Source organism: Vigna radiata, unplaced genomic scaffold (genome assembly GCF_000741045.1).
Source record: "Vigna radiata var. radiata cultivar VC1973A unplaced genomic scaffold, Vradiata_ver6 scaffold_452, whole genome shotgun sequence".
NCBI classification, from domain to species: Eukaryota; Viridiplantae; Streptophyta; class Magnoliopsida; order Fabales; family Fabaceae; genus Vigna; species Vigna radiata.
In genome coordinates, this window is record NW_014543425.1 from 29,805 (window position 1) to 94,703 (window position 64,899).

The window sequence follows — 64,899 nt, forward strand, 5'->3', positions numbered from 1 at the left end:
AAATGCTACAATGAAACGTGCTTGAAACAAAAAATAAAGTTAAAAAAATTTGGTAAAAAGGACTAAAACTAGAGTTTTCTAAAGTTGAAGGACGAAATTGTACCATAGTTTGAAAGAGGGACTAAAATCAAAATCGCTCCAAAGTATAGGGACTAAAAACATATTTACCCCATTTTAAAAAGTACCAACATTCTCTTCTAACATATGCAGATTTCTAATAATTCTAAAGTAAACACAATGCTATCATAGATCAATTCAATCATACATTCAGATTTGAATATAAGGATCAATCAGTATTAACCACAACAATTTTCAAACATTTAAAGTGCCANTCACTAGATATATAATCAACCAACATCATACTCAAAATACCAACTATAAAGTATTGTTTAGAATAAGGTATTGTTAATGGAAGCACGATCCTAATTAACTAGAGCACATATATTAGCCTTATGGCTTGAATATTAAAGATTTCCAAAATAAAAGCAAATGTACACATTGAAAGTCTATTCTAATCTGAAACGTTTATACATCCTTCTTCTTCCATATCCTCTTCACTTTCACTTCCAAAGATTTCTTCGTCATAAAATTCATTATCCAAGTTTTGATTATCTAATTTTTGTTGAATTTCCGCAATGGATTTTTCAATTTTATCAAACCTAGCAGTGTGAAGGTTCATTTGATTAACCATGTATCTTTCAAAATCAGTTTTGGGTTTGAAAGCTTTTGAAGCAGGTTCAACATTTGAAACTCATAACCAGAACACTCATCTCCGTCAACATCCCATCCCCTCCCCTCCCTCAACACCCATTTTCAATAACAATCAAGGTTTAAGACAAACCCTAATCTAAGCAATTGAAACTTACCAGATGTAGAAGACAATGGCAGCTTCAGCTTATATCTTCCAATTCGGAGAAACAAACCTAGGGTTGCCTATATCTTCCAATTCGAAGAAACAAACCGAGGGTTTCCTAAATCGCGATTTCAAACCTGCAAACAACAACAACCAAAAATAAGTCAATGTAATACACAACCAGAGCAAAACAAAAAAAAAAACCTCAAAGCTTCGACTAATGACCGTCGATCCTTCAATGCTACACTACGGTTCCAGTGACAGAGGATGGTTGCTCGAAACTAGGAAAAAAAGGGTTCCCGTGAAGGAGAACGAGTGTGAGATCACACACTGGACAGTGTGACGGAAGAAGAGACTGCGAAAATAGCGAGAATGTGTGCGACAACAGGGTTTCAGGGTTTCAGAGAGGGAAAATCATGGTTGTAGTGAGGGAGGGAGAATCATAGTTGCAATGAGTGAGGGAGAATCATGAAATGATGTGAGAAGGGGGACAAGCTAGGTTCGAGAAGGGGACAAACTTGGCTCGAAAGCGGGAGGGAGAAAAGCGAGAAGAGTTTAATCAGATTCTATTATTTAATTCTATTTTTTAATTATTATCTATTTCCATATCCGTATTAAACATCAGTGGCTAAATATTCTTTCCATTTAGATACGGTTTTACATACCGATTTATCCCTGGCAAAGTCCCCGCCAATATTACCCACCGATATTATATACGGATAATCCGTATGTAATATTTTTCTCCTTTATATACGGATAATCCGTATGAGTTCCGTATAAAACTCATCCGTATATAACTTCCGTATTTAACATCCATATTATATACGGATAAAAATCCGTATATAAAAATCCATATATAATTACCATTTTTCTTGTAGTGTTTAAGAGTAGTATAAAATATGTATCTTAATTCTCTACCACTCTTTTGCTAGGAAAGAAAGTTAAGAAATAGTATAATAGTGGTTGGATATCCAAATCTAAAGCTCAAGTATTACCTTCACTTAAGTTTTAAGTTTATGTAAATATTAAAATTAGATATAAAAAAAATTTAAATTAATTATCTTACAATTTTGAATTGAATAATGATGTCAATTGTTTATAGTTATAAACTCATGACTCATTATTATTATTTCTTTTTGGTGAACTTCATAGAAAGATATTTAAAATTTTTATTTTGGGTACAATGTAAAAATATATAATGGAGTTCTTGGGATACTTTAACTTTTATATACACATACAAAATTTCCTAAAGACAATAATATGCATATAATTGACCTTAAATTTGTACTTTAAGCAAAAAAAAACTACGAAGATTCTATTCCTAGATAACAAAACTACCACAGACAATGGTATATAAGCAAACAAATTACCAAGAGAATATACAACACATGATTTGTTAAGATGCTAAAACATAACACTAATCCTCCACTTATAGGCTCACGTCACGAAATCTGCCTCCGTATATAAGTCTATAGAGCTCTTCATCTTATTTACACTAGTGCAAAAACGTTATTTAACATCACCCCTTAAACGTCGGTTAAGGGTAAGCACGACGTATATTGATAACCAGTGGCATTTTCGTAAATAAGTTGGCCATATAGACGTCAATTAGAAGGTGCCTCAATGTTTATAATATTTTACACGTCGGGGCCCCTCCTAACTGACGTCTATATGTCTGACAAGTGGGTGAAAAGTCATTTATTTCAGTCATATAGACGTCGGTTAGGAGGGGTCCCAACGTCTATATGGCGGAAATTAATGGCTATTCACCTACATGTCAGACATATAGACGTCAGTTGGGAGAGCCCCGACGTCTAAAATATTATAGATGTCTGTTATTGGGAGAACCGACGTCTAAACCCTAAATCCAGAAATTTAAAAAGTCACTTTTTGACTCCATTTAGACGTTTGATCCCGCCACTTCGACTTCTAAAGCACTTTAGACGTCTGTTATTCTGGGAACCGACGTCTAAACCCTAAATCCAGAAATTTAAAAAGTCACTTTTTGACTCCATNACTTTAGACGTCTGTTATTCTGGGAACCGACGTCTAAACCCTAAATCCAGAAATTTAAAAAGTCACTTTTTGACTCCATTTAGACGTCTGATCCCACCACTCCGACTTCTAAAGCACTTTAGACGTCTGTTGTAAGGGGAACTGACGTCTAAACCCTAAATCCAGAAATTTAAAAAGTCACTTTTTGACTCCATTTAGACGTCTAATCCTGCCACTCCGACTTCTAAATCACTTTAGACGTCTGTTGTAAGGGGAACCGACGTCTAAATGTCTGCATTAAAACACTGCGAACGCGAGGCAGTAGTTACGCACACTCATTGTTCATCATCTTCCTCGCGTTTTCTCTGCACAGGCTACATTTTTCAGGTTCGTTTCTCACTTTTGCACAGTTTAAAACTAATTTTACTCCGATTACATTACTCTTTGATGAATTTTTTTTTCATTTGAACCGATTAAATTGCGTTTTCATTGAGTTTTTGTGCAATTTTGCTCATGTCCTTAGGTAGCGTTCTTGGACAGCGATTTCTTACGTTTTGCACTCCTCCAATTCCCTCCACTACATTATCAAAATCATCCAATACAAAATAAGAACATACAATCCATTCTCTTCAACTAAAATATAAAGTTGTAAACTCGAATCACCATGACTCAGGAGCAACTCGAGAGGCCTCAAGCGGAGAAAGATCCTACCAAATACAACGACATTTTAGACGTTTGATTTATAGAGTTCGACATCTATATAGACGTCTGACCTATATAGTCCGACGCCTATATAGACGTCTGACCTATAGGGTCCGACGTCTCATTTAGCGTCACTCGAATAGACGTCGGTTCGGAATCTGACGTTAAAATCCCAAAATAACCGACATTAAACAGCGTTTTTTCACTAGTGTTAAACACCTTCAACAATTTTTTCAAAGACTCTAACATGAATGATGTTGCCTCTATGAGAGGTTTCCACAAGTGTGAGTCTTTGGTAGAAGTTGAAAACTACATCGGCAACAAAAACAAAGCACTCTAGACTACAAAGTCTCGGTGACATATATAGATCTCCTTACAAATACCAAGTTATTCTTCCTAACTCACAAATGTCATATTAATCTTCGATCTTGCTACACCTTCTAATCTAAAACCTCTCTATAATAGAGTTGATGTAAATGGACTTATATTTAATGAAAAGATTGTTATGATATGTGTGAGAACTTATTTGAGATATTGTCTGTTTTGACAATTGAATCCTTATTACCACTTTATTCTTAAAAGACATTTTAAAGGAATTGAAGATAAAAAATGTATTTAAATTATCATTAGTCTTGATTCTTAAACTATTAATATTATTGAATATATTAAAACTTTGAGATGATTTTTATTTAAAAGTAGTATTCTCTGAATCTATCCACAGTTTTGAATCTACAATTTACATTTTTTTTAAAGTCACAACGAACATAATGGTAAGAGTTTTAGAAATTTAAAATAATAAGGTTTTGACATGAGGTATGAATATACCAACAATGAATAATGTGAATATAAAATTTGAGTTTGAATAAAATAAAAATGTCAAAGTAGGAGGTACTAAAAGTTTAAAATTCATTAATACAAAATAAATAGAGAAGGAAGTTACAAAGAAAGTCATCATTCCCCTAAAAAAGAAGAAACCACACTCATGTCTACGTTGCACCCCTATGAAGGATCATGTACAAAAACAGTTATATGTTGCAATTCTACAAAGACATTGAAACCGAGCAACCATCGAAAAGATATATAAAGTAGGAAGGCTCGTCTAAAAATGGCCGATGCATTGGTGTTAACCTTGAGCTTCTTCTTTGATTTTTTGAGATATTGACATTAAATATTTTAAATTTGTTTCGCAAATCCAATATTTGAGATATTGACATTTCATATAAGAATCATATATATTTTTCTGAGTCTTTCTTTGTTACCGTTCAGAGTTTTAAGCGTTGAATTTTGGGAAGTTTCTTTTTCCGTTTTTTCCTTTCGATGGTAGACTTTAGTTGCCTTAAAGACTTGGGATGATTTGGACACAAATTGTCAACTTCTTGATCGAACACAAAAAGGGAATAACTTAGAAGGAACTGAAGACTTTTGTTCCAACAATAAGTTCAAGGTGAAAAGAACATGGGAGCTCCAGAAATGGGACGAATTGAATAAAACTTTGAAATGCTCTCAAAAATAAATTCTTAAAATGTTTGTTAGTAAATGATCTAGAGATCATTTACTAGTTTAGAAAATAGTTTTCGAAATATTTTTTCGAAATTCTTGAATAGATTATGGGTTTTCAAATACATGTATTAATAAAAGCATTTGATTTTTATTTTAATTCACCTTAATTTAGTTATGTCCAATTTTGTTTAAAGAAACTATTGAATGGTTTCATTACAATAATATAAGTATGCAAAGTTGTTACCGACTATCCCTTTATCTCTCATAAGACAAAGAAACAAATATTTACTAGTATTTTTGGTAGAAATGTCACGTTAACTAGATATGACACACACACATGTATACACTCACTACCTAACCTTAGTGATGTTGAGTAAGTATGAGATAGTTTCAAGTTTCACCTATGAATATCCTAGTCCAATACACAATTTTGAACAATCTATATATTCACATGATAAATACTCTCTTAGATCCGACCAAGTATGTGTCTTTCATCCTATAGTGTATCAAACTTTGATTTGCAAAAACTCTTATTATTGTTTAATCTCTACTCATTTGAAAGTAAACTTAAGACTCTTTCTTGATTGACATACTATTAGACATTTTAAATAATCATAAAATGTGATGACAATATGCCATTTTTCGTTGACTAATAATCTACATATACAAACAGTATAAAAATAATGATAAAGAATATTGGAAATTTTATTTTATTGAAGTTCATTGAATAAAAAAAATCTACTTTTGCTTATATATATATATATATATATATATATATATATATATATATATATATATATATATATATATATATTCAAATCCTAAAAGAATGATGTTTAAAATAACAATAAAATAAAATAAGAATCAAAATAAAAATTTAAATAAATAATTATGTAAAATCCTAGAAAATAGAGTATTAGAGTAGATAGGTGTATTAAAATAATCTTATAATCTAAATATAATTTTTTAAACCTCGGTTCATTATCTAAATCATCTTTATCTCTCTAAAACTCTATTCTTCTTGAGATCTCTAACTTTTCTCTACTCTTTCTCACTCTCTGGTCCACTTTTTGACGATCAGGAAGTGCCTAGGTGATCCCTGAGTAGAAGGCTACTTATTTGTCCGATCAGATTTTCCATTAGAGCAAGTAAGTTTCATGCTCTTTTTCTTAGTTTTTCCCAAATATGTAATCATGTCAAGAATCTTTTCTTGCATGTATGAATCATTGGTATTCTTTAACTCTTAGCTTAATTTAGGTTCTAAGGTTGGTTTTCTATCGCCAGTTGGTGAGTTGTAGGTTTTTGTAGAGTTGTCTTGCAGTGCAAGCATCTGTCGGGGTTTCGTTGAGTTGTACTGTTGATCAGAGGTAAGGGAAGCTGGATTTTCTCTCTAATTATTGAATGATTTTTGGCATGTGTGAAGAGTATGTTAGTATTAGAAGTATTAGGTTGAAACTTAAATTGTTATGTTAGAATTAATGTGTGCAATGTGGCTGTTTTGAGTGTGCATGTATGAATTGTGAAAATGTACTAAATTGGATGATATTTGGACTGTTTTAGATGCATGGGAAGTGTTAAACCGGTGTTAGTAATGGATGGTTATGAAATAACACAAGTGGTCTTAGTTTAAAGCTAATTTAGAGCAGTGGGATAGTGAAAATTTGATTTAGAAGTTAGAAACTATTTTGGTCAGTGGGGATAAGCTAAAAAGGGTATTTGAGACTTGTTACAGTCATTAAGTTTCTTAAAAATGTGTCAAAAGTGGTAGATTGGATTTTGGGTCTATAAGTTGTGATTTTAGAGGTTTTAAATTAGGAATTGGTCCATAAACACTTGAGAATGATGGTAGGAAGGTTTAGAAATGTTTAGTAAAGTTTAATTAGGTATATAACACAAATTAGGATGGTTAGAAGTTGGAAAAAATAGTTAGAATTGGTAAACTTGGGTTGAGTTGCATAACTCTTTAGAAATCCTGCTGTAGAGTTATGTAGACTCGTTGAGCAAATAGATTCGCACAGCGAGTATTCATGATGAGATGCTCTCTGCCTAAGCATTCGCACAACAAGAGGGCGCGTTGTGCGAATGGTTTGAGAGGTTTTCTCTCTGCCTAGTGATTCGCATAGCAAATTTGGGCGTTGAGCGCCTGGTGGTGGTCTGGGATCACTGCCAGTTTTATTCGAATAACGAGGGGGTGCGCTCTACAAGTTCTTGGGGAAGCTGGGTCACCGTCTAGACTTTCGCATAGCGAATTGGGGCGCTATGCGAGGGGTTGAGGTCTATGAGAGTGTGCTGAGTGAATGGTCCTGGTTTAATACTCTATTTGCTTCTTTGCCTTGGTTTAGTTTAAAGGAAGTGTTGAATGTCTGGTGAAGTGTGGTTGAGTGTGTATTATGGTATATAACTGAGTAATTTTTATGAGTTATGTTTCCAAGTATAAGTATGTGGTTTCATAGTGGTGAATGTAAGTTCTAATGTAGAATCTCTTAGTGAGATTCAAGTTTGTTTAGAATAAATGCAGGAGCTCAGTCTTGGAGGTTATCCTGAAACTCCAATGGTCTTTCATTCTCATATAGAGAAGATTGATCCATGTCGTGAGGAGTAGCAGGAGGTCTTAGTCTTGGAGGCTTCCAGTATACTCCAAGGCGTGGTATAGACTAACCTTGTGAGTGTGGCAGGGTAAAACTGTTGGCAATGACTTTGCAAAAGTAGAGGCCACCATAAGTGCACAACCCACCATAATGGCTTTGAAGCCTTGTGTTATGGCTTTGAGAACTTGACGTGTTGTCAAAGAGTGAGAACTTTCACTAGGAGTGTGGTTGAGTGTTGTTGTTGTTGTTGAGTTGAAAGTATGTCATCCTTTGTGAAGATTCAAAGGAGGTGTTCATCCTTTGTGAAGATTCAAAGGAGGTGGTCATCCTTTGTGAAGCATTCGGAGGAGATGTTCCTCCCTTGTGGGTTACAGGGGAAGTGAGTTTCATCTCTTAGGGGTAACAAGAGAGGTATTCTAACCTTAAACTGGTTTATTTTCTTTGTGATTGTAACAGTTTGTTGGTTTGTGCTAGTGAAGCTTTAATTCTCAGTTGAGATTAACAATTGGACGTAGCATCTCTATGATCCAAACCAGTATAAAAATTACCTATTCAATTTTCTCTCTTTCTTACTCTTTAAAATTCTTATTAAATTCAACAAACTATTTTTCTAACATTTTTTCTCTTAAACTAACATATATACTTAAATTCAAATTGTAGTATGTTGGTTTGACTCATGTATCATTGTTATTGAATTTTTTCAATAAATCCCCCTTTCGAAAGTACCAAAAATGGTATTATAGTATAGTTTGTCTAATGATCGACCTAAATGGAAACAAGTATGTCTTATTATGATATAAGCCTAACAGGAGAGATTGTTAAAAAATACAAATATAAAAAATCAGTTTTTATTTTTTATTTTTTTATATATCATTTTACTTTCTCATTATTGCGAGACTTTCAACTTCTATTTGTATTATCAACCATTAGAAATCTAATATCAACTTAATAAGACCAAGCTAAATAATTTTAAAGATAAACTAAAAGAGAAAAATCAAGAAATAAGTTAAAATTAAATAGAGTAAAATATGAAAAAAAAAAACTAAAAATGAGAAGAAAGAGAATGAATTTAAAATTACAGCTAGAAAATTGTAAAACAAGATAAGCTCAAGAATTTTAATAAATTACACGGTAAGAAATGAATAAAAACTACTCAAAAGAGTAAAAATATTTTGATCAAATAGAGAACATAATTAAAAATAAATCTGATTTTGAAAATAATATATCAGTCACAATATATATCTTTTTATTTGTTTAATTTATGCTTTTTAATTTCACAAGACTTGAACTCATATTTTGAAAAACATTCTCGAAATATAGATGCTAACGCTTCATTTCTAATTTTATAGTCTGAAAACTCAATTCAAACCAATAGTATCCTTTAATGAGTTATCTCATAATACCGTCTAAGAATTAGGAATTAAGAACTCCAATATAAATTGTTGAAATCAAAGTTAGAATACCAAAAAAATATCCAAATTCAACAAAAAAAAAAATTAATCACAAGATGCTAATTGAAGAACAAATTTGCAAGCCAACTGCCCCTAATTAAACGTAATGTGCCACAAAAATTTCAATTGAACCAAAAGAATTTAATTTCTTCATATTCACATAATTGTTTGTTCGATTGAATCTAATTGAAAGATGCAACTTTGCATTGAATGACCAATCTGTAAGTTGAAATTTATCCAAGATCAAGTACACGCAGAACTGAATGATCAATTTGTAAATGAAAATTTATGCAAGATGAAGCAGACGCAGCGTGAGGAAAGTGTTGTAGTTGTGCTACTAAATTAAACCCGTCTGAAGAAGAATACCATGTTTCAGAAATTGTATGCCACAACTTCCTTAATGAGATTGCTTGATTAATTGTTCTCTTGCTACACCAATTCAAATCAGTTCAAGCAAGATTGTCAAATTCAAGAATTTACGTAAATTTGTAAGAGTTGAGTAAACTCGACTTGTAAACTCGACTCATAAACTTGATGATAACAAAGGTCATCGCTCGGTCTCATTATTTTGACCCGTTCGGTTTTGTTACTTTTATGCATTGATCATTGCTCGGTTCCACTTATCATGGACTGCTAGACTTATTGCTTGTTGTGTATTTCGTGTATTGTCTCTTCCTATATATATCTTCCCTCGCTTGTATCTTTTCCGTAACCAATCAATGAAAAGTTTTTCTCCTTCCTTTTAGCTTTCCTTCTCTTGTTGTGTTGTAATCCTATGATGGTATCGGAAGAAATTTATGCTGCTCTCTGATTTCTACATTGTTGTTCTAGTTTCTTGTTCTTGTTTTTCTTCCTTCTTCTTCCTTCATGGCTATAACTAATACACCTTTGTATCTTTGCCTTCAACCCAATGAGAATCCTGCCATATCCTTTGTCTCACCTGTTCTAAATACCACAAATTATCATTCATGGAGTAGATCCTTCATCACGACTCTTTCTGCAAAAAACAAGGTAGAGTTCGTTCTTGGATCAGCTATTCAACCCTCCAAGACTGATGCTTCCTTTCCTGCTTGGTTTCGTTGCAATAGTATGGTTGTTTCATGGCTTCTACATTATGTCTCTCCTTCAATTCGCGAAAGTATTATATGGATGGATCATGCTATCGACATTTGGACTGATCTGAAAAACCGCTTTGCCCAAGGCAATCTTGCAAGAATTTCCACACTACAAATGGAAGCCACCACTCTATCCCAAGGGGAGCTCTCGGTCACTGAATTTTTTCAAAGCTCCGGTTTATTTGGGATGAGCTCGACTGCTTCCGCCTAGACCCCATTTCTACCTGCAAGCCAAAATGCTCTTGTACCGTCTCTACTATTCTTTCTCAACATAAACATGAAGATCGTGCCATGCAACTTCTACGAGGTTTGAATGATCACTATACCAATATACAATCTCATATTCTTCTTCTTGATCATATTCCTCCCATTTCCAAAATTTGTTCTCTTGTTATTCAACAAGAACGTCAATTAATGACTGACCATATCACTGCTTTTGTCAAAACTACCTCTTTTTCTAATACCTTTACAACAACTGCTCCCACCTCTGTTACTTTCACTTATTGCAATAGAGTTGGCCACCAAGAAAATACATGTTTCAAAAAACATGGTTTCCCCAACCCAGAACACCGGAATGTCAAAACCACTAATAACAATTCTTGCAAGATTTGCACTTATTGCCACAAAACAGCCATACCATAGATGTTTGTTTCAAGAAACACGGTTACCCACCAGGCCACAAGTTTTCCAACAAACCCGGTCAAATTCACAATGCCATTTCGTCAACTGATACTGATAGTAAATTGAAAAGCTTGGATCAAGAACGCTCTTCTCTTGAAACCATTCAACTTACTCCTCAACAATATCAAGTTCTTGTTGTGCTGTTTAAACAACATACGTCCAATACTTCCAATGTGCACATCAACCAAGTTGGAACATTTTCTACCAACACTTCTCCAAGTAATATTGTTTCAATCTGGCTTCTTGACTCCGGTGCCACTGATCACATTTGTATCTCTTTAAAATAATTTACTTTTTATCAAAAGATTAACCTCATTCCTATAACTTTACCAAATGGTAAAATCATAGATGCTCATTACAAGGGTACAGTTCGATTCAATACTAAACTCTATCTTTCTAATGTGCTATATGTCCCTGATTTTTCATTCAACCTTATCTCTGTTTCTCAACTTATAGCTAAACACAACTGTCAATTAATTTTTTCTCCTTCTGGCTGCATTGTTCAGGACATACACTGTCAAGCGAAGATTGGTTTGATTAGACACTACAATGGCTTATATCTCTTTGACCCCTCTACTTGTAAAATTGACACTAATTGTACTCTTGTAATTTGTTCTGTTCAGCATCCAAATTTATGGCATGCTCGTCTTGGACATCTTTTACATGCTAGGTTACAGCTTTTGCAAAACAAACATGTTTACATAAAAACTGATGACACTCATAGTTCTTGTGATGCGTGCCATCGAGCCAAACAAAAGAAACTCCCTTACACTGCTTGCACTTCTACTTCACTATCTTCTTTTGAATTATTGCATATTGATATATGGGGTCCCAGTACTGCTTCCATGAATGGTTTTAAATACTTGCTAACCATCGTTGATGATTACTCTCGTTATACTTGGATTATACCTATGCTAGATAAATCTTCTGTCAAAAATCACATACTCAACTTCCTCTTCTATATAGAAAATCAATTCAATAAAAAAGTTAAAACTATACGCACTGACAATGGTGTTGAATTCATTATGCATGACATCTTTTCAAGTAAAGGCATTATTCATCAAACTACTTATGTGGAAACCCCTGAACAGAATGGAGTGGCTGAACGTAAACATCAACACATCTTAAATACCACTCGTGCTTTGCTTTTCCACTCACATCTGCCACTTGCTTTCTGGTGTTATGCAACTCAACATGTTGTTTTTTTGATAAATCAAATGCCTACACCTATCCAACAGAATGACACACCTCACGAACGACTACATGGATCTCCTTGTGATCTCTCGATGTTACGCATCTTTGGCTGTCTTTGCTATGCCAACACCATTATTGCTCACAGTAAGAAGTTTGATGACCGTGCTATTCCTGGTATTTTCTTAGGCTTTAAAAAGCACACAAAAGGTTACCTCTTCCTAAACCTCAAAAATCACAAGGTTGACATATCTCGCAATGTTGTTTTTTTATGAAAATGTTTTTCCATATCATAATACTCCTAAAACCGACACCTTTTTATCTTTACCCCTGCCAAATCACTACACAAATAATTATGATGATCTATTACTGTTCGACTTTCCACATACTCACATTTTACCACTTGGTGCTTGCACTAGTGACACTTTTTACAGCACATCCACAGATATAACTCAAATAAATGACACAGGTAGTGACACTTCCGGTAGCATAAGACGATCTTCTAGAACACGTAAGATTCCTGCTTATTTAAAAGATTTTCAGACCAACAGTGTTGTTCGATATCTTATTAGGAATTACTTTAACTACGATCGACTTTCTCCCCCTTTCAAGCATACAATTTTATCTATTTCATCTAATGTTGAACCAACCTGTTACTCTGCTGCTTCAAAACAACCTCAATGGGTCACTACCATGCATGCCGAGCTTGATGCACTGCAGGCTAACAACACTTGGGAACTTACCACTTTACCTCCAAACAAAACTACCATTGGTTGTTGTTGGGTTTACAAAATCAAATATAATTTTGATGGATCTATCGAAGATACAAAGCGCGACTAGTTGCCAAAGGATATAACCAGATTGAAGGAGTGGATTATTTAGATACCTTCGCACCTGTCGCCAAACTCACTACTGTTCGGCTTCTTCTTGCCATAGCTGCTTCTCAGTTTTGGTCACTCAAACAATTGGATGTTAATAATGCTTTCTTACATGGTGATCTTCATGAAGATGTTTATATGAAAATTCCTCCTGGCCTTACCACCGCCAACAAAAATCAGGTTTGTAAACTCCAACGCACTCTATATGGTCTTAAACAGGCTAGCCGACAATGGTATGCTAAATTACATCAATTCTTACTCTCAGATAATTATAAGTGTTCAATCTCTAACAACTCTCCTTTTTTGAAACATGATGACAATCACACTACGACGTTACTCATCTATGTTGATGATATCCTCATAACTGGTAACGATAATGGAGAAATTCAACACATCACTGACCTTCTTCACTCTACTTTTTGCATAAAGAACCTTGGTGATCTGACTTACTTCCTTGGTCTGGAGGTCGCACACAACTCTAAAGGAATACATCTTAGCCAACGTAAGTATATGTTGGATCTCCTTGCTGAAACCGGCCTGCTCGATAGCTCACCTGTTCCTACTCCCATGGTTCCAAAACAATCTTCTACCAATACCGCTCGGTCCCTAGATGATGATGTCGCTGCCTCCTATCGTCGTCTCATTGGAAAACTTATTTATCTAACCATAACTCGTCCAGACATTACATTTGTCGTCAACCACCTCAGTCAGTTCATGTCTGCACCTACGACTGCCCATCAACAAGCTACTAATCGTATCCTACGATACCTCAAAGGTACTCCTGGTGCTGGTATTCATCTTCCAAGCAACTCTACTATTTAACTAAAAACTTTTTGTGACTCCAATTGGGCCACCTGCCCTGATACTTGCCATTTGGTCATTGGGTTCACTGTCTACCTCGACAACTCTCTCATTTCATGGCGCTAAAAGAAACAACCGATTGTCTCCCGTAGTTCTTCTGAGGCTGAATATCGTTCGCTAGCCAGCACAGTGTGTGAACTACAATGGCTCATATATCTGCTTCATGATCTCCACGTTGCTTACATGTCTCCTGCCCTTATCTACTGTGACAACCAATCTACCATACAAATTGCCTCTATTCAAGTTTTCCATGAACGTACAAAGCACATTGACATTGACTGCCACATTGTTCGTCAAAAGGTTGCAGCTAGTCTGATCAAGCTTCTTCCCATCTCCACAACAATGCAAATAACTGACATATTAGCAAAATTGTTACCTCCTCCTACCTTTCAACTTCTTCGTTCCAAGCTGGGTCTCCAAAATATTTACGCCTAGCTTGAGGGGGCTGATAACAGATATACGGTCACCGCTCGGTCTCATTATTTTGACCCGTTTGGTTGTGTTACTTTCATGCACTAATCATTGCTTGGTTCGACTTATCATGGACCGCTAAGCTTATTATTTGCTGTGTATTTCGTGTACTGTCTCTTCCTATATATATCTTCCCTCGCCTGTATCTTTTCAGTAATCAATCAATGAAAAGTTTTTCTCCTTTCTTTTAGCTTTCCTTCTCTTGTTGTGTTGTAATCCTATGACTTGACTCGCAAACTCAACTCACAAACTCGTGAGAGTTTACTTCAGATAAACAAGATATATAAATAATATCCTAATTCAAATAAGCCTACAAAATTATATAATTTGAAATAAAAAATTATAGATATATTTTTATAGAAATATTGTAAAACATAAATACTTGGATTAGTATAATTAATTTTGAGGCATTTCGAGACATAATGCTATAAGTTTTTTGGCTTGCAAAATCGATCGAAACTCATAATTCTACACGATCTTATTGATTTCACAGACGATTCCACCAAATTTACTTAGAAAACGAATTTATTTCCGAGTTAACTCGAAAGGTAGGTCTGAGAATATAAACTTGTCCGAATTAACAAATTAACTTGAGAGTTTGATAAGCATAAGTTCAAGACAAAACAAGAAACTAAAATGCACCGCTTACAATGAAGAGTTGATTCTCCAGTTCAAGCTACTTGCATTCAATGAGATGTTTAATTCAAGTGACAAAATTATCATCACTTGGATATTACAATGCACAAAAAATGTTTGATCAAATGATTATATAGATGAACCTAACAAACTAAGACTTCACGAATTTCTAATTGTACACAATAGGGTTTAGTGAATTTCACGGCCAAATACAAATTGAAATCACTAAATGCCAATAGCTTGTGTTTGAAGTAATGTGTCAGTACTGAATGCCAATAGCTTGGACCAATATGTAACTTGCTTGTAATAAATTCAAAACAAATTAATCTAAAATACAAATCAGTATATTTTAAAAACTCAATAAAAAGAGAACATAAGTGTGCTTGAAGTAATTAGAAAGAATTAAACATGAAAAGGTGGTGGTTATGGGAAGCACGTGGATGCATGAGGAGGAGTTGATAAAAAAATGAATTAATTGGGATAGGAAGAGAATGGCCTTTTATGTTATAGGTTGAAAATTAACAGTTTTTACAATACGCATGCACATTCGTTAATGATAAAGATTACACGCAATTGATGTATTCTACTGGAGGCACTCTCGTAACTATCTATCCCAATTTCACTCCAATAACTATCGTTTTGTCATTTTTCTCCTCTTTTATCTTTATCTTTAGTATATCATCAAATATTTTTACATTTATTTAACACAAAATATAAAATAAAATAATTATAAAAATATAAATTTTTATATTTTTTGAAAAATAAATAAATAAAGATAATATTACATGAATGTAAAATATTTAGTGTATCAAAATATATTTTTGATTAGCATTTCACACTGAAATAATGCATCCATGTCAAACATGCATATGCACAACACGAATCTAGAAGATAAAAGAAAATTTAAATTAAAATTAATTTTGTGAGAACTTTCTCGTTCTTTTAATTGTTTCATAGAATAAGCCAATATTTTTCCAACAAGACCTCATGTAAGAGAAATTAACATGCAGATGGGTTAGCCCCACATTTCGATCCCTAGGCTATGCCACATGGAGTACTTGCATTCTCTTTACAAATTATCGTCTTAAAAATAAAGAATATTTATATTTGTAATTTGTTATTTATAAACACTTAATCAGAATCATCAAGAGTCCCTCGGGCTTTATCTTTACACTCGTCTAGATCTTTCATAGCCTAATTTTAAATTTTAGACTCGTATTAATTTTAAATTGACTTTAATTTATAAAAATAATTTTGTCATGAAGAAATTTATATAATTCTTTTTTCCTTTCAAGAAATCAGCTTTAAGAATTTTTTTTTCAAACATACTTTAAAAGCCTTAAATTATGAATAAAACTTATTATCTGTCAAAGCAAAACCCTATTAGATTAAGTAAATAAATAATATATTTTGTGTTTATTCAAAAGCACTTATGTTTGTCAAAATCTAATGTTTATAAAATCATGCTTTATAGTTTGTTGTTATATGATAAGTGTCTAATTTACCTAATTTAATATATGATTTTGACAACAAAAATTAAATGAATTTGATCCGTTTGTTTAGTTAATCGATCCCTTTTAGTTTAGAATGTAATGGAAAATTGATTTAGTTTTAAATTTATGTGTGTTTTATTGAATTACAACACTTTTTACAAGAATACAAGAGTTGGTAGCTGAGCTCCAAGTTTAGGACTAAAATGTGGAATGGTGGTTAAAGTAACATTTAAATATGGTTTACACAACTGAAGAATCAAAGCATGGTGTTAAGCCAAGAGGAAACCCTTTGGTGAAGGAAACATCAAAGATTGAATATGAAGAGTTTAAGCTTCATTAGGAAGAGTTTAAGAAGGAAACCTCAAGGTTGGATCACTAAAGCAGAAGTCGAAGCCACAAGAAAATCCTCTAAGGCAGAAAACCTCAAAATTAAGCACTAAGGATGGAGATGAGTGTCAATTCATTATTCTATAAATAGAAAGTTCATGTTTAGGTTTAGGAAATAAACGGAGGAGAAATTTGAAATCATAGGAAAACATTAGAAGGGATGAATAATGTTTTAAAAATCTTTTACAAAACAACGTCTAATGGATTGTAAGAGATATATAATTTAAATAAGATGTTTAAACATTGGTTTTTATGATGTGCATGTACGGAAAACGTTTCAAAGAGCAAAGTAATAAAGCACAAACTTTATACTAGTCCACTTAACCTGAGCTACATCTAGTTTCCCTTAAAAGCTCTTTGGGTTCCACTAATATTCAAGAAGATTACACAAGTTTTACCTCTCTAGGCTTACAACGAGTATTCTTACCACTCTTGGTACACTTATTGATGGTGGACCATCTAAGCTTCACATAGGTCCTCTTACAAGAGTCATGTTAAGGAGGATTCAAGAAGAAAGGATCACTCAACACTTTACTCCTATGGAGAATCACTTACTAAATCCTTTTTCTCTTTGATAAATACATTTGTACTATTTTGTAGGACCTAAATAAAGGTTGGAGACCATGCATAATCAACCTAGGAGGCGTGGCAAGCTAAAGGAAGCAAAGGAATCAAAAGTAGGAGGAAAATGAGTTCTTTCCGGAATTAGCAGCATAGCTTTCAGATTGAGTTTTCAAAGACAACTAGCTTCCAAATCAATTGTCGCGCCCAATCGAAACCTCTAGACACCCAGCCATTGTCAGAATTTTTAATGTGTGCTTGGGTGAAACGTGCGCTCCAAGCTCCTTAGCTTCTCTAGAACACTTCCTTTTCGATTTGTAGACAAAAAGCAACTCAGAAATAAAGGTCTCTCTTCACCTATAAAAGAAAGGACCTCTCATTTGTAAAAACCATCTTTAAAGTATAAATTAAATGTTGTTGAGTTTACTTTAGACCTTTATACTCTTGGATGACAATTCATCACACTATCCTCTAGCTTCCTTCCCTATTGGAAGACCTTCTAAGCTTAGATACCTCAAACACTCACCTCACACTCATTAAACCATCCATCAAACACTTGTTGTGCACCATCATTCTATTCCGCTGCCTTCCTCTGTGACATGGAGCTGTTCTAGCATGGAGTTGGGGCTTGATTCCATCATTTGGTAGTTAGAGCCAACACTTCCACACGTGTCTACAAGAGCTAAGCCACTCTTCCATTTAGTTTTTTAATTCTGCATTGTGTTGTCCATCCTGTCACTTGTTTGAATTTTTTTTCCATCTTTGTTTGGCTTAATTTCGTGTTTTCCTGTGTTGTGCTTGTGTTTCCAATATTCATACATGTTTGTTACTCATTTTAATTGGTGAATATCTTTGGTTTATGCTTATTTCAACTTTAAATCTTAAAAATCCAGTTTGTCCATTTATGTGCATCCTGATGCAGTGTTGCTTTAGTTGTCATTTGGTTTGATCTATTCTAGCTTTAATTTTTCGTTTTAAAGTGGGTTTAGATGCATGTGTAGCCATATATCAACCATATGAGGCAATGAGAGAACGAGACAATGTTTTAGCCTTGGTGATACGAGCTCAAGTGTTTGAACTTGATTCTGGTTTCAAAAATCTCAACAAAGTTTCATTTCTGGTGCCAATTTAGTTCAATCTGTTTTAGTTGATTTTTCTGTTTTTGAAGCATGGTACAAATTTGTTTAGTGTTGTAGAAGGTTGCTTAAGGTGTAGCAAACCATAACAAGCAAAGAAATTCAAAATGCATAGCTTAATTGCTCAAAAATCCTTAACACTCACTATTTCAGATTTATGTCAAGCTTGCATCGTGCTTGCTGTCTTTGAAAGTGTATTTTGTGTTTGACATCTTCTAGCTGCTAATCTTCAACTAGATCTAATGTGTTAGGACTTCTTAGAATCATTGCTACTGTTGTCCAGTTTTAATTCAGTGAATTTTGATTTAGTGGTGGTAATTTGGTGCATTTTTGCTGCATAATAGGCTATAGCAAGAGTGATTTGTTGAATTTTGTTGTTTTTGTGCATTTGCAACGTTTGATCAAGTTTAAATTGCCATTTCAAAGTTGCTTGCACTGTTCATTTGGTCATTTTCCAGCCTATATGCAGATTTGCCTTTTAAACCATAAAAACTGTGCTTTGAAATGGAGGTGAACCAGTGATTTGGTGGTGCAATGTATTTTTAAGTTGTTTCAATGTTTGAACATATTTAAAATGATGATACAAAATTTTTTGATACATCACTTTAGTTGTTGAATCACTTTCAAGGAATTTTATAGTGGTAAATGAATATGATTTTGGTTTATGATGCTTTAGAAATTCATTTGATAGTGTAAGTTGAAGTTTAGTTTGAGTTTTGATGTCTACTCTTTAGATTTCATGCTTTACTTTTGTAGTTTTCATGATAATTATGTTAGTGTTAGAGCTTATGATATGTAGGTTCATTAGAGTTTCTAAACTGCAATTATTTTAGGTAGAATTAGGTAGAAGAATGTCTCTTTTAATTCTTGTGTGATGCATTTAGTTTTCTTAAACTTCAATAGGCATATCTAGTAATTGCTATTAGGTTCTGTTCCTGTTTTTATTAGTTTGAATTCTGTAGTTCATTTTAGATTCTGCTTGTGCACATATTTTTTTTTTTAATTTCTTTATTTTCATTTTATGTCCCCACCTAGTTTAGTAGTAAATAATTAGTAAATAATAAGACTTTAACTCTACATTTTGAAACTTGATTTTTGTCGAGTCTACGGATTGATATCTTGGTTAGCCTTGTATTACATTAGTGGGGACCAATTTTGTTCTGCTTTAGGCGACTAAAAAGCATTTTAACACTGCTACTATTTGACTTAACTTTTATAACTGTCTAAGGACAATGGACTTGATTAGTAGCCTAGTCGACTATAGGAGTGCCCGATTTATAGAAAACTATAAATAGACGTGCCCCAGTTGATCATAGAGACTTTGGAAATTCTAACACTTTCATTTTTTATTTACAGATTGTGATCTCTGAGAATTTGCTCCAAGAACTCATCAAGAAGACTATGTTGATCTATCTTTGAAGAGGTTCTTTAATGGAGAAAGATTTATGTGCTTACTGGATGATCATACCCTGCACATTGTGGTGCTCATCTGCTGATCAAGATTTCTATCAATCTTTGTAAAGATTGTTGTTGTGTTCCTGTTGTGATTACAGGGGATTGACTCGTGGAGTCTGGACACTTTGAGGATTGTTAAAAGTGGGTTAAAGATTGCAGAAGAGGGGATATCTTACTGCACATCTTTGTTGTGTGTATTACTTATATTTTGGTTAGAGGGTTAGAGAGGTGTTTTATATTTTTGACGTAGAGGTCTCTATAAAAGCCTTGTTGTAAAAACCTTGACCATTATAGTTCATTTGCTTCCGGATTGTGGAAGGATACTAGATGTAGGCATTGAGGCCAAACCAGTATAAAAATCTAAGTTAGAATTCTCTATCCCTTTACATTAAGTCGATTTTACTGCTTTCATAGTCAACTTAGTATTTTCCGCTACAATTGAAATTTTCATTCCTTGTGATTCAAGAAACTTTGTAAAGGTTTATAGTTTGCGAAAAAGATTTTAAAAAGTCTCTGATTTTGAAACCTCACCAATTCACACCCATCTTGGTGTTGAAACGAAGCCTACTTGTTTTCCAAAAAATAATTATTAATTAACAAATATAATCGGAATAAAACAATTATAAGAATGTATTGACCAAAATACCAAACCTTGAGGGCTAACCATCCAAGCTTTTTAGCATTAGTAGTTGATTTCCCTAACAACATCATATGTGCTGTAAATAAACTATGAAAAAAAGAATGTATTAAGATACACTTATATAACAAATAAAGTTTATAACATTGAAGTTCTTACCAATCTACAACTTGTTTGGACAAAGACTTGTATAATGAATAAAACCACTTGTTTGGACAAAGACTTGTACAATGAATAAAACCACACAATAATGTTGTCTGGTAGGGAAACAACAAGTAGTTGCCAATGTTGCTTGAAACAGATAAAAACTTATTTGTTATGTCTTAAAATCTCAGATGAAACTTTCAAATTAACAAACAACACTTACCTAGCAAAATAAGTGACAAAATATATCTTCTTCCTTTGTCCAAAGCAATTGGTACATATTGTTGGATGTCATCAAATTTATTGCTTTTATGAGTGAGTTGGAGGTTAATGAACTCATAGACATCATTGAACCCTAAATTGTTTCTGAATCAATGGACATCTTCTTATACACATGCGCTTGGGAAATATCTTTTGTGCTAACATTATAGATCATGTCCTATATTTTGTCTTCTTCCAATTGATCTTCCATGGTGCAATCAAATACATGTTTAGATCGAGAGACAATTGGAGAGATCGTTAAAAAATGTATTAATTTTTTGTGCCATGTCAATGTTGTATAACATCAAAGGAAACCATCACAAGTAAGATGTTCCCTAATTTCAATTATGTTCAACTTTCTCCCATTCAAGCAGTTGACACAATGACATATAAACTTCACTTCATTATCACTTCTACCATCATTACGTTGTGCAAATTATATAAATTCTTCTACTCCTCTCTCGTACTCAATATTGATGCGTGGAACATTAATCAAATCTCGATCCATACGTATATATGCTAAAATTATTTACAAAATTTCAGTAATATTAATGATCACTTTGATTGCTTTTGTATTCAAGGTTTGACCATATCCCATTCAGTAAGACTCACTTTCTTTAGTTTATTGAACATATAAATTTTAAACAACATATCTAAAATTTCATGAGATTTTGCTAGCATTTTAACATTGGTCTTCAGGTTACAAGAAATGAAAGTGATTAAAAATCACAACCAAATATGCACTCGAAGATCAATACAAAACACAATTGCAAATATTCATGAATTTTAAGACATGTATATTAAAATTTATATGCATTAATAAACTATGAAAAAGTGATCACTCTTCTTAAATTGTCCAATTGGACAATTCAAGATTAAATACTATAAATTATAATTACTATCCCCTATAATATTCATTTTTAAAGCATACATTTCTTCATCAAACTTGAAAACAATGTATAATTTTTGTATTGAATCTCAAACGGAAAACTAAGACTAATTCAATACAATATAATATATTTTCACATACAATTAATCATATATCAAACACACAAGAATTGAATAACCTACTACAACATTATATAAAAATAGATACTCATATTAAAAAATAAATTTAAGACAAAAAATAGGAACCTGGAAGCGAAAAAAGGAAGAGAATAATGGAGAACGGTTCAACTACTTGCGTTTTCAAATGCATCAAAAGCTCACCATAATAAAACAATACATGGACATAAATACAAGAGACTTATTAGTCTCAAGAACCAAAAGTAACTCAAAACCTCCACAAAAAAAGTAAGGAACGAAGAAACCAAAGCTCACCGTAGAAAAAATTCAACGTATGAATTAAAGAAGACAATGACCATGAAATCCAGAAAACATTAATGGAGGCAATGAAGACGACAAAGGAGACAATGACCACAACAAGGAGGCAATGAAGCTGTATTACGAGAAATGAGGGTTCAAGAGCAATAAGGATACTCAAAAGAAACTGTAAAGGGTTCTATGAATTTGCACATTTTTCACCACTATAAAGACATACTACCTCGGTTATTTTAATAACCGAAGCAATATCCACTTTATGGCCTCGGTTGTACTAAGAACTGATGCCAAAAGTTCAACGAAAAATTTAGAAAATAAAAGTTTTGGAGTCAAATATGACTTTTGGCTCACACCTTTGGCCTCAATTCTTTGTAAAATTGAAGTAAAAGGAGTCTATGACACTGGTTCTTTGAACAACCAAGGTCATAACATCCCTTCTGAATCTGAACAATATGAAAATTTCTTTTGTTGGTGTAAAGTCAAGAATTTATGGTAGTGATTCAGTAAAGAACTGAGACCATAGACTTGTTCAAAATCAGAAAAGTATGATATAATCTCTCTATAGGGAGAATGTCAGGACCCTCTACGACTTCATTTATGTGAATAACCAAGGTCATAGACCTGTTCAAAATCTGAAAAGTCTAACATAATCTCTCTACATGGGAATGTTAGGATCTTATGACGTTGATTCTGTGAACAATTAAGGCCATAGGTCCTGACTAATGTGTACTGAAGTAGAAGTTTAAATTTGTGCAAATGTGGTCCACCTTTAGGTTTTGGGTATTTTTTAACCGATGCCAGTGGTCCACCTTTATGATGTTTTAGAAACGTGTTTGAAACAACAAATAAAGTTAAAAAAAATTTGGTAAAAAGGACTAAAACCAGAGTTTTCTAAAGTTGAAGGACTAAATTGTACCTTAGTTGGAAAGAGAGACTAAAACCAAAATCGCCCCAAAGTATAAGGACTAAAAACATATTTAACCCTTATTATTATTATTATTATTATTATTATTATTATTATTATTATTATATATATATATATATATATATATATATATATTTATTTATTGATGAATAGCTGAATTTAAAATCATACTGTTTTATAAAATTTAAACTTGATAAAAAAATTATTTTTTGACGTCCAGGTGAATCATTTGATAATCTATTTTAAAGATAAAATAGTCATTTAAAAGTAAATTTGTATATTTATAAAAGAAAAAAAAATATAAAAATAGTGTCAAATGTGAAAAATTGTTAAGTATCCAAATACTATTGTCCCAATTTGTAATCATATTTATTCAAACTAAACAATTTTAAAATGAAACGTGTTAGTATCAAAGTGTTTCCATGACCTAATCTTATCAACCTTTACCTTTTTCACTCTATAAATAACAGCAATAGGTACCTCTGCCCTTCACACATTGTTTGTAGGTTCATTCTAATGGCTCTCCCTATTTGTGTCACCATTATATTAATTTCGTCCCTTTTTCTGATATCTAACGATGGCGTTGAAGCGTTTCACAGCATATATCCTGATCTCCAATCCATTTCAGTGCCTTCTGTGACCAAACTTCACAGAACTGCATACCATTTTCAACCTCGTAGGAACTGGATCAACGGTAAACTTTACACTTTCTTATTCATTACACTTACACTGCAATAAAAAACAATTCAAAATTTTATTTTAATAAATTAACTTAACTTCACAACCATCTAAAGTATATTAATATCTAAACTATATATACTTCATTCCAATACATACTTTCTAATTTCCATTAAAAAGTTCTTTTTGTAAAATAAACTGACTTTTATATATATATCTATATATATATATATATATATATATATATATATATATATATATATATATATATATATATTAGTTTTTAAAGAAAGGAGGGTTGAATGAAAAGTGTTGACTCACTTCAGCCTATCATTCATTGAATTTAACCTACCTTGTCTTTCATTACTAGTATTATCTACTATGATATTACCTAAACAATAACATCAATATAATTCTATTATTGGAATCAGTGTTCAGCTCAATCCTAAAAGCATTGATTCATTTCCTTTGAAGTTCCGACCATGTGACAACAGAAAATTGAAATCTCGTAATCATCAAATTAAGAACCAGACATTAAATTTCTCTCAATCCTATAAAATTAATATATAACATTTGCAACTACTTTATATATTATAAATTTGTATTTATATGTAATTAATGCAAGATCACCAACAATATATATATATATATATATATATATATATATATATATATATATATATATATAAAAGTTATATTAATTTTCTTGTAAACTAAAAATTTACAGAGATGTGAGATTCCTCAGTACTTTATCTTGACTACCTTGGGACAAATATAACTGGGAAGGCGTATAAGAGCATGTTTCTTTGTTTAGAAACTTAGGAACAGAAATTCTTTGAATTAAAATATGAACCTAAGAAAACAAGTGTTTTAGTGCCTTTTTGCATGCCCTTCTAGTTGATTCTACAGTCATGAAAGAGTAACTCTTTTGCAGAACACAGTCACATGCATCAAGCTAACTGGTGCTTTAGTGCGATGTAGTGTAGATTTGAGTATATGAGAGACTCTGTTAGATGGAATGGTTCTGTAGTGGCATAGAATGTCAGACTTTGTTGGAAAAACGAAGATAGTAACATTGATATGGTATTAAACTTTTGTGCACCTACTTAGGTGCTTGAATATATTTATGCCAAAACTGAAAAAAAAGTTAAGGGTTACTGTGGGGTTTCCTTTTTCATTACAAAGATGCATGCCATTTTTAAGAGCAAGAAAATGGTTATGTATGTTTCATGCATTTAGTGCATATTTCACCTTTTTCTATCTCTTACATTTTTGTGCTATAATATGAAATCAACTTCTCNCCATCATNAACCCCAATAATAGTAAGATTCGAGAGTGGCCTATGTTCCAAAATAGTGAAAACTTCTATTCAGAATTTGAAGTTTCACCTTACTTGTTTACACAATAATTTGATACATACTATTATACAAATTAATGAAATAAAACTCTATTTCAGTTAATTGAAGAACAGTGTAAAAAAGAAAATACTTAAAATAACTGTATATAAGTATTGACTTTCTAAAAAAGTGATCAGAAATTGAGACCTATTCCATCTTTTTTGTGATGGACCACTAACACACAGAGATGAANGACTCATTTTTTATTAATATGGAAAATAACAGCATGTGTTGAAAGTTTCATAATTTGTTTCATAAACATAACTTGGTCGTTTTTAATCTTACCTCATTCTTAGCATTTAGGATTACAAACTGGTTTGCTGTGTTATCATATTGATGAAAATTGATACAAATTAACATGCTCACATGCAGATGCAGTGTCTTATCTTATCTCAGTGAAAAACATATATCATGTAGTTAACAATTTATTCTCCTCTAACATAAATTATTTTTCTTATTCATCTACTTTTTTATTCTTTTTTTTTCCATCATGTTCCTACTTATGTTATGAATTAAAATGTATTTGACATTATTTATTCTTTACAAAATATTTTCTAATCTAAAAACAATCGTAAAAGTACCAACTTATTTTTTCTGTAGTTTTTTTTTTTTATTATTTCAATGGTTTATTTTGTTTGCAATATTATGTCTATGATTTTTAAAAATCAGAAACAAAAATTGATCTTATATCATTTATGAAAGGAATACTAATTAAAAGCTATCTTAAAAATTAGTTTTCGTTTTCTTTTTGTTCTATAATCTAATTATTATATTGTATTGGCAAGCTCCATAAATAATTAAGTGGTTTAATACTGATGGTCATAAATAGGTCATGCGATTTAGTACACGTTAGTAAACAAACTTAACTGAAAGTCATCAATAATTACTTATAAAAATATAAAGTGGTTAAGTTTTAAACATGAAAGATAACATCCTTGCCCTTAATTATATATTAGTTAAACTAAATCAATTAACAAAATACCTTATATCTTAATATGTAAAAAACTTTATTTTCCAGAAAAAAGAATGTAAAATAGTTTTGTAACTTAGACACGTACGCATATGCAATTAGACAATGATACGTATATTGTTAATTAATGTAATCAGCTAATAATGTTTATCGGTCTATATATAGGCAACCAAGATTTCGGTTCTTTAAAAATAAAGTTTGAAAATTAGGTTTATGTTTTAAATATTGAGTTTATTTAATAAGTGAACTTTGTGACATAAAACCTTGTTTTCTTTATAATGGAGTGCTGATATTCTTTGCTTTCTGATTCTTTCATGGTGTCAATCTTGTGCACTTGCATCTATCAATCTTCGCCACAAACAGATCCAAATGGTGAGTGTGTTCTTCCTTCACTTTGATTAGATTTCCCTTCTATTTTCTTTCTATTTTTGATCAACATGTATTGAGTTATTGTTATTAAAGAAAGTTAGCAAATACCGTTTCCAATACTTTTAATAATACATTATTTTGTATTGGATAAAATTACATCAAAAATGCAATATCTAGAAAATTTTATAATCAATTTCATCCAACAATAAAAAAAAATATGTTAATAATATATTACTAGGTAGAATTTCTTTTTTTATAATTAGTTTTTATACAAGTATTTTTCTTTTCACATCAACCAACCATTGTATTTTCTCTGGTATGACAAGTTTTCATGTCAAGAAATGATACAAATTTACTTTCTTTGTCCTATATCATAAGACATTATTCTGTAATTTTGTTATCCTTTTTATAACAATTTTTCTAATGATCCATAAAACATCCTTGGTTATTATATTTATTTACGAAAAATGAAGTCCCTTGAACAACATGGCAGGTCCCATGTACTACAATGGAGTCTACCATCTATTTTACCAATACAACCCAAAAGGAGCAGTTTGGGGTAACATTATATGGGGCCACGCAGTATCAAAGGATCTCATCAATTGGAAAGAACTTGAACCCGCTTTATACCCATCCAACCCGTTTGACAAATACGGGTGCTGGTCCGGGTCAGCCACCATACTCCCTGGTAAAGGACCGGTGATCCTTTACACCGGAGTCATTGACAATCGCAGCAGCGAGGTCCAATTGTACGCCGTACCCGAAAATAAATCAGACCCGTTTTTAAGAAAATGGGTAAAGCCGAAATCTTTTAACCCAATCATCAAAGCAGAAGGCGCCATCAATGCCAGCGCGTTCCGTGACCCCACGACTGCATGGTGGAGTAGGGATGGACACTGGAGGATATTGATCGGTGGCGGTAGGAAAAATAGAGGCATGGCCTACACATACAAAAGCAAGGATTTTCTGAAATGGATGAAGGTGAAGCACCCGATCCATTCGGTTGAGTCAACGGGCACGTGGGAGTGCCCGGATTTTTACCCGGTTTCTTTGAAAGGGAAAAATGGGTTAGACTTATCGACGGTCGGGAAGAGTGTTAAGCATGTTCTTAAGAATAGTCTTGACAAAACTAGGTATGAGTACTACACAATTGGAAGGTATTTGAGGAAATGTGATAAGTATATTCCGGATAACACTTCAGAGGATGGTTGGGGTGGTCTCAGATATGATTATGGAAATTTTTATGCTTCCAAATCATTCTTTGACCCAAGCAAGAATAGAAGGGTTTTGTGGGCATGGGCAAATGAATCTGATTCCAAAGAAGATGATGTTAAGAAAGGATGGGCAGGAATTCAAGTAAGCTATCAATTTTTTAATTATTTATTTATTATTCCTTCTAATAATCTTTTTAATGTCAGTCAATTCCGAGAACTGTTTGGCTTGATTCTCATGGGAGACAATTAGTGCAATGGCCTGTGGAGGAATTAAACAGTCTGAGAGAGAAAGAAGTGAAACTAAGCAACCGAAAGCTGAAAAAGGGAGAGTATTTTAAAGTGACAGGGATCACTGCAGCTCAGGTAAGAAATTAATGCATTAAGTATTTCTGCATTAATTATAATTAGGGTATGAAAATGAGGTTTTGTAATGCAGGCTGATGTGGAAATAACCTTCTCATTCTCAAGCTTGGAGAAGGCAGAAGCATTTGATTCAAGCTGGGTGAAGGCAGAGAATGTATGTGAAGAAAAGGGTTCAAGGAATGAAGGAGGGGTTGGGCCATTTGGACTTTTGACATTGGCTTCTGAAAAATTGGAAGAGTTCACACCTGTCTTCTTCAGAGTTTTCAAAGCTCCAAAAAACCATGTCATTCTCATGTGCTCTGATGCTACAAGGTTACTCAACTATATTCCAATTTGCCTTTTCAAAATCTCTTTCTTTCTGCATCTTTTCTCATTAACTTCATTTTTCACTTCTTTCACAGTTCCTCCTTGAAGAGAGAACTCTACAAGCCATCATTTGCAGGTTTTCTGGATATCGATTTATCCCACAATAGAAAACTCTCTCTCAGAAGTTTGGTAAGTGCTAATAATCTCATGAAGCTGAAGTAGAATACAGCAATAGTATATGCTTAATACTGTTTTATATTTAATTTTGATGACAGATTGATCACTCAGTGGTGGAAAGTTTTGGTGGTGGAGGCAAAACAAACATCTTATCTAGGGTTTATCCAACGCTAGCCGTAAAGAAAAAGGCTCACTTGTTTGTCTTCAACAACGGTACCGAGCATATCACTGTGGAGAACATGAAAGCTTGGAGCATGAAATCTGCACGTCGAAATTAATAATCTGCTACTAATTATTATAAATAAATCAATAAAATTCAAATAATATTAGCATATAGCCTTCTTTCGATGGTGCTATTACCCGCACATATAGTTATAATACATTTACATATGGTTTAATTGTATGTGATTGGAATTTTAGTGTATGAGTTACTAATTTTAATATATTCAATATAAAAATATCATTGCATTTCAATCTTATTAATTTAGTTATGAATTTGTAATTGTTAGAAATATAAGTGGAGATTAGTAGAGAAGATATAAATTAAATTTTTTTAACATTTTTCTAGAAACTTTCAAAAGAAAATACTTTATTCAAATTTATGAAAATTAATTTTGAATAATAATAATAATAATTTCGTTAAGAAAAATTATGTTCAACTTTAAACAAGCTTACATTCCTATATATATATATATATATATATATATATATATATATATATTAAGTTTTTAAATTATACCATTTAATAATGAAAATAATTTGAGACAAGAATATAAAAAAGTAAGAATTTTACTTATTTACCTTTATTATTTGAAATTTACGTTAACTTATTTATTATCTTGATTAAGTTAATATATACCAATTTCAAATTTTTATTGAAATTTTAAGAAAAGAAAAAGAAAAATTATATATCACAACATTACTTGTGAAATTATCATAAGTAAATTCTCTTAAAGAACCTAAGTCTAAAAGTTGAAAAATGTTTATACAACAACATCACATAGACATACTTTAAACTTAATTAATGAAGAAAGAATGATGATATATTCTGTTCAAACTATTATTTATATGACTTAGGTAGAAAAGGTTTAATAAATAGCTTTCATAATGCAAACTTCTCGTTTTGAAATTTTCCGGACTTGAAAAACTTAACATTTTCATATTTAAACAGAGGAAGAAACTCAGTTCTATATTTCATATTTAACAAGAGGTGATTGATTATTGTTCTTCTAGTTGTATAATATGTCATTATTTTTTCTTCGAAAAGAACTTCTTTATGAAGAGTTGAGAATAAAATAATTGTTGCAAATCTCTTTTCAAGTAATAGATACGTTAAAATGTAAATGTTCTCCACAATATTTCTATAATATTGAGTGTATTTTATTTCTTTACGCAACTTATCTGAATTACAACAGAACTTATTAGACATAGGTTGATAACTCTTTTTTCTTCGACAAAAAACACAAGACTTCACACAACTAGTTGATTACACAACACTCACATTCTACCTAAAAAATTTGGCACGGATTAATTTGAGATCTATTTGGTATTTTTACATTAAATTGGATCATAAACTTCAATCTTTTGTGAAGTCTTTATTATATAATCAATCTTATTATTTTAAATTGCTTTCTATAACTTTATAATTATTTTGTCAAAAATAAATATTTTTCTCATTATTAAAGTTTCTTATCCTAAATTTAGTAAATAACCATAATTTAACTTAATCACATTAGTCTTTTGATTCACGTTTTACTTGTATGATTTGGTATATTCATCAATTTTTGTATTAAGTTTTTGGTTTTGTTAACGAAGACAAACATTTTGCTTACTTAATTATGTTTTATTTACAAATTTTAGTATAAATTGTTTATATACTTTTCTATTTTTAAGTATAATTAACTTTTACATATAAATTAATTATTACTATTCATCGATCTATTCTAGTGTTTCCTTGTTTCGTATAGACGTGAAATAAGGAAAGAGCGCACCAAAAACACCAACTAATCATAATAATAACAAGCTTCGAGTTAAAATACTTTAAACAAGTGTTTATTGGGACAAGTGCTTGTTGGGAGACTCAATATTTTCTAAGTTTTCAATTTTTCTTAGTCTTTATTTTTTATTTAAATTTTATTTTCCAGCGATGGGTTACTATATGCTCGCCTAGTGAGTGGTCACAATATTTTTCTAAAAAAAATTAAAAATTATGTTTTACTTTACTTTTCTTTTTCTTTTTATTTATTTATGCTTGATGTACCTTTTATTTTTCTTTATTATTTTCTTGTTTAGTAGTATTTTAACTTGTGTCTAAACTTACTTAATTATTAATTTGTATCTTGCTCTAATCATGTCTTTGAATTTAATCATATGAATTGAATGTTTGGATGATCAAGTATGTTAGATAGTCTCCAGCATGATTTTCTTGTCACATAATTATATATATAGTTGAGATAACTTGTGACATACGTTGATTGCGAGATGATTCAGTATGTTTCCATTTAGTCGGTCCTTGTTCAATGTAAGAATATGACCATACTTTTTTATATTTGATTGTTGTGGGCTTCTGTGTAGAGAGTTGTAAGGCAAGCAGTTATTTTTATGGAATTGATTTTCTTATGATTCTTGTTAATGTAGTTACATAAAGGTTAGAAAAGATAAGGTTTAATACCTATTTTGATCCCTCTTTTCGGGGGGTTTGTTCAAAGTGGTCCTCCCTTTTTTAAAAAGTTCACTAAAGTCCTACTTTTTTCAAAAACTGTGCAAGTTAGTCCTTTTTGCTAACAGCGTTAATTCTTCTAACGGCAAAACTGCCAACTAGAAAATATTTGATGACTTGTACAAATAAAATTCGTTGTAGTCCTCATATTGGTTTAAAAATGTTTATTATGGTCCTCGTGTTGGTTTAAAAATGTTTATTGTGGTCCCCCTTTAAAAATGTTTATTATGGGTGTTTTAGCAGCATACAACTATGTTGGAATGCTTGATCAAGCGCTCAACTACTTAGAGACAAGAAGCGGCTTCACAAATTTGTCAATGGAAAATGCTTTTGTGGAAATTTTTGTGGTTTTCTCTAAAAGCAGCAGCTAAAATTTCATGTGTTACAATCCAAAACTGATGAGTTCTTTTTTCACATCTCCACACTTACTAATATAACACGTGAAACTACATTGATAAACTTCAAATTATTGTGATAATAGTTTCCCAAAAGGTTAGCGCATAGATTACTAGATCACACTTGAAATCTTTAACATGTATTAAACAATGTACAAATGGCTTACCCTTCTAAGATGGCATGATGATTTTGGCTCCGCAGAACATGTGAGACATGAGATTTCTTTAGTTTACTGACACGTTTTTTTTTTTATTAAAAGGGGACCACAATAAACATTTTTAAACCAACACGAGGACCACAATAAACATTTTTAAACCAATATGAGGACTACAACGAATTTTATTTGTACAAGTCATCAAATATTTGCCAACTGGCAGTTTTGTCGTTAGCAGAATTAACGTCGTTAGCAAAAAGGACTAACTTGCACAGTTTTTGCAAAAAGTAGGACTTTAGTGAACTTTTTAAAAAAGGGAGGACCACTTTGAACAAACCCCCCGAAAAGAGGGACCAAAATAGATATTAAACCAAAAGATAAAGGTAATGGTTTTGATATATGTGATTAAAGCTACTTAGCCAAATAACCAACCTTCATATATGTTGTTAATCCAATTGTAAACCTTTTTTAACACTATTGTTTGCTTCTTTTACGATTAGCCTTTTAAAGAAAGTATATCTTGTTCCACACCTTACTTAAGGAAAACCAGTAAAAGTTAAGGAAAATAGGGGTATATGATAAGATAAGTTTGAAGTAGGGTATAAACACCCTACTAGGGTATGAGATTGGATAAGTTTGGGGTAGGATATCAATACCCTACCCAAGAAGTTAAAAATGTGTGATTGTAGGATGGTGTCAAGTTTTTTTCTCGATAAAATAAAATGAGAGTAAGAAACAAATTACATGTGATGAAAAAGGAGATGTGTAATGAGAAAGGATATAAAATTTTTTGGGAGGATTGTTTTGTAAAGAATACGTGGATACCTTTGAATTATTTACATTTTATTGTTCAATTTAGTGGTGATTTGAATTCCTGAAAATTCATTTATCTTCTAGCCAAGCCCAATTGCAATCTATGAAAGGCCTTTTTGATCTAACCAAATGTGTGAATTGTATAAATTAGATGATGGGCAAAAATTGGTGAAGTAGTTTTATAACATGTTGAGTATGAGTTATCATTGATACATACTTGTGTTCAAAGTGAAACACTAATTCTTGTAAGCTACTTTAAATTCAATAATTTGGTTATTATCTCTTATATTGTTCTATGGATTGAAGTGATAAAAGAAAAGTCATGCCATTTTGTCTTGAGTTTAGGAGCTACAAGTGTAATTCTCTTTTGTTGTATAATTAGGATTGAGAAGTCATTTGCTCTTAAGTTATTTTGATAGGTTGAACTAAGTTTTTCTAAATGCTATAATTTTAAGCTTTCAATATTATGATTAAACTTGTTTTCAAAAGAGTTTAAGGAAGATTTAATATATTTAAGAAAATTTTAAAAACCAATTTAACTCCCTTCTGAATTTCGCTTAGTCTTAATTTCTTTCACAACAAGTTTGTTGTCCTTGATTAGGTTCTATTCATGATGTCATTATATCCTACTTTTTAAATAAAATTCAACCTTTGTTGACAGGGGGAGCAATATGAATGCTAAACCAATTCCCTGTATGGTTTGTTTTTTATAATGACAACACATGTCTTGCTATATGTTTTCATGATTGCAACATATACTGATTAAATTGGTTGATTTGCATACTTGTTATGATCATACATGTGTCTACATCTATTATATGCAAACTTATAATTCAATTGTAAGATCACTTACACAATGCATTATCTGGACGAAGTAATCAATTATAGTGGTTATGTAATCAATTAAGTTCATTAGATAACTTATGCTAAAATTGTTGTAAGCTACAAGTTTTAACTAATTACGGTATGAGTATAATTGACTAAAACTCGTGTGTTTACTAATAACCATCTATAATGTGCTGTGACGAGTTTTTGAAGAGAAAATTTTTCAAATTTAACTAAGTGTAGTACTTAACCGATTACACTATTTATGTAATCAGTTAAGTCTGGTCTAAATTGAAAACTTTTTTGAAGCTAAGTCTTAACTATCACAACGATCATATTTTCATATGTTTTGACTTACTTGTTATGTGCAATCAATTACATTAAACACTTAATCAGTTAAGTCTGTTTGAATGTAATTCTGTGTAACACTGATAGATGTATAATCGATTACATTATTTCAGTACTAGATTAAAGTGCGTCTGATATGTGTAAATCTATATAATGACCATGCCACCTTGCAATAAAGACTTTTGATCATTTTAAACTTTCATATATGATATCTGTTAGTAAAGAATTGCAAGTGTGTCGAACTCTCTAAGAATCAAGACACAAAGGATTTAAAGATCTTGAAGGATTCATGAGGTAAATCTATAAACGTATATTGGTTGATCATTCACTGCACAACTTGTTTAGAAACTTGATTTTGCAATCTTGGATTGTGTTACCAATGAGGATCATTGGTATTTTAAATGTAAATGATTTTGATGATGCTGCAAGAGAAGAACTCGAAAAATCAAGTTGTAATGTATTTAAAAGCACTTTTGTAGATTGAAAATGTATAAGGAGAAAGTTTGAACATGTAAAAACATAGAAATCTCATTTCCTTAAGATAGTTATGCATATAATTGATTATTCGATGGAATAATCGATTATCACGAGCATTCTTGAAAAACCATTATGCTTTGGAATAATCGACTACCCAAGGGTATTTATGAACAAATAATCAATTACTTTCATCTATAATCGATTATTATGCAATTTTTAGAAACTGACTTTTGAACAGATAATCGATTATCGCGAGTGCAGATTCAAAAATATAGTTGTTGCAACGACTTCAAACAACTATAAACAGCGATAAACAGTTAGATTCTCGATTTTTATTATAAATAGCCCCTTATAACTGATTAATAGTCACTCCTTTTCACCAAAAACACTGCTCAACTACAATATGCACCAGATTTCTTCCCTTTCCTTTCATATCTATTTACACATTTCAATCTCAATGGCTGACACTAGAAGACCACGCAGAAGGACAGTTGGAGCTTCATCTTCCAGACCCCGTGCCCCTCGCCCGACAACCATTGATGATTGAATCTCCGATCATGAGAAGCATGCTGAGTACGTTCACTTCTAGCAAGAAAGTCGGATAATGGCAGTCAAATTCACCCAACTTGATTTCTACAGATTCTATGGGTTCCAACTTCCAGATCTGTTTGAAGCTCAAGGTCTCATGCATCTCGTAGAACAAAAGGGATGCATATACCCTGATCTTATCTTTGTCTTCTATTTCAATCTGCGTTACCGTGATGGAATCGTCACAGCAAAAGTGAAGGGAGTCCCAATTATTTTGGACGATGACATCTGGACAAATGTTGCACAGCTAACTATTTGGTATGATATTGTCAAAGTCCATCTTGGAGTCCCAGACTTCAATCGACTCCTTGCCTTTCAATCTTTTCTGAGTCATCCTCAACAGTAGACAAATCGTCGTCAATTGTTGGTGGGCGGATTCAAGGAGGAAGAACGCCTAATTCATTATCTAATTGTATGGCTTCTATGCCCCCGTGCCACAAATCATGCTCAATGCTTTGAGCAGGATCTTCTTCCGTTGTATGGGATTTTAAATCACATACACATTTATTAGCCAACACTCATCTCAGACACTATGTTGAAGGCTAAGAAGTATAATGCTTATCATCTTCCGTATGCACTTCTCATTTCTCAAATTCTTGAGTACAAAGGCGTAAATGTGGAAGGTGAACTCACTCAAGCCATCCAAGCAATTAGAACTGAGATTGGGGAGACAATGTTTTGCCAAATGGGACTTGCTGCTCGTGGTCGCATGATCATTCACAAGGACGATGATCACCAAGACATTGAAGATGAAGATATGGATGCTCATATGGCAAAACCAGTAAGAGTTGCAGCTCCTTCTGAAGTTAGTCCTTCCCAAATGCATTCATCCTCTACTCTATCCATGGAAGAACACTTTGCAAATCTATCCAAACAACTAGAGGATAAGAGTCTTTCTCAACAAGCTCATTTTGATCAAATCTTTGAGTGATAACAAAATCATGAAGAATATGTAGCTGACCAATTTCACGACTTTGATGTCCGTCTTGGGAACATTCAAAATCGTCTCAATCTTCATCCTCCAGAAAAACCACCCAGTCTGGAATTTTAGAATTAAGACTCTATGTCAATTTTCTTGTTTAATTACTTATTTCATATTAATAAGATGCTTCTAAAGTTTATGTATTTCTTTATGATGCAACTGTAATTTTCCCTTCCATTTAATAAAATGCTTTATTGTTCACATCTAATGCATATATTGTTTTTCTTGAAGGGGAGCACATATTAAGGGGAACATTTTTCTTAATATTTTTTCTTATGATAAAAAAGGGGGAGAAGAATCAGACTCACAGTGCAGTTACTGCTAACCTGTTTCGTTGTTTGTGAGTTTGTATTTTTTGCAGATAACACAAAGTTGCTTTTAAATAAATGATTTTTCATCATCATAAAAAAGGGGGAGATTGTTACCAATTAGGAGCACTGGTATTTTAAAGATAAATGATTTTGATGATGCTGCAAGAGAAGAACTCGAAGAATCAAGTTGTAATTTATTTAAAAGCACTTTTGTAGATTGCAAATGTATTAGGAGAAAGTTTGAACACGTAAAAACTTAGAAATCTCATTTCCTTAGATACTTATGCATATAATCGATTATTTGATGGAATAATCGATTATCACAAGCATTCTTGAAAAACCATTTTGCTTTGGAATAATTGATTATTACTTCAATTAATCGATTATCACTTGTCCTGATGAGAACTACCCAAGTCTCTAGAATAGTCAATTATTCCTCAAGATAATCGATTATCACTTTTTTGAAAACCTGTAACGGACTTGAATAATTGATTATTACTTACAATGATCGATTATCACTGGCAGTTGTAATATGTCTTTTCAGTTTATATATACATTTGTCTAAACCTTTAGAGGGTTAACTTGAGCTTTTTGAGAATACAGTGTGATCTGAGAAAGTTCCAAAAAGCTAGTTCATTGTCTTGCCTGGTCTTGTGAATAGGAGAAGCTCTCTCTTTGTGTGTCAAAGTTGTTTTCTTCCGGTTCGTTGGTTGAAGGAAGATTCTGACTACACTATTCCTATTCGTTGGTCGAAGGAAAGTGTTGGTTGCTAGCTTCTGGTTCGTTTGTCGAAGGAAGCTCCCTTCCGGTTCCTTCGTCGAAGGAAGGTTTTTGTTTTACCGTTTATTCATTATTTTGTAATCTGTAAAATTGTTTTTAGTGAAAACGCTAATCACTCGTTATAATGATTAACAACTGACGGTGGTTGACTAGTGACGATGGCCTTCGAGTTCAAAGATGAACTGAGTAGAGCAATGGCGACATTGGTTCACATAAGACTGAAGAAGAAAAACATGAAGTGGTGACTTATGTGTCTGTTGCAAATATAACCCTAAGCAACACATATGAAAATGATTATTAAAATAACTGAGGCCATATATCCTTCCCAGAAAAAAAAAATGAGTGGCAACTTTGAAATTTTGATAAACCTTTTTGCCTTAGTTGTGAAGGGAACCGTTGCAGAAAGTAGATATAATAACGGTTATTAAAACAACCGTAGCCATATGTCCTGTTCAGAAAAAAAAAACAAATTAAAAATAACAGGATTTTTGAAAAATTTGGAAAATTTTGGTGCACCTTTCGACCTCGGTTCTTGATTAGTCGATGCCAAAAGTGGTATATGATTAAGTTATTTTACAATTGAGGCTTATAAGTTCAAAAATTTTCAAAAATGCTACTGCGTCGTTATATGCTTCAGTTTCTTCAAAATTGATGCATATTACACGAGTTAATAATTTAAATTTGTACCGATTTCCCCCTTTAGTTTTCTTTCTAACATTTCTTTTTCTGATTTTTCTCTATGTTTCTTTTACTTTTTTTTTCTATTTTCCTCTTCTCCCTTTTTACGCTTTTTATAAACTTGCTTTCTAATATCCATTCTCTCTCTTTTTTAATCAATAAGCTTTTTCACTTTTCTTTAAACTCTTTTTTTTTTCTCATCTTACTTGTTTTTTTTTCATGTTTTTTCATTTCTTCTATAAGCATTTGTTATTTCTCTCATAAGAAGGTTGTACAAATTTTCTTCTCGTACCATTTCAAATTATCTTTGTCTCCATCAATTTTTAGCATATCTTAAGAATATCAAAATACACAATTTATGAAATTTACTACAATTAAGAATCAATTGTCAACATTTTTCAATTTCTCATTTCCACATAAAATAACTTAGGACACATTTATTCTTTGAGAATTTGATTTTTTTGTTCTTAATATATATCATCAATCCCATAAAAAAAATTACACAAACAAAATAATGAGCACAATTAAGAATAAACAAAACTATGGACTATTAGCAACAAGTGAAGAACTGATGACAATAATATTTTGATGATGAATTCAACATATTATAATTGATGTTAGAAGAATTTGTTGTTCACTTTAAAGCTTTTGTAATAAGTCACTTATAGTTATGCATTGGACTTAGTTTAGAAAAGATACACAACAAGTTGCATAGACCACTCAAGAAAAAGCTTTTCTTTCATAATTGCTCTAGAATAATCGATTATAAATACAATAACAACCATGTACCTTTACTTTTATTCGGCTAGTTTGTCTTTGGATGACACAACTAGATATATCCCCATGTCTGGTAGTGATTTCTAGCCACTTATGTAATGCCTATAAAAGTCTTGAACAACTTACTTAATTATAAGATATGTTCAATACTTGAATTTATAGTCAAAACAGAGCGAGTAAACACATAATATCATCCTTGGTGACTTATAATATTTGGTTTGATTTAGTTAGTTCAATTGGTGAAATCTCATCCCTAGGAACTTCTAATAACTAGATCAAGCTCTAAGTTGTACTTCAAGATAAGCATTAAGAATAAATTAAATCAATGGAAAATATGATTGCATAAAAGAAAAGATAGTACAAAGAAGTTATTGTTTTATTCCATTAATCACAATGAAGCTTCGCTACCCATGAGTAGTATGTTGCAATATAAATCCAATAGCAGCTAATTACATAGTGTTTACAATATGAGCAACATATCTCTAGCCGCACAATTCTATAATGCTATGTTCCTACTACGTATTCTATCCTAAAATTTATCTTCCACTTAGTGCCTAAACCTACTAGACATGAGCCCTTTATTTATATAAAAACAAACTAACACTTAGCCTCATCCTTGGGTGCTCATTCTTGGAGTCGCTTGATGCTTATTGCACTCACCGCAAAAACAAAATTGAATTTGTTCTTGGTAATGTTCGTCCACTTGAAAAAGACAAGCCAAAACATGATGCCTAGAATCGAGGAAACAATATAGTTGTCTCATGATTTATTCGAAAAAAAATGGATTATTGATTCTTGAGCTACAAACCATATAAATGCCTCTTTACAAAGCTTTTCATCTTACAATCGCATCAAACCTATACAAATTGTCTTACCTAATTGTGTTATTGTTTTTCTAATTATTCTAGAATTGTAATTCTCAATCATAAAATTGAACTCTTAAATGTTTTTTATGCTCCACAATTTTCTTTCAATCTTATCTCTATATCCAAACTAATTTCTTCTAACAATTATGAACTAATTTTTTCCTTTCATGGTTGTACTATATTGGGCATCCACACAAAAGAGAATATTGGTATAGTTAGAATCACTAATGGCTTATATGTTTTAGATTTTTCTTCAAACATACGTAACTCTACTACGATCGAGGCAATATCCCTTCGTTGCACCAGTTTCCACCTTTATTTTATCCAACAACCATAATCATTCTAATGCTTATCATTCCTTTTTTCTGAAACAGGATGCTTGTCACACCACTGCTATCTTAATTTATGTGGACGACATTGTTCTTGCGAGTAACAACTTTACTAAGATGCAACACATCACGACCTTACTAGATAAATTATTTCATATTAAAAACCTGGGCAATCTCACATACTTCTTTGACTTAGAAGTTGCTCGAAATAGCTCGGTAATACATCTTAGTCAATGAAAGTACATTCTCGACCTCCTTACAGAGGTTGGAATGCTAAATTATGCACCTATGCCTACTCTCATGATGCACCTATCTCGCTTAACCCGTCAAGGAGATCTCCTCAACGATGAAGATGCCTCCTCTTATCATAGACTCATCGGGCATCTAATTTATCTCCGCAATACTAGACTTGAAATAACCTTCTCTATCAACAGTCTCAGCCAATTTGTCTTATCTCCTACCACCCTATATCAACAAGCTGCCAACCACATTCTTAGATATATAAAGACAACTCCTGACTATGGTTTTTTTCTCCAAATCAGCAAAGTCAATCAACTCAAATTATATATCAACTCTCATTGGGCCACCTGCCTCGATTCCAAAATATCCATCATTGGTTACTTGGTTTATTATAACGGTTGAAATACTGTTATTTTTATACTTAATTTTGATACTAAAAACACCCTTTATGACTTAGAAACTATCCTGAAATCGTGCTTTTGCTTCAATTGAGAGAATAAGAGAGTTGAAGGTGGTATTATTGGTTTTATGCTTAGTTTTACTTGTTTTGGTAGGAATTAAGATGAATTAGATGAAAGAAGTTGAAGTAGCAAGGAGTTGGACTCAGGAAAAGTAGAGAAATAGCACAAAAGAAGAATTGCAGCCACCGCTCAACGTCATTTTCACCGCTGAGCGCTAAGCTTGCTGTTGAGTTCTCTGTCTGACGCTTAAGCGCCATCACTAAGGGCTAATTCAAGTACCGCAGTCCCCGTTGAGCGGAATTTCTACCGCTGAGCGCCAGAGTCTACTGTTGACTTCATAGTTTCACGCTTGGGCGCCATTGTTGAGAGCCATTCTGATTGTCGCACCTACCGCTGAGCTTCAATTCCAGCGCTGAGCGCTGTCAACGTGGGCCTGGACTAGTTTCTGCTATTTTTTATAAGCTATATAAGGGTTTAGACGACCTAGAGGATTTATCTTTTGACAGAAAGAGGCGTAGAAACACTCTTTTCACCCTTCAGAGGTGGATTTTGGATGCAAAAGCTCTGATCTTCAACTTTTAGGGCTCTATCTTTCATTTTTTTTCATTATTTTCATCTAATTTCACCATGTCTATGGTGAACTAAACCTCCATTGTTGTTGGGGAAACGATGTAATCCTTTGAAACTCTCATGTATTGAATTGATTCTTAATATATATGCTATACTTCATTAATTGTTAGAGTTTTTCCCTCTTTGTTCTTTGCATGCTTTGTTTAACTCATTCAATTGCATGATAATTGATTTTGTCGATATGGACACATACGGAGAAATCTAGAACTGGCGAAATTCTACCGGAAGCAATATTTCCTAGACATAGGAATAGGAGGATCGATTGCCTTTAAGCTTCTTTGCGAATGTAATGCATAATTAGTTGCTAGGGATACAAGACATTGTGAACTAGTAATTAGGAGTAGGCTTTCTTCACCGAGACATCGGGTTTAAAGTAAATTAGAAAGTGGCATTAACATTAATGAAGGAGTTGAATTCGTAAATAGATGAGAGTGGATAGGATAAGTCATAAACCCCAACAACATAATCATTCCATAGTTTATACATCATTCACCTGTGCATTCTTTTGGTCAATTGATCAACACTTGCATTCATATTTACTTTTTGCATTATAAACACAATAATTTCCGTTATCAAGTCTTAAATAATCAACAAATCACGTGATTGTTTAGGCCAATGAGTCTCTAGGGAAAACGATACTTAGTCTTACCATTTATATTACTTGATACGATTCGGTACACTTCCTGAAATCTTAACAGTTTACCTTGGTAACTCTATCATTTCTTGGAAATCCAAAAAGTAGTAAACCTCTAGCTCCTGCTCCTTTCAAACACCTTCATTCCAAGCTGAGGATGACTAACATCTACTCCTGACTTGAGAGAGAGTGATTGAATTTTAACAGCTTAGTAATACGGTCTCAACAACATAACATCGACAACACAGCTTGGTAACACAACTTGACAACGCAGCTCGACTACATGGCTTGGCAAAACGGCTCTTTTATTTGTGGTTTCCTCGCTCTTGTGTTTTGTGCTCTATCTATCTTAACATTTTTCTTCTTCACATTCATTTTTGTCTTTATTGACATAATTTCCTATGCTCGGTTAGTAAATATTTTTTATATTGTGAATTATACCCATTAATCGTGTTAATAAGACCATGCTTTGTTTAGAAACTTAAGAACAGAAATTCTTTGCATTAAAATATGAACCTAAGCAAACTTGTGTTTTAGTGCCTTTTTGCATGCCCTTCTAGTTGATTCTATAGTCATGAAAGAGTAACTCTTTTGCAGAACAGTCACATGCATCAAGCTAACTGGTGCTTTAGTGCGATGTAGTGTAGATTTGAGTATATGAGAGACTCTGTTAGATGGAATGGTTCTGTAGTGGCATAGAATGTCAGACTTTGTTGGAAAAACGAAGATAGTAACATTGATATGGTATTAAACTTTTGTGCACCTACTTAGGTGCTTGAATATATTTATGCCAAAACTGAAAAAAAAGTTAAGGGTTACTGTGGGGTTTCCTTTTTCATTACAAAGATGCATGCCATTTTTAAGAGCAAGAAAATGGTTATGTATGTTTCATGCATTTAGTGCATATTTCACCTTTTTCTATCTCTTACATTTTTGTGCTATAATATGAAATCAACTTCTCACCATCATAAACCCCAATAATAGTAAGATTCGAGAGTGGCCTATGTTCCAAAATAGTGAAAACTTCTATTCAGAATTTGAAGTTTCACCTTACTTGTTTACACAATAATTTGATACATACTATTATACAAATTAATGAAATAAAACTCTATTTCAGTTAATTGAAGAACAGTGTAAAAAAGAAAATACTTAAAATAACTGTATATAAGTATTGACTTTCTAAAAAAGTGATCAGAAATTGAGACCTATTCCATCTTTTTTGTGATGGACCACTAACACACAGAGATGAANGACTCATTTTTTATTAATATGGAAAATAACAGCATGTGTTGAAAGTTTCATAATTTGTTTCATAAACATAACTTGGTCGTTTTTAATCTTACCTCATTCTTAGCATTTAGGATTACAAACTGGTTTGCTGTGTTATCATATTGATGAAAATTGATACAAATTAACATGCTCACATGCAGATGCAGTGTCTTATCTTATCTCAGTGAAAAACATATATCATGTAGTTAACAATTTATTCTCCTCTAACATAAATTATTTTTCTTATTCATATACGTTTTAATTCTTTTTCTTTTTTTTCCTATCATGTTCCTACTTATGGTATGAATTTAAATGTATTTGACATTAGTTTATTCTTTACAAATGTTTTCTCATCTTAAAGACTTAATTGGCTTAACAAAATATTTTCTAATATAAAAACAATCAAAAGTACCAACTTATTTTTTTCTATAGTTTTTTTGCTTTCAATGGTTTATTTTTTTGCATTATTATACGATTTTTAAAAATCAGAAACAAAAAATGATCTTATATCATTTATGAAAAGAATACTAATTAAAAGCTATCTTAACAATTAGTTTTCGTTTTCTTTTCTTTTTTTTCTATAATCTAAGTTTTATATTTATTGGCAAGCTCCAAAAATAATTAAGTGGTTTAATACTAATGTTCATAAGGGTATAGGTAATGCGATTTAGCATAATATATATATATATATATATATATATATATATATATATATATATCACGTTTTGGTTACGAGGTCGAGTCACTGCCAACACCTCTATAATTTGTTTTTTTGGCCGTTTGATTTTACGTTCAGATCTTCCTCAATATTCTTCAATTACCGTCCGGTCACACTTCTAGGTCTTCCTCTTCTTAAAACCGATCGGTCGAATACCTGCCAGAGGTTCTCCGACGCTCAAGTCAGTATATAGTCCATGCAGTAAACTTGGGACAGTAATAAATCTGCCGTGTATGTGAATTCACCTACCTCATACCTTTTACCTGTATTTATAGTTTTTGACATGGGCCTGAGATTAACAGAATCTTAATCATGGCCCAATGGCTCTAATCGCATCTTACCTTAATCGCATCTTATCTTAATCTATGCGCATCTTTTCAAGACAATTCCTCGATCGTCCGTCCATCCAATACACAGGCCCCGCAAACCCTAAGCAACGTAGTTGATGTAGGGTTTTAATGTAGGTTCTGGTAGTAGTGGTTTCGTTAGGGGCCCAGTCGTCGTCCATCCACGGAGGAAAGGATTTTAGGCAGGAAAAGACACGTGTCGCGTGCTCGTTCAGTCTTGGCCTCAGACAGTTGAAGCGTTCGCGAATATGGAACGTTGGACATGGCTATCTTCAACGGCAACGATGCGTTTACGGTTTTCAAATATTTTTCAATAAATAAGGTGAGGGCACTGTCATTTTCATGTCTCTTCATTTCTTTTCCTACTTCAAGTCTCAGCATTTCTATTTCCCCCAAGTAATAAATGGCCATTGTTGACGTTGAGTCTTCGCTGGAGTCGTCAAGCAGAGGCGGTAGTGGAGTAGCGGGTAGTGGTCATGATCAACCTTCCTCACCGAGCTCGGTGTCGTCATCATACCTCGACGGGTCCGACTAGAATTTGGATGTCCGACCAACGTCTCCTGTAAATAATGGTGGAGAGGATTTAGGGTTGCACTCCCCCGTATATAGAGGTGACAGGTTCCTCTACGGTATTGCCATCCATTTGTTGAAGGGGGGCATTCTCGTTAATGTCGTTCCTCTGGTGCCAGTTGGTGGTTTGTTAGTCGTCCAGGGACACAATTGGGCGCCTCACGACGTAAGTCTTCACGCCTTCAACTATTATACGCGGAAGAGGCTAAAGTAGCTAATCGACCGGTCCTACAACGTTTGGGACATGGAGGACGTTCGACTGACAAGTCCTCCTTATTTTCACTTGACCTGGTGGTTCACTTGACCCTTATTTTCATCCTTTTTCTTCCTCTTTCACAGGTCTAAGTCCACCTTACTTCACTTCCATCTTCAATTCATCTTAAAACCCTGCAAAACAATGTAAAAACAAGCATAATATCTCTAAAACCAACTTTTAACTCTCTCATGACTCAACTAAGTGTTTTACTTGATTTTAAGCTCATTCTAATCCATAAAGGGTGTGTTTTGATATCAAATTTAAGTATGAAAATANCTCTCATGACTCAACTAAGTGTTTTACTTGATTTTAAGCTCATTCTAATCCATAAAGGGTGTGTTTTGATATCAAATTTAAGTATGAAAATAACGGTTTTNAGACCGTTATCACAACCCCAAACTTAGAACTTTGCTTGTCCTCAAGCAAACAAGACAAAACTTGGCTTTCCACTTCTTCATCAAATAGTTCAAACACTTTTCAAAATTCCTTTTTCTCACAACAAGTTATTATACAATTCAGATTTCAGTGGAATTCTATAAAGATGCATGCATACTTTCAATCCAATTCAGTTCACATAATCAATCTTTTTCCAACAGATGTTTTGTTCATGAATGATAAATCTACTATGCGTAGATGTAAATATGGATTTAACAATTCTCACCAAGCAAGTGTTTCACTCAATCACTCAAGTGCTTAGGAGGTCACTCTACTCTCTACTGTTCACATGTCACATAAAACAATATTGCCATTCATCTACAACAATCAAAATCTTCACATGCAAATGTCATCACAAGGACTTTTTCCAAGACTTGTAATGAGGCTGGACTATCAAAAAATTGGTTTTTCTGGAGTACAAAATCCTTGAGTTAAGAGAGTTTTAAATTTCATTATTCAAAGTTCAAGCACGCTCTCTTTTTAACCAATCTCACTCATTCCCAACTTCTTCCCTTTTTCCTTTTTACATTGGGCTCACTTTACATGTTTTTTTCTTCTTTTGTTCTTTTCTTTTCTTTCTCATGCATTTTTCTTTTTCAACTTTTGAACTCAATGTTTTTCTTTTTCTTTTGTCTTTCACTTTTCCCATACAACCCCAAACTTGAACCTTTTCAACACATACAATTATTCTCAACCCAACTCAAGGTTAATCAATTCAAACAAGGGTTTTCATACTGTTTAAGGCCAAGGTTCAAAAAGGGTATATTATTTAAAATTCATTGGGTGAAAATTTCAAAGCCCACAAAGCCTTATGTTCCATCTCAACTGGCAAGTGACACGCTTTCCCATATACCATTTGAAAAGGTGATAATCCCATGGAAGTCTTCATAGTTGTCCTGTATGCCCAAAGAGCATCATCTAATTTATGTGACCAATCTTTTCGTGAAAAGGTGACTGTCTTCTCTCATATCTTCTTGATTTCTCTATTAGAGACTTCAGCTTGACCATTTGTTTGTGGGTGATAAGGTACAACCACTTTATGTTTCACCCCATAGTGCCTAAGTACCTTGGCAAGCTAAGCATTGCAAAAATGAGACCCCCCATCACTAATAAGTACCCTGGGAGTTCCAAAACGTGAGAAGATTTGCCTTTTCAAGAATTTTATCACCGTATTGGCATCATTCTTTGGACAACCCATTTACTCACATAATCAACAGCCACCAAAATATATTCATTATTAAATGATGGTGGAAAAGGCCCAACAAAATCAATACCCCAACCATCAAAAACTTCAACTTCCAAAATACCTTGTAACAGCATTTCATGCCTTCTTGAAATAGCTTGTGTCCTTTGACACTTATCATAATTCCTAGCATGATTGTGAGCATCTTTAAACAAAGTAGGCCAGTAAAATCCTGACTGAAGAATTTTTGCAGTTGTTCGCTCTCTGTTATAATGTCCTCCATAAGGGGAATTATGATAATGCCAAAGGATTCCTTCTGCTTCTTCCTTGGTTACACACCTCCTCAAAAGATTATTTGCTTCAATCTTGAATAAATACGGATCATCCCATATAAACTGCTTAGCATCAGAATAAAACTTTTTTCTCTGTTGCCAATTTAATTCCTCAGGAATAACACCTGCAGCTTTAAAGTTAGCCATATCAGCAAACCATGGCCTATGTTGAATGTACAAAAGAGTTTCATCTGAAAAAGACTCCCAGACTTCCTTCTCCTTGCTTGTTACTTCAGTGTTAACCAATCGAGATAAGTTATCAACAATTAAATTCTCACTTCCCTTTTTATCATGAATCTCTATGTCAAACTATTGTAACAAAAGCACCCACCTGATTAGTCGTGGCTTTGGGTCTGGCTTTGTTAATAAATACTTTATAGTTGCATGATCCGTATAAATTATGACTTTAGATCCAATGAGATAAGATCTAAATTTCTCAAGTGCATAAACTATAGCCAAGAATTCTTTCTCTGTGGTAGCATAATTCAACTGGGCTTCATTTAAGACTTTACTATCATAGTAAATAGCATGAAATATGTTTTCTCTTCTTTGTCCCAGCACAACACCTATAGCATAGTCATTAGCATCACACATATGTTCAAAGTCTTTATTTCAATCTAGAGCTACAATTACTGGAGCAGAAATCAAGCTTTTCTTTAGGACATCAAAAGCTTGCAAACATTCAGAACTCGTCTCAAATGGTGTGTCTTTAACCAGCAGATTACTCAATGGCTTAGCAATCTTTGAAAAGTCTTTAATAAATCTTCGATAGAAACCAACATGACCCAAGAAACTCCGGATTCCTTTCACATTTGATGGTGGTGGAAGCTTTTCAATAACCTCCACTTTTGCTTTGTCAACTTCAATACCCTTAGCCGAAATTTTGTGTCCCACCACAATTCCTTCAGTAACCATAAAATGGCATTTTTCCCAGTTTAAGACAAGATTCGTTTGAACACACCTTTTAAGAACCACATCTAAGTTGATTAGTCATTTTTTAAAAGAATCTCCAAATACTGAAAAATCATCCATGAAGACTTCTCTACTTTTCTCCATGAATTCTGCAAAGATTGCTTGCATACACCTTTGAAATGTAGCAGGTGCGTTACATAATCCAAATCACATTTTTCTATAGGCGAATATACCAAAAGGACATGTAAAAGTTGTTTTTTCTCGATCTTCAGGATCCACCACAATTTGATTATATCCAGAATAGCCATCAAGGAAACAATAGTATGCTTGTTCAGCTAATCTTTTTAGCATCTAGTCCATAAAAGGTAAAGGAAAATGATCATTTCTGGTAGTTGTATTCAACTTTCTCTAATCGATACACATCCGCCACCCAATAACTGTTCGTGTAGGAATTAATTCATTTTTTTCATTATGAATCACTGTCATTCCTCCTTTCTTTGGCACCACTTGAACTGGACTCACCCATTTACTATCAGAGATTGGGTATATGATTCCTGCTTCTGATAACTTCAGCACTTCCTTTCTCACGACTTCCTTCATAACTGGATTTAATCTTCTTTGTGGTTGAGCCACCGGTCTATAATCACTCTCCATAAGAATCCTGTGCATACAGTATGTAGGGCTTATACCCTTAAGATCTGCAATTGACCAGCCTATAGAACATTTATTTGTTTTCAGAACTTCCACCAACTTCTCTTCTTCTGTCGGAGATAATGAGTTACTAATAATAACTGGCTTTCCTCCATTATCTTCCAGAAATACATATTTCAAATGTGGTGGTAATTCTTTCAATTCAAGCTTGCTTTCCTTCACTTTCTCTTTGGGATCAATTCTTTCAAAATTGGCCTCTTCTGTTGAAATTTCCTTTGTTACCTCTAAATCACAGACACATTCTTCAATCATTTTATCTTCCTCTTCGTGTAACTCTTCACATTCATTAATGAGAGTTCTCTCTAGTGCATATGCATTTCGTATCCTATTTTCTTGCAGCATACAAAGTTCTTCCACAATGTATATTTGAACGCATGACTTTTTATATCTAGGATATGACATTGCTTGGAAGACATCAAAATTTACCTCTTCATCCTGTACTCTGACCTTCAACTTACCATTCTCCACATCAATTAAAATCCTGGTTGTCTTCATAAAGGGTCTACCAAGAATCAAAGGTGCATCTCCATTTTCCTCCATCTCCATAACAACAAAATCTACTGGGAATAAAAATTTATCCACCTTAACTATCACATCTTCAGTCACTCCATGTGGGTATTTAAGAGATCTGTCTGCTAGTTGAAGAGTCATCCTTGTTGGCTTTAGTTCTAATCCTCTAATGTTTTTGAACATAGAAAGAGGCATTAGATTAATACAAGCTCCCAGATCAATCAGAGCTTTCCCCACTTCTAACTCTCCAATGGTGCATGGAATGGTGAAACTCCCTGGATCTTGCAAATTTAGGAGGTAATCTCCTTCATATGACTGCACTACAATTTTCTTGCACTTCAATGGTTTCCTTCTCAACATACTTTCTTTTCTTCATGAGAAGTTCCTTTGGAAATTTGACATATGAAGGCATTTGCTGAAGTGCCTTAGAAAATGGTATGGTTATTTCAAACTTCTTGAAAATCTCCATGAAGCGCTCAAACTGTTTTTCCTTCTCTCTTCTTGAGTACGTCTTTGGATAAGGCAAAGAATTAACATACTCTCTCTCTTTCAATTTTTCAACCCCTTCTTTCTGACTATCACTCTCATCTCTCGAATTTTTATTCATCATGTTTTTTTCACACCCCTCCTGCTGCTCACTCTTTTTTTCTACACTCTCTTTTTCTGCCTCTCTTCTCTCAACTCTTCTCTCTTCTAATACTCTTCCACTTCTGGTAATCATCTAACACACTTCCCTTTTCTCCCCTCGATCAACATATAACACACTGCTATTCACTACTTTTTGAAAAATCTCTTCAGAATCTATACTCCTTTGTATTGGCATGAATTAAGGCTGCTCTGAACTTCTTGGAACTGCTATCATCTCTTGTGGTAAAACAAATATTTTCTGAATAATTATCTCCAATTGTTGAGCAATTATCTTGTTCTGCTCCATCATAGAACTATAATCCTATGATTCTGGAATTTTTTGAACAGCATCAACACTTTCACTCTGTGTTTCTTCATTATCTGCCATATTTTCAATCAACTCATAAGCCTCATCCTCGGTTTTCCTTTTGATATTCCCTCCGGCTGTAGCATTTAACATCATCTTTGATTGCATAGTTACCCCTCCAAGAAATGCAAGAACTATGGTTGTCTTATCAAACCCATGGATTTGGGTCTTCTTCAATAGGCTTTTAAACCTATCTCATGCTTGCCCGAGAGTCTCTTCCATGCCTTGTTTGAATGATGAAATTTCTAGCCTTCCCTGTGTAATATTGGACTGTGGAAAATATTTCTTGACAAACTTTGTATCCATAATCTCCCATGTGGTAAATGTTCCTACAGGGAAGGAATTCAGCCATGTCTTAGCATTGCCTCCCAATGACAACGGGAACAAGATAAGCTTCACTCTATCATCTGATACACCTGCCATCTTCACTGTATTGCAAATTTCACTAAACACTGTCAAATGGTCATATGGGTTCTCATTTGACAGGCCGTGAAACTGGTTGCTTTGCACCAGGTGTATAAGTGCTGGATTCATCACCATGTTGGTCGTTTGATCCATAGGCATGGCTATGCTGTTAAAATGGAAAAGGCCAACAACATTAGATTGGTCTGCAAGAGTGCGTCTTGGAGGAGTTCGTTCAACCATATCCTCTACTCTTCGAACTGGTGAAGGTGATAGTAATATGTCAGGGGAAGGAAACAAATCTCTAGATGGGCGTCTGACTCTCCTTCTTCCCCTTGTCTCGCTTAAGCCTTCAACAAGAGGTTGTGTATTTTTCTTCCTCCTAGTATGTCTAGTCTCCTGCTGCATGCACAAGAAACACAAACCCTAGTAGCACCTTTTTTTATATAAAAAAATAAAAAAAATAAAAAGATAAAATATATACAATCAAGTCAAATTTAATCAGTTTACTCTACTAAATAAGTTAAACCACGAGTCCTCGGCAACGGCGCCAAAAACTTGTTAAGTCCCTGACAAGTGTACCAGATCGTTATTAAGTAATATAAATGGGTATGTCCAAGTATCGTTTCCCAAAGGACTCTTAGGCCTTACTTTTCATGTAAACTAATCGCGTAAGACTTGAGAAAAGAATTAAGTTGAGGTTTGTATGCAAAGAACAAAAGTAAACATGCAAATGCAATGATTCAATTGGCTTTAAGAAACTATGGATGAGTGGAGTTGTTGGGGTTTACAATCTCATCTTATCCACCCTCATATATCTACTCTTCTTATTTAATTTGCTTATTCATCATATTGTCATGCAAACTTTCTTAGTCTACCCTTAACCCAATCCCTTGGTGAAAAGAACCTATTACTAATTATCGGCTTGTTATCCCTAGCCTCCCCTAGTAATTAATAATGCATGATAAACAGAAGCAAAATACAATTGATCGTCCTACCCCTTTTGCTTAATCAAGGAATTCTCCCCAGTTCATGACATTATTGTACGTTCCCGTATCAATAAAGACAAACAACATTAACCGAATGAGTTAAATGATAAAAGCATTAAGCAAAGGTGAAGAACCCAACAATTGATAAATCAAGCATATGCAAGCATATAAAATAAATAAGAATTTGGATATATGAGAGTTTCAAAAGATAAAATTGTTCCCCAACAACCTAGGGTTTAGTTCACCATTATCATGGTGAAACTAGATGAAATATGATGAAAGAATGGAAGAAATAACCCTAAACTTGGTAGATTGGAGCCTAAGCATCCAAAGAACCTCCTCCAAGGTGTGCGGAATAGATCTGCACGTTTCTCTCTGTCGAAAGAATATGTTTTGATTCGCACTGGGGCTATATGTAAGCCTAAAAGATAACAGAAAGATTACAGAATCTATGCTAATAAAAACAGACAACCGCCCAGGCACCTAAGTAAACCGCTCAGTGGTTTCCCCTTTAGCCGTTGGACCGCTCAGCGGTCAGTTTTGCCGCTGAGCGGTTTGCCCTTGATCGCTCTGGACGCTCAGCAGTCCATTCTGGCGCTTAGCGGTTCACTTGACCCTTATTTTCATTCTTCTTCTTCCTCTTTCACGGGTCTAAGTCCACCTTACTTCACTTCCATCTTCAATTCATCTTAAAACCATGCAAAACAATGAAAAAACAAACATAATATCTCTAAAACCAACTTTTGACTCTCTCATGACTCAACTAAGTGTTTTACTTGATTTTAAGCTCATTCTAATCCATAAAGGGTGTGTTTTGATATCAAATTTAAGTATGAAAATAACGATTTTTAGACCGTTATCAGGGTGGCAGGGGTTCACTGAGGGAACTCGCCATTCACCGAGCAACTAAGTTGACAAGGTACTCCTCTATGGAATAATCCATTAATCAACTTGGATTTTAATACACTTCGGGTGGCAGGGGTTCACTTAGGGAACTCGCCATTCATCGCCCGACCAAGTTGACAGGGTACGTCGTTCATCAAGTTGGGCTTTGAGATGCCCCAGGAGACAGGGGTCCACTAAAGGAACTCGCCGTTTGTCGCCTAGCCAAGTTGACAGAGTACTATGTTCATCAACTTGGGCTTTGAGACACCCAAGGCGGCATAGGTTCACTGAAGCAACTCGTCATGCGGTGCCCGACCAAGTAGACAGGGTGTTCTATAGAACGATGTTGATCAACTTGGGCTAGTCCAATCGGAATCTCGTTATAGAAAGCTTATTAAGCGTGTGAAACCCCCTATCATTGCATTAATTTTGGAAAAATGAATCATACAATAAAAATGTCTTTAACTAAAGTAAAACTTTAGATGCGAGGCGTTCCATGTGCTGTGAACCGGGCGTCCGTCCAAGTTGGTAAGGTTATAGGCCCCGTTGCTGAGAGCCTTCATCACCTTAAAGGGCCCTTCCCATTTGGTAGCCAGCTTTCCGTGGGGAATCGTACGACGTGCTTCACCGGGTTTCCTCCACACTAGGTCTCCTTCTTGGAAGCTTCTAGGTTGGACCTTGGTGTTGTACCTTCTTTCCACCATTCGTTTACATGCTTTTGCTCTTAACGTCGCCCGACCTCTTTGCTCCTCCAAGGTATCCACTCCACCCTCAGTTCATTATCGTTCAGATGGTATCTTCCATCTGCCTCCGCAAGGAGGGCTCTCCTAGCTCGACCGACAGCATGGCATCGGTCCTATACGTCAAGTTAAAAGGGGTCTCTTCGGTTGTTCCGTGTGGGGAGCATCTATAAGCCCACAAGACCTCTGGGAGTTCATCTACCCACGCTACTTTTTTCTCGCCCAACTGTTTCTTCAGTTTGACGACTATGGTCTTGTTCATGGCCTGCACTTGGTCATTCGTCTAAGGATGCTCCACGGAACTGGTCACATGTTTGATCCCCAATCCCTTGTAAAACTTGCCCAACTTTCTGTCTATGAACTATCGCACATTGTCTGTGACAATCATCTAGGGGAGCCCAAACTGACACGCCAACTTCCAGCAAAATTTCTGCACTTATGCCACTGTAATGGTTGTTAGGGCTTCAACTTCGACCCACTTGGTAAAGTAGTCGACCGTGACGAGGAGGAACTTCTTTTGAGTCCTGCCAGGGGAAAATGGGCTGACAATGTCCATTCCCCACTAGGCAAATGGCCATGGGGACACTCGTGTGTGTAGGGCATGCGGCGGTGCATGGGTGTCGTTGGCGTGGGCCTAACAATTGATGCACTTCTGGACGAACATCTTGGTGTCCTCCTCCATGGATGGCCAGTATTACCCGGCCCGCAACACTCAAGCTTTCAACGTTCGACGATGAGTGTGGAATCCGCAGATTCTGTTGTGGCGCTCGTCCATTATGTACCGAGCTTCAGCGTTGGAAAGACATTTGAGTAGAGGGGTGGAGAACCCTTTTCGATACAGGTCGTTCCCCACCAAAGCGTAGCGAGCAACCTTCTTGGTATCAGCCGGGTAGAGAGATTGGTCGGTGTCTTGTCGATCCATCAATCTTCAAATTTTCGCCCTCCAATCTTTAGCTCCTTCCGTCGTTGCAGCAAGGCACTCCATTGTGGTTAATAGTCCTTTCTCTTTGGGGTGCTGAGTTTCGATAGCATATTCGCCTGAGAATTCTCTTCACGGGGGATGTGTCAGATTTCGATTTTGTCAAACTCCTTGGTCAAGACTACGGTCTTGTGAAAGTACTAGAGGAGGTGGTCTTCCTTAACATGGAATTCCCCGTTCATCTAGTCGACTACCAGTTGGGAGTCCATCCGGCACAAGTCCCTTCGGGCTCCCATGTCCCTTGCTAGCTCTGGCGCCACCACTAGGGCCTCATACTCAGCTTGATTATTGGAAGTCCTAAACTTGAACACTAAGGAGTGCTCCAGTAGGAAGTCGTTCGGGCCTTCCAACATTATCCCTATACTGCTCACTGATCGTCCTAACGCTCCAACAACATACAAATTCCACTCATCATTGGTCGCCATAGGTAGTTCTATTAGGAAATTAGCTAAATACTGACCATTCATCGACCCCTTACGTTTGTACCACAAACCGAACTCGGACAGCTCGATCGCCCAACCCACCATCCGTCCTGCCAAGTTTGGCTTCCTCAAGATCTTGGGAATGGGGTGATTCGTTCGGACCACGACCTGGTGGCTTTGGAAATATGGTCGGAGTCTTCTGGATGATTGAGTAGAGCCAGGGCTACCTTCTCCACCTGTTGGTATCGAGTTTGGGTATCTTGAAGGGCTCAGCTTACGAAGTACACAAGTTTTGGATCGGGTTTTTCTTGCAACAAAATGGCGTTAACGGCCATTTCTAAAACACCCAGATAGACTTGTAGATCTTCCCCTTGTGTTGGTCGATTCATAACCGGGGGATTCATCAGGATTGTTTTGACATCTTGGAACGCCTTTTCGTAGTCGGCGTCCCATTTGTCCGCGTATCCTTCTTCATCCTCTTCAAGACGGGGTAGACACGATCAAATAGCATTGGGATGAACACATGACAGAGCGATAAGATGACCGACCAATCTTTGGACCTCCTTAAGCGTGTTCGGACTTTGCATCTCCAGGATGGTTGCACACTTGTCCGAGTTGGCTTCAATGCCTCTGGTAGTGAGCATGAATCCAAGAAACTTTCTCGCTGCCACTCTGAAAGTGCATTTAGTGGCATTCAACCTCATCCCATACTGCCTGCCCTACTTGAAGACCTCCTTCAGGTCTTTCAAATGCTGTTGTTCGTCAACCGACCAGACCACCATGTCGTCGACGTACACATCCATGCACCGGCTGATCTAATTTGCGAAAAAATTTTCCATCAGGCATTGATATGTGGTTCCGACATTCTTTGAACCGAAAGGCATGACTTCATAGCAAAAGTTAGCCTTGTCGGTGATGAATGTTGTCTTCTCCCGGTCAGGGGCGTACATAGCAATCTGGTTTTACACAAAGTATGCATCTAAGAAACTCAACATCTTGTGGTTGGATGCCCTGTCAATGAGGGCATCAATGTTAGGCAAAGGGTGTGAGTCATTTGGGACAAGCCTTGTTCAAATCCGTGTAGTCGGTTCACATACACCATTTACCTCTTCTTCTACCGCTCTCATCTTCTCCTCCCCTATTCTCCTCTTCTTCTGGGCGACCGGCTGGGCCTTGAACAACGCTAGCTTGTGCGACATGACCGAAGGATGAATTCCCGACATGTCGGCGACCGTCCATGCAAATAGGTCCTTATTGCGCCATAGGACGGACCTGATCTCCCTTTCCATCTCTGACTCTAATCCCCTAGCCATAGTTGTGGTTTTGGAGTAGTTGTTTCCAACTATGATCGATTGTGTTTCCCCCAACAGCTCTAATCGGTCTTCGGTGTTTGTCCTTGGGTCGAGATCCACCAAGGCCACTTCTGACCGATTGGTTTTGCATAGCGCTCCCTTTGTATTCTTTGGTCAGCTCGAAATGTGAAAATCGTCCTCTAACCGGACGGGTACTTCATGGTGAGGTGTGCGCTTGAGACTATAACCTCAAAGGTGTTTAAGCTCGGCCGCACTAGGAGGACGTTATATGAAGTGTTGGCTTCTACCAATAGAAAGTGCACCCTCTTTTCTTTGTTGTCCCGCCTAAGCCCCAGGCAAGTACGCAAGTCCACATATCACCTAGTGTCCACCATTTCGCCTGCAAACCCCACTATCTGCTCATTATATGGGACGATCAAGTCATCTGAAATATCCATCTATTGGAATGTCTTTTAGTAGAGGATATTTACTGAACTTCCTTGGTCGACGAGCACTTTGTTTACGTTTTAGCGGGCTATTTCCACGGGGATAACCATTGGGTCGTCGTGATCGGGGTTGAGGGCATGGAAATCCTCGTCCGTAAAGGTAACGAGATGCATGGACCTTTTGGGCCAATCCACGCGTGGACGGAGCATAGTGCTCGGACGTGGCACTTCCAGGCGGAGGATGATGAGCCCCCCCCCCCCCCCCCCGGAAATCGTGTTAATATGCCCTCGCAACAAGCGACCGTTGCTTCTTTCGCAGCTTTGGCTTCTCTGTCACTCGGTTCGAGGACGGTCGTTTCAACCGTATCTTGTTCTTTCATGTTTGTCTATCCTTCGTGGACTCGTCTACGTGGGCTACGCGGCTTTTGTGTAAGTACCTCGGGACGATCAACTTTTACATACTTCTTCAGTTGTCCCACTCGAATCAGTTCTTCAATCTTATCCTTTAGAGTCACATACTCTTTAGTGGTATGACCCATGTTTTGGTGATAGAGACAATGCTTGTTGCCTTCTGCCCCGGCCAGTGTAAGGTGTCCTTTGAGTGCCTGAAGTAACTCGGTGCTTAAGGGTTCCTGCAGTATCCTACAGCGAGGGGCATTCAGGGGGGTATACTACTGAAACCTTGGCCCTCTGGGTGCTTCCCTCTTCTTGGCCCCTCTGGGCCTGCTTGATTGATTGTTGAATTTCTTGTCATCCGTCTTCTCACTTCGTGCCTCCTGATTTTCCTTCTTATTATATAGTTCCAGCTCTTCTACCATGATTTCATCTGCCACTCTCTCACACAGCTCCTCCAAAGTCTTAGGGGCATGCCGGCAGATACTGTCCTTAAACGGTCATGGCTTGAGGGTAGGCTGGATGTACTAGAGGGCGAGCTTATTGTTAAGGCCCTTCGCCCGTCGAACAAGTTTTTGGTAACGATCCATGAACGCCTTCAACATCTCTTACTTCCCTTTCTTGAGGTTTACCAAGTTGAAAATGGTCGTGTCCTGGACACTGCTACTAGCGAACTCGCGGCCGAACATGCACCACAGACCTTCAAAATTTTTGATAGAATTGAGAGGCAACGAGTTTAACCACTCTAATGCTTCCCTTTCTAGTGATATGGAGAATGATCAGCACCATATGGCATCACTTCGAGTTCAAAATGCCATGGTGTTAGTGAAAGTTTTGATGTGGGCCTTTTGGGTCGGTCCTGCCATCATACACTTTGAACTGAGGGGAAATAAACTATTCAGATATGTGGACGTCGATGATGCCTTGGACAAAGGGTAGGAGGATGGAAGAACTCTCAGTCTTGACTACCAGTTGTTTACTCATGCGAAACTCTCCGCATGATGGGCCTTAGGCTTACTCCCTTTGACCTTCCGCTCAGTCAGCTTCCATGTCGGGTCCAACATACTGCTAATCTCAGTCTTGTCTTCATGTGCGGCCTTACCGCGCTCCTCTTCTTCCTTATTTCCCGCCCCAGATTCCTTGTTAGCAATCTGAGCCGAGCACTTCGCTCTTTCAACCGCCATCTCTGCCTCGTGGCGCTGCTGCATCTCCTCAATCCTCTGCTGCAACATCATGATCATCTCGATTGGATCTTCTACGCTCATGTTTGTAGTGGTCACCATTGGGTGTCAAGTCACTCGGCCCCACAGTGGGTACCAAAATGTTTCGGTTGCAAGGTCGAGTCACTACCAACACCTCCACAATTTGTCTTCTCGATCGTCCAGTTGTACCTTCATATCTCCTCAAAATTCTCCAATTAATGTCCGGTCACACTTCTAGGTCTCCCTCTTCTTAAAACCGATCGGTCGAGTACCTGCCAAAGGTTCTCCGATGCTTAAGTTAGTATATAGTCCACGTAGTAAACTTGGGGCAGTAATAAATGTGCCATAAATGTGAATTCACCTACCTCCTACCTTTGACCTATGTTTATTATTTTCGCCATAGGCTTGGGAATAACAAAATCTTAATCACGGCCCAATCCCATTGCAATGGCTCTAATCACATCTTACCTTAATCTCATCATAAACCAAAGATTATGACTGACCGTACATCATAAGTCGTCCGATTATGTCTTTTCGAGACAATTCCTCGATCGTTCGGTTCATCCAGTACAGTAAACAAACTTAACTAACAAGGATAGTAAAAGTCATCAATAATTACTTATAAAAATAGAAACTAGTTATTCTACTTTTAAACATAAAAGATAACATCCTTGCCCTTAATTATAAAAATACCTTATATCTTAAAATGTAAAAAAGTTTACTTTCGAGATAAAGGAATGTAAAATAGTTTTGTAACTTAAGACACATGTTCGTTCAAACAGTTGATATGCGTAAAATGTAAAGAGTGTAGGGAATAGAAAAATTCACACACAAAATTTTTATAATAGTTCGATTCAAAAGAATCTACGTCCAGTTGTTAATCACTATAAAAAGTGATTAACGTTTTCACTAAAAATTAGTTCAACAAATTATAATAGAGTGAATAAACAGAATGATAAAACCTTCCTTCAACGAACGAACCGTAGGGTGCTTTCTTCGACCAACGAACTAGAAGCGAGCAATATGCATTTTTCCTTCGACAAACAAACCAGAACAGTGCAGAGACAATCTTCCTTCGACCAACGAACCGGAAGACAGCAGCTTTGCCAACTCAAAAAGAATCGCTTTGACCTTTGACCTATTCACAAGACCAGGCAAGGTAGTGAACTAGCTTTTTCAGAACTTCCTCAATTACACTGTATTCTTAAAAAGCTTAGAGTTTACCCTTCAAGGGTTTAAGACAACTATATATAGCCAATTGGTCTGAAACTGAAAAGACATATTACAACTGCTAGTGATAATCGATTATTCAAGTCCTTTACAGGGTTTCAAAAGAGTGATAATCGATTATACTAAGACATAATCGATTATTCCAGGAACGTGGGCAGTTCTCATTGGGACCAGCGATAATCGATTATTTGGATAATAATCGATTATTCCAGAGCGAAATAGTTTTTCAAGAAAGCTCAGGATAATCAATTATAGCTTTACATAATCGATTACTTGCGTACCTTTTCTAGAGATACAAACTTCTCTAAGTATTTACATATTCAAACATTTCCTAATACATTTGTATTCTACAAAAGTGCTTTTACAATAATTATAAAAGATTCTTTAAGTTTATCTTCTTGCAGCATCATCAAAATTATTTCTCTTCAAATTTACCAATGCTCCTCAAAGTTTTGATTTTCAAATCCTTTTCATTTTGAACACGTTTTGCAAATAATTTGAATGCTTTAAAAGCTTCATTTTTCAACATTAAAAGAATGTCCAAGTAAACCTAGTATAATCATCAACAATTACAAGAGCATAGTAGTTTTCACCAAAGCTTTTAATTCCAGATGGATCAAACAAGTCCATATGCAAAAGTTCTAAAGGTTTTGATGTTGAAATCATGTTTTTGGATAAAAATGAAGATTTGGTTTGTTTTCCCTTTTTAGAAAATTAATTTTCTGTCAGAAAATTTATCGAACAGTTGATATGCGTAAAACTATAAACAGTATAGGGAATAGAAAAATCACACAAGTAATTTTTATACTGGTTCGATTCAGAAGAATCTACGTCCAGTCGTTAATCACTATAAACAGTGATTAACAGTTCCACTAAAAAGAAGTTTCTTAGATTACAATTATAGTGAATGAAAAACAGATAAATAAACCTTCCTTCGACGAACGAACCGAAAGAAGAACACTCTGCCAACTCGAAGAGAACCGCTCTGGCAATCGACCAACGATTCGTGAGCTTCTCTTATTCACGAGACCAGGTAGAGAACCTTGCTAACTCGAAGAGAACCGCTTCGGCAATCGACCAACGATTCGCGAGCTTCTCCTATTCACGAGACCAAGCAAGGGAACCTTGAACTCTAGCTTCTTAGAACTTTCCTCTGACAAACAGTATTCTAATGAGCTTCTGTTCAAGAACGTTGCGTTTGAATTTCTCTGAAACCCTACATATAGCCATCTGCTTTGAATATCAAAGGTCAAGTCTCAACTGCCACGAATAATCGATAATTGTAAGTGATAACCAATTATTTAAGTCCGTTACAGGTTTTTCAAAATGTGATAATCGATTATGTGAAATGATAATCGATTATTCCTTAAGGACTTGTGATAATCGATTATTGCTTGTCCATAATCGATTGTTCTAGTAGAAGTTTCAAGTGATAATCGATTATTGCCTGTCCATAATCGATTATTCCAGTGAAAAATGCAAGGTTTACAATTTATTTAAGATTTTCCTACTACATTTAACTTCTACAAGTTGCTTTTAAATAATTCTAATATTTTCTTCAAATAAAACTTCTTGCAGCATCATCAAAGCAATTCTACAAGATTTACCAATACTCCTCATTGGTAACAATCTCCCCCTTTTGATGATGATCAAAAATTCAATTTTAAAAGCAACTCTGGCTTACCTGCAACACATACAAGCTAACAGACAATAACAAAGTTAGCAATACCTGTATCAATTATTAATTTGTATTATACTTCTCCCCTTATCCCTTATAGTTTTCTTCTCCCCCTTTTTGATCATAAGAAAAAAGATTAATGCAAAAATATCCCCCTTAATATGAACTCTCCCTCAATTATATAGTGATGCATAAAATTGACATAAAAGCTCATTTTATTTAAAAGAGAAGGATTACATAAACTTCATAAAGATCATTACTAAAGAGATAAATAAACACAGAGAAAATAACACAACAATCAATCAACTTAACAGCCTATTTCTAGAATTCAGGACTAGGAGATCTTTCAGGAGGTTGGATATTTAGATGACCCTCGATGTTAGATAGGCGAACATCAAGATCAAGAAATTGATCAACCATGTACTCATCAATAGATTGCTGCCACTCATAAATTTCTTCAAAGTGTGTCTTTTGTGCTAGACTCATATCCTCCAATTGTTTAGATAACCTTGCAAAGTGTTCTTCCATAGAAGTTGAGGAAGAAGAGGGTATGTTGGATGGTCCAGCATCAGAAGGAGCGGCAACACTTACTGGGTCAGCCATATGAGTATCAATGTCATCATTTTCATCTTCATCAGGATGGTCATCATCTTTGTGGATAAGAACTCTTCCTCTAGTAATAAATCCCATATGACGAAAGGTAGTATCTCCAATTTTCGAACCCACAGCTTGAATGGCTTGGACAAGTTCTCCTTCAACATTTACACCTTTGTACTCCAAAATCCTAGAAATAAGAAGATCATAGGGAAATTGATAGGAATGGGATTTCTTTGCTTTTACCATAGTGTCAGCAATGAGAGCAGGTCAATCGATGTGTATGTGATTTAGAATCCCATACAAAAGAAGTAGATCCTGCTCAGAGTATTGAGCATGGTTGGTTGCTCTGGGACATAGAATCCAGACAATCAGGTAGTGAATCATCCTTTCTTAAACTTTGAAACCACCAACAAGCAGTTGCCTTCGGTTGGTTTGTTGTTTAGGATGACGCGGGAAGGATTGGAAAGTCATCAACCTGTTGAAATCTTGAAGTCCTAAATGAACTTTGACAGCATCATCCCAGATAGGGAGTTGGGCAACATTGGTCCACACATCATAATCTAAAATTATGCGCACGCCCTTTACCTTAGTGGATATGATCCCATCTCGATATCGCAAGTTGCAGTAGAAAACTCTTATGAGATCAGGATAAATGCAACCATTTTACTCTACCAGAAAAGATCTGTAAATTGAAATCCATAAAAACGGAAAAAGTCAAGGCGAGTATACTTTACCACCATGATTCTCCTTTCTTGCGAAGAATTGACATAGTCCGCATGTTTTCCTTGATCTGATATCCACCCATCAATGGTGGCAGGACGTGGTTGAGAGGAGGAGGATGCCCCAGTAGCTTTACGACGATGCCTTCTTGAATCAGCTATGGAGGAAGTTTAAGAAAATGAAACTTTGAGAAGGTGAAGAGAAATGGAGAGGATTTTAGCTCTAGATTTCATTTCAACAGTATTTGGGTGCAAAGAAGTGTCTAATAATCAATTATGGGGGGCTATTTATAGCCGTTATAGGACGCTCCAACGACTCTATTTTTGAAATTGTCATCGTGATAATCGATTATGGCTCGAGATAATCGATTATCTGCTCAATAATCACTGCCCAGAAATTACATGATAATCGATTATGCCTGATGATAATCGATTATCTGTTCAAAATTTTCCAGATTTATGTTTTGAGATTGAATAATCAATTATTGCTTTGTGATAATCGACTATGAAGCGTAAATTTTACGAAAATGAAAAATTTTCATAATCTTTTGATCCTAAGTCATATCTAATACTCCTATTTCTCTTCTAAGCTCAAAAAGTCTATCCTTAGGTAGTGCCTTGGTGAAAATATCAGCTAATTGATGCAAAGTATCAACATATTCAATTTGACAATCCCCCTTTTGAATATGATCTCTTAAGAAATGATGTCTAATTTTAATGTGTTTAGTTCTTGAATGCATTATGGGGTTCTTTGTCAGATTTATAGCACTAGTATTATCACATTTTAAAGGAATATTATCAAGGAAGATATCAAAGTCTTTCAGTTGTTGTTTCATCCATAAAATTTGGGCACATCAATTTCCAACTGCAATATATTCAGCTTCAGTGGTAGACAAGGCTACACACGCTTGTTTCTTTGAGTGCCAAGACACTAATGAACAGCCCAAAAAATGACAGGTTCCACTAGTACTTTTTCTATCAATTTTACAACCACCATAATCTAAATCAAAGTAACCTATTAAACTAGGTGAAGCATCAGAGGGATACCAAAGTCCAAAAGAAGTGGTTCCCTTAAGATATTTTAAGATTCTCTTAGCAACAGTCAACTGAGATTCTTTAGGACTAGCTTGGTACCTAGCACACACACATACACTCTGCATAATATCTGGTCTACTAGCAGTTAAGTACAACAAAGATCCTATCATGCCTCTAAACATAGTTTCGTTCACTCCTTTTCCAGTTTCATCCTTATCTAAATAGCATGAGGTACCCATAAGTGTACTGGCTTCTTTGCAGGTATCCATACCAAATTTCTTAAGAATTTCTCTACAGTATTTTTTTTGGGAGATGAAAGTACCTCCACTCATTTGTTTTATCTATAGTCCTAAGAAGAAATTTAGCTCACCCATCATAGACATTTCAAACTCACCTTGCATTATTTTCGCAAATTCCTCACACAAAGAGTCATCAGTTGACCCAAAAATAATATCATCTACATAAACTTGCACAATCAAGATGTGTTTATCTACTTTCTTTATGAATAAGGTTGAATCAACCTTTCCTCTAGAAAAATTATTATCAATTAAGAAAGTACTAAGTCTTTCATACCAGGACCTAGGTGCCTGTTTAAGACCATACAGGGCCTTTTTCAACTTATAAACATGATCGGGATATTTGAAATCCCTAAAACCAGGAGGTTGACTAACATATACCTCTTCCTTTATCAATCCATTTAAAAATGCACTTTTCACATCCATTTGATACAGTTTAAATTTCATCAAAGACGCATATGCAAGTAATAATCTAATTGCTTCTCACCTGGCTACTGGTGCATATGTTTCATCATAGTCTATACCTTCCTCTTGACAATAGCCCTTTGCAACTAGCCTTGCTTTGTTCTTTGTGATGTTTCCATCCTCATCAAGCTTGTTCCTGAATACCCATTTGGTTCCTATTACTTGATTACTATCTTGCTTTGGAATAAGCTCCCAAACTTCATTCCTTTCAAATTGGTTTAGTTCTTCTTGCATAGCAACGCACCACTTATCATCTTGAAGAGCTTCCTTTATGTTCTGGGGTTCTATCAGAGACACAAAAGCTACAATTAGACAAATTATTAAGATTGTGTCTAGTAGTTACCCCTTTTGATATATCTCCTATGATGTTGTCCAAAGATAGTCCTCTTGGTTGTTGATACTTTTTAGGATCAACAGCTTGAGGTGTTTCTTGAAGTTTCGGATGATAGTTCTCATTTAGGTACATCTCTTCAAGAGCTTCCCTTAAATAATCCTCATCACCTACAATAGGTTTATTTGACTCAAGAGGGTTTACCTCAAGGTCCATAATCTCATCAAAGACAACATGCATTGATTCTTCAATTATCAAAGTTTTTCTATTGAATACTCTATATGCTTTGCTAGTCAAAGAGTATCCTAGGAAAATTGCTTCATCAGATTTTGCATCAAATTTACCAAGATTATCTTTTCCATTATTTAAGACAAAGCATTTGCATCCAAAAATTTTCAAATGAGATACATTTGGTTTTCTACCATTCAACAGTTCATATGGAGTTAATTTCAGACTTGGCCTAATAAGCATCATGTTTAACACATAACAAGCAGTACTTACTGCATCAGCCCAAAAATATTTTGGCACATTAGATTCATTCATAAGGGTTCTAGCTAATTCTTCTAATGATCTATTTTTCCTTTCAACAACACCATTCTGTTGNNGAGTTCTNGGTGCAGAAAANTTATGTGCNNTGCCATATTCTTCACANAATTTTTCAAAAGATTCATTTTCAAATTCACCACCGTGATCACTTCTCAAAGTTTTGATTTTCAAATCTTTCTCATTTTGAATACGTTTAGCAAAAGATTTAAAAGCTTTGAAAGCTTCACTTTTCAAAGTTAAAAAGAACGTCCAAGTAAATCTAGAATAATCATCAACAATTACAAGAGCATAG

The 64,899-nt window shown here is 34.6% G+C and overlaps 1 protein-coding gene across 1 annotated transcript; it reads left to right on the forward strand.

Moving 5' to 3' along the window:
• Nucleotides 1-23,668: 23,668 nt before the first annotated feature.
• On the forward strand, nt 23,669-29,073 carry LOC106754384 (beta-fructofuranosidase, insoluble isoenzyme 1-like). Its single transcript, XM_014636396.2, has 7 exons — nt 23,669-23,935; nt 26,650-26,658; nt 27,149-28,011; nt 28,074-28,232; nt 28,306-28,544; nt 28,634-28,727; nt 28,814-29,073. The coding sequence occupies exons 1-7, from the start codon at nt 23,758-23,760 to the stop codon at nt 28,991-28,993; spliced, it is 1,722 nt and encodes a 573-aa protein (XP_014491882.1). The 5' UTR covers nt 23,669-23,757; the 3' UTR covers nt 28,994-29,073.
• The last annotated feature ends 35,826 nt before the right edge of the window (nt 29,074-64,899 follow it).

Excerpts from the sequence above, each read along its gene's own strand:
- LOC106754384 (XM_014636396.2), top strand. The coding sequence starts at position 23,758 with ATGGCTCTCCCTATTTGTGTCACCATTATATTAATTTCGTCCCTTTTT. Across the intron at positions 28,012-28,073 it reads AAGGATGGGCAGGAATTCAA|TCAATTCCGAGAACTGTTTG; the intron begins GTAAGCTATCAA and ends TTTTAATGTCAG. Across the intron at positions 28,545-28,633 it reads ATGTGCTCTGATGCTACAAG|TTCCTCCTTGAAGAGAGAAC; the intron begins GTTACTCAACTA and ends CTTCTTTCACAG.